Genomic DNA, 60,948 nt, shown 5'->3' on the forward strand with positions numbered 1-60,948 from the left:
CTATGCTTTGTGAAAAAGAATAATCTTTAGAGTTAAAGAGAAGCATTAGTATATTGGTTTTTACTCTGTCCATGGAATAACATGTCATATTAGTTCATTGATGCTAACTGCAAAGCAGCAAATCGCAGCAGCACAAGGCTTGCTTATTATATTCCAAACCCTACAGATTGCAGTAGTAATGTTTCTGGTCAGACCAGTGTGAACTTTTTGAAGCAGTTCTAACACACTGGCAGAAGAATGGACAGAGATTACCTTTAAGAACTCTCCTAAATTCATAAAAACCACGGGGAAAATCCCAGCTCTGAAACAATGTGAAGGAATACTGGATATTTATAGAGCTTTGATGGAGACTGGAAATATAAAAAGATCACTTGCCACTGCGATATTGTGCTGAATACAATAACTGTGAAGCTATTATCACTGCTACCATGTCCTGGATTACTGCTGTAGTGAGCTGATCAATGTAAGCACAGATCAGCAAATCTGTGAGTCGACAGTGGGTTTTAATTTTAGCAATGTTCAAGACATAGTCAATACACATTACTGTACCATAATCTGCTCAGTTTATGATGATGATGATTGACTTTTTAAACGTTGTTTCAAGGTGTATATTTCCTCCACATCATGCTTTAACATTCTTTTACTTGAAGTGAACCTTGCCTGACTTATGATTTACGTATTAGATCGATGAATCAAAAAAAAAAGTATTTCCACATGTTGTGTTATTTCCCTTTAACTTGCCTGGATCACACTGTCCAATTAGGAAGCAACACTGATTGACAATCAATTTCACATGCTGTTGTTCAAATGGAATAGACAACAGGTGGAAATTATAGTCGATTAGCAAGATGTCCCCAATAAAGGCGTGGTTCTGCAGGTGGTGACCACAGAACACTTCTCAGTTCCTATACTTTCTGGATGATGTTTTGGTCACTTTTAAATGTATCACAGAGGAAAGCAGGTTCACACTGAGCACATGTGACAGACAAGTCTGGAGATGCCATAGAGAATGTTCTGCTGCCTACAATATCCTCCAGCATGACCGATTTGGCAGTGGGTCAGTAATGGTGTGGGGTGGCATTTATTTGGGGAGCTGCACAGCCCTCCATGTGCTCGCCAGATGTAGCCTGACTGCCATTAGGTACCAAGATGAGATCCTCTGAGCCCATATGCTGGTGCAGTTGACTCTGGGTTCCTCCTAAAGCAAGACAATTCTAGACCTCATGTGGCTGGAGGACAAAGGCATTGATGCTATGGACTGGCCCGCCCGTTCCCCAGACTTGAATCCAGTTGAGCACGTCTGGGACATCATGTCTCGCTCCATCCACCAATGCCACGAAGCACCACAAACTGTCCAGGAGTTGGTGGATGGTTTAGTCCAGGTCTGGGAGGAGACCATCTTCTGCCTCATCAGGAGCATGTCGATAGGGTGGTAGTAGCCTAGTGGGTAACACACTTGCCTATGAACCAGAAGACCCGGGTTCGAATCCCACTTACTACCATTGTGTCCCTGAGCAAGTCACTTAACCCTAAAATTGCTCCAGGGAGACTGTCCCTGTAACTACTGATTGTAAGTCGCTCTGGATAAGGGCGTCTGATAAATGCTGTACATGTAATGTCCAGGCGTTGTAGGGTGGTCATACAGCCATGTGGAGGCCCCACACAATACTGAGGCTAATTTTGACTTGTTTTAAGGACATTACATTAATTACAAGTGTGTTTTGTAGTCCACACATTGAACTATGTATAGAACAAAGTATTTAATAAGAATATTTCATTCATCCAGATCTAGTATGTTCCCTTTATTTTTTGGAGCAGTGTATATCAAATGACCCTTATTACAATGCAATATCTACTCTACTCCAGACACATCACAGAGAAATGTAAATCAAAAAGTGGGTCTGGCTCAAAAGAACACAACCCACCCACACAAGGTCAAAAAACCCTTGCATCTTTATTGTGTACCAATGGTCATATAATTATGAGAGAGCGACCCACCACAAAAACATCTAGTCACATTCTAAACTGGCGTTGAGGGGATGATTGTCCTACTTGTAAACACAAACACATTGTAAACACAATTTTCATGCTAAATATGTCCTCAAAGCAGAAAAACTAACCTCAGTTATACAAATGAGACAATAAATATGAATCATGGTGTAATGCCACAGTATAGTGAAGAAGATGCTTACACACTTGACATCGTAGTGAAAAAGGAGGGTTTAATAAATGAAACCTGAAAACAAACAGTATTTAAACACAATAAAGATAGCTTTCAACAAACACAATCACCTAATGCAGGACAACTTGAAAGCACGTTGTAAGTCGCTCTGGATAAGGGCGTCTGCCAAATGCCATAAATGTAATGTAAATGTAGGACAACCAAGGTGTCCTGCTGGTACACTTATGAAGGGCCTAATGTTGGCATTTATGTTCAAAGATCACCAGGTACACTGTAAAAAGTGAAGACTTGCTTAATTTGCCAAACCTAATATTTTAGCATTGACGTAATTTCTACAAAACAGGTAACATAATATTGATTTTTTTATTTACAATATGCCAAAGATAAAATATTAGGTATTTTTTAAGTTTAGCCAGGTGTTCACTTTTTCAGAGTAGTGCTATGGATGCTGCACGGACACAGTATAGCAGGATGTGTATATTGTGGTGGCATGTCCTGGTTCAGCATCCTTATGGCCTGAGGATAAAAACTCCTCCCGAGTCTCTCAGTCCTGGCCATGAAGCTTTGGAAACTTTTGCCTCATTTTAGAGGTTGAAGAGGGTTGGCTGTGCTTTGTCCTTCATACCCTTGAGTAGGAGTAAATGTCCTGCAGAGAAAGAAGATGTGACCTACACGGATCGTCCTCTGTAGGGCTTTGCACAATCCTGCACAAAGCTGTTACCAAACTATTGTGTATAGCAGCGTCGTGAGGAAAAAAGCTACTGCTCTCCCACTCCTGGTCAAAAGTTCCCTAAAGGACCAGACCAAAAAAATTTATACAATTGAGGCAACTGTGTTTGGAGAAAGAATGCATCCTAGCATAGAAACCTCAGCCCACCCGAGGAACATGGTGCTGGTAGTATCATGGCTTGGGACGATTTTTTTGCATTTGGTCCAATACGGTTATGAACTCTGCATTGTAGCTGGGAATTCTTACTGGTACTGTGTTTCTGTTTATGCATTAGTGGACAGATTTAAAGACTATTTAAGCATGATAACAATCTAGCAGCCAATATACAAGACAAGTGAAGTCCATCTGGGACAAACTAATATAGTCTAAAGGATGTCCTGGATAAGATGGTAGAAGTGGTAATCATAGTCATGCAGTAAATGCAAATACACACATCTCTCTCTACCAAAGGATTGTTAACTAACAATAAAGGTAACTTTGTGGCATGCCCAAGTCAAAGTCCTAACCTTATTTCAGCAGAGGTTTTGCAGAATGACCCCAAAGCAAGCATTTCATGTGAAGAAACCCATCAGTTGTCAGGATTGGCTCCAGGTGATCGCGACAGCTGACTGTAACTCCGCCCCTTCAATTCTAGCTTCTACCCTCTATTTCCCTGTTTACAGCCATCGTGCTGGTGTTTATTTGTGTTCTTTTATTATTAGTAATAAAATCTTGCTTCCTTCCCCCATCAGCTCGCCGTCGTGACATCAGTATTCCAGAATTGTTGTATCCCATATGGAGGGATGAGGAATGTCTGTCTTCAAGATTCACAAGATTTTAAACACCACAGAAAATGAATATGAAATCATGTTTAGTTATGCTGAGCACTTTTCTTGGCGATTGCACTTTTTTGCATTGAATTGCATCGCAGATGAGGCAACAGCACTAGGTTCCACTGCTTTACAAAAATGAATGATATATAGGACTGTAATTAAATAACTAAATTATAAAATTCTTGTCTTTTGTGTCAGTAGAAGAACACTGTCTATAAAGTAAAACTACAACAGAGTGAATAAAATGATTTTATTCATGGTTTGAGCCCTAGTAAACCAGAACTGATTACTTACACTGATGGTGAGATGAAAGCACATTGTAAGTCGCTCTGAATAAGGGGGTCTGCCAAATGCTATAAATGTAAATGTTTTAACCACTTGCCAGTAAGAAATAGCTTGGTTTAGGCTTAAAGGTTCTTAATAAATATTGTTAGTTACACATGTAAAATACCTTTTTTATAAAGTTATTATTACAGTTCAGAAGGCAGTTCAGACTGAGCACTGAAAGCAGCACACCTATCCAAACCAAACGACAGGATGAACCATTTCTCAATGTCCAGTATGTCCAGATGTATGTCCAAATTCAGACACTAATGCTTAAAAGATGGCAAATGTGAAGGATACTCATCAAAATTTCTCATTTGCTCCTAGAACTGCTGCACCTGAGGGGGTATGCCCATGTAAACCAGCTTTTTGTAACCATGGCCCATGGATTGTAGACAACTATCAGGAGCCTTGACCTTTGACCATCAAATTCATCAATCAGTTAACCCATGAGTCCAAGTGATTTCCTTATATATCATGCTTTGAAGAACAAGAGGTTACAGTGACCTTAGCCGTAGAGCAACAAATTGCAGTCAGTAAATCTTTGAGTTCAAGTAAACATTGACTGAGGCTTCGGTGACCCTGACCTTTGACTGCCACAGGGATATTTATGTCAATTTTGAAACTCCCTCAAGGACAGACAACTGGAAGACCCAATGCCTCAGTCTGTGGCTGTTGCTAGTACAACGGTATAAAAACCAGCACAGTTCTACATGTTAGCACAGCTGGACTATTGAGAATTTTTTTTTCACTTTTTTTGTCACCAAGGAAACTGCAACATAGGCCTTTCTGCTTGTATGGGGTAACCACAACCACAGCTGCTTGGAGCCTGTTGCATGAAATGGGCTGCTGTGCAATGACAGGGACCTTGCAAGAATGATTATCACCCACGACTTCACAGTTGAGAGTCACCTCATCGTGTGTCAAATGCATTAATTGATTGTTTAAATGCATTAAAAACAGTTGCATTGCTATATGTGAAGCAGAGGACATTGCTATATGTGCATGGAACACTCGGGCAGCACAGACGGTGAATCTGGAATAAATAATTTGATAATACACATTATTATGCACATTTGCCTATAATCACCATGTACCCTTGTACTCGGGGTATCTTTGCTATAGATGTCTCAGGACCATGCCCACTAACAAGACAATCATGCAGATTTTATGGATTAAAGAATTCTGGCTGATTAACCACCCAACATCTTAGTGTCAGGTAAATGCAGCTCAATGTGTATGATAAAGTTGCTGACATCAAGCAATTATGAATAACAATTTTGTGTTGGAACAAGAATTAAATAATATCAAGAATATTGTTGACAATAAAGCTTCCAGTCCTTCAGTTGCAATTCTCCTTGAAAGCAAGTGTTTTTTCCACCTGTGTCATTGCACGTCACCTTCAACACACAGAAGCTTGGACCAGTTTTGGAAAACTGTCCCATCACCGGGCTGACAAATTGCCCATTATTTCCCAGTGTCCCCACTGGGTTCCTGTCACCTTCTCACTGACTCAATGGCTGGCATGGGCACTTAAATTTTTGTCTATATAGCTACTTGCCATGTCTCAGGTCATGGGCTGAATATGAATTATAATTTCCCTACTTTAGCTGTTTAGATGCTATATGTCATCTATCTATCTATGAATATACATAAATACACCCAACAACTTAATAAATTAACTAATATGTTATGGACTTAGAGTCCGGGTAAATGAGGCTGTCTCCAGAGAGCCGGAGATTTACACTGGTGTGTAGCAGAGAAAACGCTTTGTGACAAAAGAACATAGATTGCAGTTCCATCGGACCCGTACTTCTGCTGCAGGCAGTATATAATGAAATGGAAATATCACACTCCGCGTTGCTGTACTGAGAGAAGTAGCAATAAACTGGATAGATTTTATCACGACAAACGCTCACACACAAGGCTCCGGTTTTAAAAACTAAAAATACATTCAATACCATATAGTTTGTAGGCTGTAATAAAATGAGGGATTTAAAGGTTTTTGTATAACAACTGTTGGAAAGCAAAAAGAAATTTCGCTTCTGTTTCACTTCCATGTGGTGTGAAAAAAAGTTGGATCTATCATGCATTTAAAAAAAACATGCCAATAACAGTAATAGCTAAATATTTATATCTCATCTACAATGTGTTTATTGCACCAGTGTGTCTGTTTATCTGTATGTCAAGTGGCCAACGTGAAGTTCTATATTTTAATGAATGAAATATTGCCATTAAACTGCCAATTTTTGCAGTGATGGTTGATGCATTGATGGACTTTGCGAGATGGCCAGCCAGCGGTGCCTTATGTTAAGATTATTTCGGATTATTATTACTGTGCCCGTGATATTCACTCCTGCAACCCACCTGACCTCACCACACCTCGGCCACGCAGCCTCGAGTAATATTTTGTTCGGCATCGCCGTGCAGTCGTGGTGATATTAGAGACTTCGGTCCACTGGCGGAACGTCACTTTCTCCCCCCCTTCCTCCCCCCCCTCAATAATGCGCAACAATTCGAGGTCTAGTCGCGCCACGGAGGACGGCCGCAGAAGTGGGTAAATAAATAAGTAAGCGGGCGGACCGACTGTCGTCCTTGGCCGGCGGTGTCCCGTGATGGGTCGGCCCCGCGCACCGAACGGGGACTAGATGGCGTCCTCTGGGGACACGAGGAGCTTGACGGGTTTTTTTTTTTTTTTTTGGCCGAACTACTTCTCGGCGTATCGACAGCACCGCCCCGTCCTTGTTTGTCTTTAAGTGAGAACGCGAGCCATCGAGCGGCCGGGCTCGATTGACGCTGTCTGCTGATCCGCCGCCGCCGCCGCCGCCTCGGAATAACACGGCGCGTCGGTAACACCGTTCTGCCGGGGATCCTGCACGCCGAGCGAGGGAGCGGAGCGGAGCGGAGCGGAGAGGGGAGGAAGACCGAGCACGACGCTCCGACAAGTTCCGCGCCCAGCGATGGCTTCGGGGGATCTTTACGAGGTACGACGGACCCCTGTCGGGGGCTCGGACTCGGCGAGAATTGGCGGAATAATGGAATTAGGAAGTGAGGGGGGGGGGGGTCCTGGCGACGTCCCGAGCCCTTTAAACCGGCCGAGCCCGTGGCCAGTGCGGGGATGAAGATCCTCCTCCTCCTCCTCCTTCTTCTTCTTCTTCTTCTTTCCTCTCCTCAGTTGCTCTTCACCGCCTGTACTTTTGGGAACTCCGGCGCGTCCCCAGCCGGGAAAGTCGCGACAAAAGTGGGATGGGGGGGGGCACGTGTCGATATATATATATATATATATATATATGTTGTTGTAATTGGACGTCGGCCGGTTCCACTTTTGAGGAAGACGCGGGTAACCTGTGGAACGCGGCCGGAGTTCGGCGTCGTAACGAACTCCCCGCTCCGCTCGCCGGTGCGCGGCGTGGGGGGGGGGGGGGGGGGCGAGACCGTGGGTCTCGGGCGCGGGTCGGGGTTTTGGGCTCCGCCGATAAGGAAGGCCCTTATCTGCCGTCGCCGCGTTTCAGTTTCTTTTTCTGCCACGCTGTCGTGGGGGCGTCACGCGTCGCGCAGGTGGCTCGTGGTCACGGGGCGTCGACCGCTGTCATTGTGCGACAATAATAAACTCCTGTCCCCGGTGGTGTCCTCCCACCGCATGTTCTCGGTTATCTTGTTCCTGTCGTATGTGCCACAGTGGCCACAGTGTCACTGTAGTAGCCTTCTGTGACAGCAGCAACGTCACTTTGTTAAAAGTAGGAGAATTAACATGCGACGATCAACAAGTTAAGAGTTTTTTTCGGAAGATATAATATTTGGTGTGTGATGGATGGAAACCCCGCCAGGTTTAATCCTTTGGCGCGGAGTATCCTTCAGTAGAGAGAGTAGGATTGACTGACATCGGTGGAATGGAACCCACGGGCGACAGATTACCAGGATCTGGTCGAACGGGCGGTTTTGATTGGCTGGAAGGCGCGCGTTAAAACCACACAATCGACAGGTAGTTCTGCCCGTGTCAAATTATCATCAAGGAATTAATGCACGGGCCATAAGGAAGAGAATCACCTTTGTAACCATAGTAACCCGTAGGGGGAAAAAGCAGCAGGTCTGGAGTGGCTGACAAGGGGAAAAAAAAAAAATCGACGTTAAACATACGTGCGTCTTTTTCACAGTTTTGGCAGGCGACCATGAGATAAGTGGGAGGATCTGCTCCACTGCGTTCTTCGGGTCGCACATGGCTCTTTAAAATCCCGCAACGTTCTTCTCATTGCGGATTATCTCTTTCTCATTGGGCTTTGATGGCCGATTGACCTTCGTTTCAGTCTGTCATGCTGTCATTCGCTCACTGTGGCCTGGTGGAAAGCTCCAGGCGCTGAAAAGCCACAAAGTTGCCCTGGCAACTCAGACTCCCTGAGGGAAGTACAAGAGGCGTTTCTCTTTTAACTTGATGGATGTCTGTGATGTCACAGCTTTCACGCCACGCTTGGGTAGAATGGAACGCTGCCACCAAGGTGTGCTGAAGGTCTGATCGCTTTCAGAGTCCATGAGCATTGCTGTTGAGATCTTTTTACCACTCAAGAAACGCGAACGTATGCAAATGACAGCTGGATGTTCGTCACTTGCGTCTTGTGATTTGGCGTGTAAAGCGTGTCTGTAATTAAGAGGGAGTGAGGGGGGGATCGGCCACAACATTAAAACATCGGGAGTGAATAACGGTTGATTGTATGGTCACAGCGGTGGTGCCCGTCAAGGTCTAGAATATATTACACCTCAAGTGAATTGCAGTTGATTCGGTGGAACCAGAAGAGCCTGGAACGGGTCTGACTGCTCAGATTGTGACGCCAAGTCTTCCGGCCAGAACATCTCCGAAACAGCCTGTCTAGTGGGCTTTTGCTGCTATGCAGTTTTAGTGCCTAACAAAGGATTCAAGTTAGGACAGTCATCGATAATGTCATGGGTGGCACGATGAGAACGGTGAGAAAGGGAGGACGGTCATCGATAAAGTCATGGATGGCACGATGAGAATGGTGAGGAAAGGGAGGACAGTCATCGATAATGTCATGGATGGCACGATGAGGCGCGCGTTAAAACCACACAATCGACAGGTAGTTCTGCCCGTGTCAAATTATCATCAAGGAATTAATGCACGGGCCATAAGGAAGAGAATCACCTTTGTAACCATAGTAACCCGTAGGGGGAAAAAGCAGCAGGTCTGGAGTGGCTGACAAGGGGAAAAAAAAAAAATCGACGTTAAACATACGTGCGTCTTTTTCACAGTTTTGGCAGGCGACCATGAGATAAGTGGGAGGATCTGCTCCACTGCGTTCTTCGGGTCGCACATGGCTCTTTAAAATCCCGCAACGTTCTTCTCATTGCGGATTATCTCTTTCTCATTGGGCTTTGATGGCCGATTGACCTTCGTTTCAGTCTGTCATGCTGTCATTCGCTCACTGTGGCCTGGTGGAAAGCTCCAGGCGCTGAAAAGCCACAAAGTTGCCCTGGCAACTCAGACTCCCTGAGGGAAGTACAAGAGGCGTTTCTCTTTTAACTTGATGGATGTCTGTGATGTCACAGCTTTCACGCCACGCTTGGGTAGAATGGAACGCTGCCACCAAGGTGTGCTGAAGGTCTGATCGCTTTCAGAGTCCATGAGCATTGCTGTTGAGATCTTTTTACCACTCAAGAAACGCGAACGTATGCAAATGACAGCTGGATGTTCGTCACTTGCGTCTTGTGATTTGGCGTGTAAAGCGTGTCTGTAATTAAGAGGGAGTGAGGGGGGGATCGGCCACAACATTAAAACATCGGGAGTGAATAACGGTTGATTGTATGGTCACAGCGGTGGTGCCCGTCAAGGTCTAGAATATATTACACCTCAAGTGAATTGCAGTTGATTCGGTGGAACCAGAAGAGCCTGGAACGGGTCTGACTGCTCAGATTGTGACGCCAAGTCTTCCGGCCAGAACATCTCCGAAACAGCCTGTCTAGTGGGCTTTTGCTGCTATGCAGTTTTAGTGCCTAACAAAGGATTCAAGTTAGGACAGTCATCGATAATGTCATGGGTGGCACGATGAGAACGGTGAGAAAGGGAGGACGGTCATCGATAAAGTCATGGATGGCACGATGAGAATGGTGAGGAAAGGGAGGACAGTCATCGATAATGTCATGGATGGCACGATGAGAACGGTGAGAAAGGGAGGACGGTCATCGATAATGTCATGGATGGCACGATGAGTGGTGAGGAAAGGGAGGACGGTCATCGATAAAGTCATGGGTGGCACGATGAGAATGGTGAGGAATGGGAGGACGGTCATCGATAAAGTCATGGATGGCACAATGAGAATGGTGAGGAAAGGGAGGACGGTCATCGATAAAGTCATGGATGGCACAATGAGAATGGTGAGGAAAGGGAGGACGGTCATCGATAATGTCATGGATGGCACGATGAGAATGGTGAGGAATGGGAGGACAGTCATCAATAAAGTCATGGATGGCACGATGAGAATGGTGAGGAATGGGAGGACAGTCATCAATAAAGTCATGGATGGCACGATGAGAATGGTGAGGAATGGGAGGACGGTCATCGATAAAGTCATGGATGGCACAATGAGAATGGTGAGGAAAGGGAGGACGGTCATCGATAAAGTCATGGATGGCACGATGAGAATGGTGAGGAAAGGGAGGACAGTCATCGATAAAGTCATGGATGGCACGATGAGAATGGTGAGGAAAGGGAGGACAGTCATCGATAATGTCATGGATGGCACGATGAGAACAGTGAGAAAGGGAGGACGGTCATCGATAATGTCATGGATGGCACGATGAGTGGTGAGGAAAGGGAGGACGGTCATCGATAATGTCATGGATGGCACGATGAGAATGGTGAGGAATGGGAGGACAGTCATCAATAAAGTCATGGATGGCACGATGAGAATGGTGAGGAATGGGAGGACAGTCATCAATAAAGTCATGGATGGCACGATGAGAATGGTGAGGAATGGGAGGACGGTCATCGATAAAGTCATGGATGGCACAATGAGAATGGTGAGGAAAGGGAGGACGGTCATCGATAAAGTCATGGATGGCACGATGAGAATGGTGAGGAAAGGGAGGACAGTCATCGATAAAGTCATGGATGGCACGATGAGAATGGTGAGGAAAGGGAGGACAGTCATCGATAATGTCATGGGTGGCACGATGAGAACGGTGAGAAAGGGAGGACGGTCATCGATAAAGTCATGGATGGCACGATGAGAATGGTGAGGAAAGGGAGGACAGTCATCGATAATGTCATGGATGGCACGATGAGAACGGTGAGAAAGGGAGGACGGTCATCGATAATGTCATGTCATGGATGGCACGATAGAGTGGTGAGGAAAGGGAGGACGGTCATCGATAAAGTCATGGGTGGCACGATGAGAATGGTGAGGAATGGGAGGACGGTCATCGATAAAGTCATGGATGGCACAATGAGAATGGTGAGGAAAGGGAGGACGGTCATCGATAAAGTCATGGATGGCACAATGAGAATGGTGAGGAAAGGGAGGACGGTCATCGATAAAGTCATGGATGGCACAATGAGAATGGTGAGGAAAGGGAGGACGGTCATCGATAATGTCATGGATGGCACGATGAGAATGGTGAGGAATGGGAGGACAGTCATCAATAAAGTCATGGATGGCACGATGAGAATGGTGAGGAATGGGAGGACAGTCATCAATAAAGTCATGGATGGCACGATGAGAATGGTGAGGAATGGGAGGACGGTCATCGATAAAGTCATGGATGGCACAATGAGAATGGTGAGGAAAGGGAGGACGGTCATCGATAAAGTCATGGATGGCACGATGAGAATGGTGAGGAAAGGGAGGACAGTCATCGATAAAGTCATGGATGGCACGATGAGAATGGTGAGGAAAGGGAGGACAGTCATCGATAATGTCATGGATGGCACGATGAGAACAGTGAGAAAGGGAGGACGGTCATCGATAATGTCATGGATGGCACGATGAGTGGTGAGGAAAGGGAGGACGGTCATCGATAATGTCATGGATGGCACGATGAGAATGGTGAGGAATGGGAGGACAGTCATCAATAAAGTCATGGATGGCACGATGAGAATGGTGAGGAATGGGAGGACAGTCATCAATAAAGTCATGGATGGCACGATGAGAATGGTGAGGAATGGGAGGACGGTCATCGATAAAGTCATGGATGGCACAATGAGAATGGTGAGGAAAGGGAGGACGGTCATCGATAAAGTCATGGATGGCACGATGAGAATGGTGAGGAAAGGGAGGACAGTCATCGATAAAGTCATGGATGGCACGATGAGAATGGTGAGGAAAGGGAGGACAGTCATCGATAATGTCATGGATGGCACGATGAGAACAGTGAGAAAGGGAGGACGGTCATCGATAATGTCATGGGTGGCACAATGAGAAATGGTGAGGAAAGCCTAGACTCCACCAGCATGGAAAGTTTGGGCACCTTTTGGGCACCTTTTCTTGGAACATGAGTGGATGGACTGATCACAGAGTGTAAAAATAATTGTCATTTACAAATATTGAGAAAAATGGGTCTGAATGGCTTCTGATTCTACATGGTTTTGGCCCATTTTGAGATTAATCAACAGCTCTTCAATTCTGTTTTAGGATTTTTTTTTTTTACAGATGGTACAATGTTTGCCTTCATAATCTGGTGTTTATTTGAATCTATTTTTTCCCACTAGTCCCACTAGTTGCTACACAAGCCCAAAGCCAGATCGATCCAATCCATGCTTAATAGGTGAAGTGTTCTTTTCCTGTAATGTTGCAACCTTTTTCTCCAAAACACACATCTGACCAAAGTGTTCTATTTAAACTTCAGCATTTCCAAAAACCACCAGGCTTGTTTGAATATTCATTTATAAATTTTGTGGCCAGGATGCAGGAATGATTTTCTTCTGCATCACCACCATGAAGGTCATATTTGTTCAGGTGTTGCTGCACAGTAGAACAGTCCACCAGCATTCCAGTTTGCTAAGCCCTCCTGAAGGTCTTTGGAGTCAAGCTGGGTTCTTCGTGATTGCATTTAAACAAGCTGTTCCTTCAGAAAGATCCAGACCTCAACATGACCTTTTCCATTCATGTAAACTGGAATGGTCATAATTACATTACTAGTAGGGACTTCAAAAGGCCTTCCTATCTTCTTGCCTTCTCCTGCCTTGAGAACATCAATTATAGAATTTTTCAAATAGTCTGAAGCTGTTTGGAGGAGCTGTTTTAGAGAAGCTGTTCTAATTTTAAGGAGAATTTGTACAGTGCGGACTGCTACATTTCATAATTCATTCAAAGTCAGCTCCATGAAGGTCCCACTGTGCATGTTACAGGGTTCACAGTATCTGCTATTAACATCTTCGTTGAAATCACATGATATCTTCAGAGGTTCTGTGGAGTTATGTAGAGTTTTACAGACTAAAGAAAACTGACAATTTTTGTTACCAGTTTCTGACCATGCTTAGGACAGCACAGAAAAAACTTGAAATAAATATTATATTTATATATAATACTATAAATAAATAGTCATGAAAAGTCAGTACAAGTGTCTAGGTCTGCAAAGTAATATCTACAGAATTACAGTGTGTGATGCATGGATGCTGATTAAAATTTGTGAATGATATTTTTATTTAGCAATGCTATATATTTTTTTAATTGTAATTTGCCTTTTTTTTATCTGAGATTAAAATCAGTTTTATTCATTACTGGGATTAGTTTTTCAATTTCAGCAAGCAATGCAAAATTAAATAAAATGTGTGTAAACAGTTGTAGGGAAAAAAATCACTTGTTTAAACAGTTTTTAATCAAATCTGTTTTGAAGTTCTGCATAATGTAACAGGAAGAGGGCATTTTTCCCTGAATATTAAAACAATTTTTTCCGAAACTTGAGGCAGCGCATGCTGATCTGGGACATAAGATAAAGAATCTTTAGTCCTTCATGTCCTTTCGCTCTCAGTGAGGTGCTCCAGATTGCCCATCTATGGCTATACTGTCAATGCCATGGTTTGTGCACATGTTAAATGTGTTTGTCGCAGGTTCACCATTAGCAAACACATTAAAGGATGTTTCCCCTCCCCACCCATAGATGCTAAATACACCTTTGCTTTCTGGCTAACAGAATACAAGTTAATGGAAATTTTCCGTAGGGTTTTTGGCCCATGCTGACTCAAAAGCCATTGTGCCATTTCTGCATATTCAAAGCCGTACCTACATGCTGAGAAACTGCTGTTCAGCCTCATCCCGAAGGTGCTCTAATGCTTTGAGGTTTTAGGCACCGTGGGGGTCATTGAAGTAACTGAGCTCACTGTCATACTCCTGGAACCAGATTTAATATTATACATGCTTTTGAGCATTAAAAAGGGAAATGGTCCGGACCTTTGTCTCTTCTTCCTGTCGTGATGAGCAAACGGCCCGTTTGCTGCGGATGTGGGCTTTAAATCGTACATATTAATGAAAGCCATCTCATTAATCTTATGCATACCATCTGTGTATACATTAGAGAACATTTTTTAAATACAGGATAAATATGTTGGTTTTAACTATGGTTTTACCAGACAATGCGATGAGCCCCCCACAGTATGGAGGTGTGTCTGATGAAGTCTCTTTTGGACCGAAAGCAGTAATTGAGATGCATCAGGTATCATTCCATAATGGAAAGAAAATGAATATTCCATCTGTCTGAGCAAGCCGTCCGATTTTAGATCGTACCATTCAGGTTGTGGCCACTGTGCCATCACCACACTACCCAACAGCCTGAGAGAAGCCCGTTGTCCCAAAACAGGATGGATTCATGCTGTGCACTGCAAAGTGTGACCCTGCCATCTGCATGTTGCAGCAGAAGTGGAGCAGAGAGTCCGAGTTCCCTCGATCTTCTCACCTCCACCGTAAAAACGTGGCCGTTCTCCTCCGTTCCTCCCGCCGTTAATAAGAAAGTCTGTGTTTAAGTATATTTATTGATGCCTTTGACATCAGGCTCGGCACGCGTGACGGTCAGCGGTTAGTCTGGGGCTGCGGCGCTCGCATCTGCCACCGGCATTTATTCGGTTTATTCTCTTCTGACCTCTGCTGTTAATAAGCGGTTGTTTCGGTTGACGATGACCGTTGGAGGTCGGTAGTGTCACACAGAGCACGGAAATTCCAGCAGGTCAGCAGTTTGGGAGATGTTGCAACCACCACAGTCGTTTAAATCCTACTTCCCCGTTGTGATTTGGGGTTTGGACTACAAGCGAACCAGTTCATTATCTCGGCAGACTCTGTTTTAACCGAGTAAGCCACAGCCAGGTCATTTTGCTAACTTTGCATCGGCTCGAATCTCATACTGTTTCTACTGTAAGTAAAGACATTTAACAATGTGCCAAAATCACCTCGGATCGAGTGCAGCTCACCACAAAACGAATCGACACCCACAAGCATCAAGGTCTCTGTTGTGTTCTTTCACAGCTTATCAGTTTCAAATACATTGGATTTTATCATTTTTCTCGTACTAATTTGCAAGCGTGAGTAGTTTATTTTATTTATTAATTTAATAAATTTTTGCTGCCCAGCAGGCTGACATTAATAATGCATTAGTAAATTAGCCTGTATATGAATAAAATCCAATTACATTGCTATTATCAGAGCTGCTGCAAAGCAGGTAAGTAGAGTGGTGTATGGGTGAAAGGACCGCTGAACTTATACCAGAGCCTTGATAATTGTGAAAATTCTAAATTTTATTCAATTTTAGACTGTGATATTTGGAATATGCATTCTGTTTTAATATGTTTAACCTGCTTTGATATCGTTCCAACATTTGGCAGCCTGAAGCCTGCAGTGTTATGGCAAAATTCCGCCACTTGATAGACGTTGACTTTGATAGCAGCAACGCTTAAACAAGCGGGTTGTAAAGCGCATCACTAATTTAAGGGTCGAGGGTGGTGCTGAAAAGGAAAGTGAGAGCAGAGCTGTTGAATAATTCTGGAGCTATGGGGAGGACAGGGCAGATATCTGTTTCGATGTCTTGTTGTTGTGAGCTTTTTTGATTTTGAATAGGCGCCCTACTGCTGCGTGACGGGGATGCTTGTCTGGTGGAAATGAATTAACATCAAACTGTCTTTATTAGTCATGTTATACTGGATTTATTGGAGGGGCCTTGCAGCGCTGGCCACAGATGCCACTGTTCTTCTCTAATCTGCATAATGAACCATGGTATATGTAAAATTATCCTGGGGAGAAGTGGCCATTGATGTGTTCATTTACAGGAAATTTGGATTATGTTGGTACAGCAGTTTCTATTGATGCTGCTTATTTGGTCCAGTTCCTTAATGATTTGCAAATAAGAATTATTTAATTGCTGTAGAGGTAAAAACAGCCTTATTATTGGAATAAAGAATTGCAATAAAGCCTAAAAATTCTAACTTTTTACTCCCCTGTTACTCTTCAATGACAGCTCATTTATAATCTGCCCGGAGGAAATAACAAGTATTTGCAGCTTCTGCCAAGATGTAATTGATCTGTGTGTGACAAGCTTATTTTTCTGTACAGCATTTTGCCTAAACATTTTAAATTAAAGCTGCTTCATATATTATTTCAGTAATGGGATGCATTTTAAAAGAGTCAGGTCTGGAATCAGTGAATATCCCATAAATTGCAGAACCATCTAGCAAATGGCTAAACATCAGTACAGATCAATCAACTGATCCATATATAGAATTGTCAGTATTTAATATGATACATTTAGCTCATTTAGCATTTTATTTTTCCCTAAAGCCATTTCAGACAAGATGACCCTTTCGCTGATGCTCTTAACCAACGTTCAGTGACCGTGGAGGCCAGGTCTCCACTTTATGAACTCCACATATGTTCATTCACAGTGAGAATCTACCAATGTAAATGGTCATGAAAATAAAGAAAACACATTGAATGAGAAGGTGTGTCCAAACTTTTGGCCTGTACTGTATATATTGTTATTAGAATTATGGGTCTTCTCGTGATTAACTAGATTTAATGAACGGGAGCTGTTTTAGTCCTTACCTTTATCGGCTTGAGCTTTATAAGTATTATTCTAGTTTGAATAATATAATATATAATGGTATAACTGAATCTATAATATTTATTAAAATAATTGCCATTATAAATGAACAGTTTTGTTTAATGTCTTAGACGTTTAATTAATGTGTATCGTGTATTGATACTGAATCATTGTATGAGATGAGACTGTCAGAATGGTTCTTTTGTAGTTCAGCATTATTCAGAATTATTTTGTCTTAGTAGACCAGTCCCCTGTCCTGTCCCTGTGACACACATCTTTATCCTCATTAGGAAGGAAAGCTCTCTGGGGTCCTTCTGCTATGATGAATCTATGATGAATCTGATAATATCTGCCATGACATATGGCGTATGTCTAGGTTCAATTCTTGCTCCTCTCTTATTTAAAGTGTTCATGCAGTGTAACTTCTCATAACTTTGAAGAGGATGCAGAGACATATTAAACTTTTTCCTCCGATTTTCCATACATTTGAATCCACATTCCCTAAATCTCTTTCGCATATTATGGCCACGTTGCATATATTGGAACTGTAATTGGAAATATTCCTACATTAATTGGATTCCTAATTAATTAATTCCTAACAATTGCTAGTGTGTTAAATGTATGGAGAGAGAAATCAAAAGCTCAGCACTCTTCTGAAACTGGCGGCTTCAGACATTAGAAAATGTGTTCCCTTCCTAAGCGATTGACTTTCTAGACCTTGGCGGCACAGAAATCAGTGTGCGGTTGAGGAGATCAGCAGGGTGTTTGTCTGATCCCTCGCAGTAACAATGGCCATGAGGAAGGAGAATTCTTTCACTTCCCCGCTCTTTTTTTTTTTTTTTTTTCCCTCATCCGCGCTTCATGCCATTAGACCATTTACCCTGGGAGACCTTCTTCTGAAGCCTTCCTTTGTCCGTAACAAGAGTCCAGCGCGGCAGTAGCTGGGGAGAGGAGGTGTTGCCGCTGCCTTCACATGTGTGTTCGCCAAATTGGCACGCGTGGCGGAAAAGAAAGACTCACACGTTTATACCCGGATCTAGAGAAATACTTACAATAAATGTTCTGCTGCAAAAAGCCCCTCTCTACTGCAAAAACTACTACGGCGGCTTTCTAAGAAAAGGAGAGCTTTTTCACTTGAATAGGGAGAAGGAGAAGGGATGACCTCTCTCCTTCTCATATTGTCCGTCTTAGAATTGCGGAGAAGATTGTTGAGCGTGGGGAGAAGCATTCTCCTGATGGGGGCCTTGAATGCGTCCGCCGGCTAGAAAAGAGCTGCGAGCATTTTAAGCCCTGCACCACGCCTTTAGTTCAAAAGGGATTTAAAAGGGATACGTTTTAGCATTTGAGTCACTTACTTTATCTGTTCTTTGCAACACATCATAAAACAGAACACACATATATATATAAAATTAATTTAATTGTATTAATCTATGTATGGGGAAAAATCAGAAAAATGTCTTTAGAAAGAGACTTTCTCTAGTAAGGTAATATGTGATGCGAAGAAGTTCGATACCCCTTTTTACGAATGATTTTTGCCTTGCGCTCGGACCAGTTTGTCCAGTTTTAGTGTGTGTTTAGTTTCCAAGGTGCAGGCTGCATGCAGGCGCTGTATTTGGTTTATTTTGTAAATAATCTTACCATAAACCACATTAACACATTTTACTCTAAGTATCTTTGGTTTGGTTTATTTACCATGATCAAACATTACAGTTCAACTTAAGATTCAGATTCAGACATTCAAATGAACAACATCTGTTTCTGTAATGCTGCATAAGATATAATTAGTAATTATTTTGTTGTTTTTATAATAAGTGTAACATATTAACCAAATGCTTATTCGAAGAAATGGGAAAACAGCATGAATACACAAACAAACACGTGAGTTGTCTTACGTCCCAGCTTGTTTTATGATATGGGCATATGGAGTCTTATCTCTGCATAACAGCGGTGGTGGAGCACGTCTCGTGTCTGTACGTTGGCAGAAAATTAATTACAATCTTTCAAAGGGAAATTTCGTCTTTGTTTGAGTGTGATTGCCTATGCAGTTTTGTATACAGCACGTTTTACACGAGACTTTTCAGCCTGTTCTCTCCCCTGCTTTTTTATTTGTAGTATATCTACACGGCTGACCCTCAGCCATGCTCCATAACTGCTTCAGAGCCTTTATACTGGTTTATACCTTTATTCTGTTTGTCTACCTGAACAACAAAAGAATTGCCTCTATTTTTGGCAGTAGAGGACAAACTAATGCAAACTGCAGGTCTTCGGTCAGCACTATGTGTGCTTTAGGGTTTTTAAAGCAATATTTCTGCCCTGTAGATAAATGTGGTTACTGAATGTTGTGGAAACTACTGTACGTTTAATTCCCGTAAAAGAATTAAGTGAGAGAAGATAAATTATTGTCATTGTCACTTCTCAAGGAACAAAGAAATTTAAGGTGCTCAGTCTGAGGCATATAGTTTAATGCAGAAAATAAGACATACAACTTGCCATAACTTTGTTGTAATTGTGTTCATCTGCTTTACTTTTAAAACATTTCACAAATTTCTGGAACAGATTTTTAAATTTGCTTAAACTGTCTACACAATGTGTTTGTGGTATTCTTTCAAAATGGTGTGTCAAAGCCCATTGAAACATAATATAAAAAATAAAGGTTGTATTTGCTGTATTTCCTCTGTGAGAGCAATCTGGTACAGATCTTATGAGGGGAAAAAAGTCGATTGCAAAAAAAGGCTGTTAAAATTGTAATCGTTATCTTCCTGCAGCCACAGCAGATCAACCGGTCTTGTTGTCCGGATAATTGATTTGGCAAAAGCTTTACGTCAGATGCCCTTCCTGATGTGAACCCCTCATACGGTCATCAATGGCTGGGTAGTCTTCTAAAGTTATTTTATATTATTAACTTTTTGGCAAAATTACTATATTATTTAATAAAAACACATCAAAAAACAAATATATATCTATATATATTGACACAGTGTTACAGTGAAACTAGAATAATATTTAAATAAAAGTGATTCATTTGATGGTCCTGAATCTCTGCAGGTAAATATGCATATGAATTTGAATCTCTTTCTTTTGTCCTCTAACTGCAAACTTCATCCTTCCTTTTTCAGGTGGAGAGAATAGTAGACAAGCGGAAGAACAAAAAGGGCAAATGGGAGTATCTGATCCGATGGAAGGGCTACGGGAGCAAGGAGGACACCTGGGAGCCTGAGCACCACCTCCTGCACTGTGAGGAGTTTATTGACCAGTTTAACGGCCTTCATTTGCACCAGGACCGCCATGCCAAACCAGCCAAGAGCAGCGGGGGAAGCCCTCGTCATCTGGGCCGGTTAGGGGGCCCGGAGCACCAGAAGGGCCGAGGGGACACGCGTAAGAAAAAAAGAACTAGTGGAACAGTTGTGGGAGGAGGAGGTGGAGGAGTGGGTGTGAACACCCAGCAGAAACTGAGGAATGTGACCGGGGGGAGTAAACACATCGAGGACAGAGCGACCAAAGCCATGACTTACAAGACCATGCCGGGAGGGCTGCAGTTTGTGCCACCTGTTAGGGAGGCACCTAATGGACTCCAGAACGGGGACTTGGATCCACTTCATCACCGGGCCACTGCCAGGGCACATGGTGTTGCCAGCGAGAGGATGGAGAGGATGATCGGTGACATGGAGCTCAGTGCTGGCCAGCAGCATGTAAATGAATTAGGTAAATATGGAGATTTTTTTGCATGTTAGGTAGTGGAATGGAAACAGTCACAAAGTACACATTTTTTACATTGGTTTCAAAGTTCTGCTTCACTGTGGATTTGGTAAAATAAAGTAAATACATTATTTTTTAAAATACACAGGGCATTTAGATTTCTTTCTTAGTTTTTGGCAGCCTGATTTAATTTTAGTTTTTGTCTAGTCTTTGCGTACAGTTGTCATTTTAGTCTTTATTAGTCTTAGTCATGTCCAGTTTCAGTCGACTAAAAATCTGAGCATTTTAGTCAGAATTATCATGACTATTTTAGCATAGTTTTAGTCAATGAAAATTAGCATTTTATTCTCTTTATTTTAGAAATGCAATTCCATTTAACCCAGTTAAAGCTGTGACGTTAAAATAAATAAACAACGCAGAACTCAAACTAAATTAAGAATTAATTAATTAATTATGCATGTTTTTTATAAATTAATAAATTGTCCTTGTTGTTTTTTTTTGTTTTTTTGTTTTTTTGTGGTAGGTCACAATCACTATAAGTGAACATAGTGGGTGCCAATTGCCATTCCAAGATGCAGCCAATGAGAGAGCAGGATGCAAGATAATTTAAAGAGGCTGTGTTCTCTTAATACTCTAAATACCATGATGTAATATGATGAGTTTCCAAAAAATTCCTTAAGGTCATTTCAACTTAAAACAGGGGGGTTTGAAATGGTGATGAAGGCTGTGAGTTTAAGACCTGGGTCATGGTACACACAAATTGTTTTGCTAATGATTCCAGATTCCATTTTTGCATCTTACGGTCTTGCACCAACTGATATGCCTAATTAAGTAAAAACAGGTAATTATAGAGGAGAGCAAGTTTATTGTAGAAAGGGTCAAACTGGAGCACAGTAATGCTGCAGGGATTATGCTGTTATTATAGGGGTGGGCGATGTGTTATAGAGCAATAAATTGATAATAAATCACATTTCTTTTTCCCCCCAAGCTTTTGGAAGTCCTCCCACATACTGTATGTGCACGTCCCAAGGGCTGATTTAGTTGATGGGGACATGCTTTGGACTGAGTCACACAGTACTGTGTGCAATTAAATATTTTCACATTTTTCGTGCATGCCTGAAAAAAAAAAAAAACATTATGGATGCATCACATGTGAGTTGCTCCTGTATTTGAGCATCTTGGCAATCATGTGACTCCATTAAATATTTAATTGGTCCTAACACCTATTGTCCGTCTTCATTAAACATATTCATTTTGGCAGCCCTAATATTTTAAGCAGTTTAATAAAAGCACACCACATCCTGTTAAATTCATGTGATGTTTGCATGTCATGGCGCACAACCAAATCGGTAATGACTATTGGCCTTGGTGTACCACCCACACCTAATATCAGGGTGAGGAACCTGATCTTTTTTTGGGGATGACCTCTCAAAATAGTCATCCCACAAAACCTGCAGCCACACTGGATCAGGATCCCAGATCAGGTTCCTTAATGTCCATGTATCAAATGCCACAGTAATCATTTTGATTATGAGCCTTTCAAAACGGCAACAAATGTAACTGCTGAAGCAGAAACAGTGGTGTGTAACTTTTAAACACTGCTCAAATAAAGGGAGCACAAAAATAAGACATCCTAGATCTGAATGAATGAAATGTTCTTATTAAATACTTTGTTAGTCGAATGTGCTGAAAAAATTATCAATGAAAATCAACCCAAGGAGGTCTGGATTTGGAGACACACTCAAAAAAAAGTGGAAAAACACATTGATCCAACTTTAATGTAATTTCCAAGTCAAAATGAGCCTCAGTAGTGTGTGTGGCCTCCACATGGCTGTATGACCTCCCTACAATGCCTGGACATGCTCCTGATGAGGTGGCGAATGGTCTCCTGAGGGATCTCTTCCCCGACCTGGACTAAAGCGTCCGCTAGCTCCTGGACAGTCTGTGGCATTGAATAGAGGTCTGGGGAATGGGTGGGCCAGTCCATAGCATCAATGCCTTCATCTTGAAGGAGCTACTGACACACTCCAGCCACATGAGGTCTAGCATTGTCTTGCATTAGGAGGAAGCCTGGGTCAACTGCACCAGCATATGGTCTCAAGGGGTCTGAGGATCTCATCTCGGTACCTAATGGCAGTCAGGCTGCCTCTGGTGGGCACATGCCCCCCTAAAGAAATGAAGAAAATAAATCCACACTTTACTGACCTACTACCAAACTGGTCATGCTGGAGGAGAACTTGCAGGTAGCCAAACTCACGGTGTCTCCAGACTCTGTCACATGTGCTCAGTATGAACCTGCTTTCATCTGTGAAGAGAACAGGGCACCAGTGGCAAATTTGCCAATCTTTGTGTTCTCTGAAAAATGCTAAACGTGCTGCATGGTGTTGGGCTGTAAGTACAACCCCAATCTGTGGACGTTGGGCCCTCATACCACCCTCATGGAGTCTGATTCTGACTGTTAGAGCAGACACACGCACATTTGGTCAATTTGCAGGGCTCTGGCAGGGCTCCTTCTGTTCCTCCTTGCACAACGCTGGAGGTAGCTGCTGAGGTTCTAATGCTGGGTTGTTGCCCTCCACGGCCTCCTCCACATTTCCTGACATTTTCCACATGGCCTGTCTCCTGCTAGCACCTCCACGCTCTGAACACTGCGCTGACGGACACAGCAAACTTTCTTGCCACAGCTCACATTGATGTGCCATCCTGGATGAGCCACTTGTGTGGGTTGTAGACTCCGTCTCATTCTACCACTAGAGTGAAAGCACCGCCAGCATTTATAAGTGACCAAAACCAAAAGCCAGAAAGCATAGGAACATGAGACATGGTCTGCGGTCACCACCTGCAGAACCGCGCCTTTATTGGGGACGTCTTGCTAATCGACTATAATTTCCACCTGTTGTCTGTGCCATTTGCACCACAGCATGTGAAATTGATTGTCAATCAGTGTTTCCTTTATTTTATTTTTGGAGCAGTGTATTAGCTTAGAAATTTGCACAGTTCTCAAGGTTGTGTAGTTTTTGTAGTGTTGCAGTACTGTAGCTTTGTTTTGTTTTTTTGTTAATGTCTTGTGATTTATGTAATCTTGAATTACACCAAACATCTGTAAATAAGGTTGCTACCAGAATATATCAGCATTCAGGTAAACTTTAAGATGATTACAAAATGAATGTGCCATTTTCCCAGTGACTCGCTCTTTTGGAGATGCTGGTGCTGCATTTCTGTTTTTTTTTTTTTTTTTTTTTTTTCAGCAGTGATAGGGTAATTTTCTAGATCCTTTGTTGTGGCGGCCATTGAAGTTCAGGTCCAGCTTAGATGAAGTCGTCTATTTGGAGAGCATCTGAGATTTTACTTTGATGTTTCAAAGGGAGTTTTCCATTTGTCTGACCAGGTGGATATATTGTCTGCCCTATAGATTTGTTTGTTTGTTTGTTTGTTTGTTTGTTTATTCATTAGATCTATTTCTTCCACTAACTGAAGCATGTCGGTTGCGTCAGCAAAACCAAGGAAAAATGTATTCTTTTTGCCCTCAGACCATCAGTGTACATCATGAATTTATATTCTCATATTTTTTTCATATTCCCAACTAATATACTAATAAGATGGTTTCATCTAATCAAAGCAGTCCATTCTGTTATAATATTGTCAGAGTGGTGCGTGTGGATTGTGGTAGTAGCCTAGGGTGGTAGTAGCCTAGTGGGTAACACACTCGCCTATGAACCAGAAGACCCGGGTTCAAATCCCGCTTACTACCATTGTGTCCCTGAGCAAGACACTTAACCCTAAGTTGCTCCAGGGGGGGACTGTCCCTGTAACTACTGATTGTAAGTCGCTCTGGATAAGGGCGTCTGATAAATGCAGTAAATGTAAATGTAAATGATTGTAAATCATCCCATGTCGTTTGACTAATTAACCAGCTCTGAATCACATGAATTCATTTACAGGATGGCAAACTGTTGCTCACAGTGCACATGATCTTTTCAATTAATAAATTATGCTTAGAGATGATTATTAATAGATGATTCAATTCAAATTGGCTCGCTACTGTTAACACCTACGGCGTCAGGAAAAAGCCTAGGAGACAAACTGAGTCTGAACCATCATGTTACTGCGATCTCCAGATCCTTCTCACCTCTCTGCACTTGCTCCCCGGAGGCTGCTCGCATTGAGATTAAATCCTTGATGCTCGCTTATAGGGCTGTAAATGGAAGTGCACCCTCTTATATCAATACACTACTAGCTAGCTACACTCCTGCACGTCCTCTCAGATCTGCAAACGAAATGAGATTAAAATTCCCTCTTCATGGGGTCTCAGATCCCAATAGAATCCACCTGGCTGGTGGAACGACTTGCCCTGCTCCATTCGACTAGCCGAGACTTATTGAATAATTATATGCATCAGATAACTATAATCTACAGCTGTCCTTTACAATTATTATATATCATAAAATTATAAAATATAATCAGACGTGTGAATAACATCACACTAACAATTTTATGATACTTAACGTGAGAACATTGACAACGTGAGTAAATTGACCTAATTAGAAGCTGATTAATTTTTAAAGATATAAATACAGCAGTATTTCATTATTTTATGTGATGATATCGTGTCAATACAGGTACATTAAATATCGATATTTTTGTATGCAAATTGGTTGGCATTTCAGTCTGAGTGAAATTGCAATGACAGAACAATCACAGCATCTTGTATTTCAACATTTTCAGTGAACTGGAGAATATCGTAATATGTACAGTATCAAAATATATTGTGATACACTGGGCATGGAATGTATATATTTTGTGCTTTATGGCAAATGTAAGCTTTCTTGTGATTAGCGTAACGAACAAGTGACTTTTGTACAGACTCACAGTTTTCCTAAGTTCTTCGTAATGTACAGTGTGTGTGAAAATGATTATGCTTTCACTATAAACAGACCTGCAAGTTCAACTTTAAGATCTTTCTAGAACCTTAACCCAGTTTTAATCATTTCTGTTTTCTCCTTTGTTTTATTTGCTTTCAAGCCAATAGTCTGAAACATATAAATTATTACTGTAATTAATAAAGAATCTCGCCTGTTTGCTCATTTAAATCCAGGGGAAACTTTTGGGCGTGGCAGTGTATGATTGAATTGGCTTTGTTAATTCAAAGGAATATAGGAAGATGATCTTGATCACCATCCTGCCATTGGTGCATATAAACACTGAGAGACCACTGACGTTATATGAACTTGTCACACCTGATAAAAATCCTTAATGCTTCATCGCTTTTCTCAACAGGACCCACGCTGACCAACGGAGGGTTAAATTTGCACAGCTCAGTGAAACGAAAGTTGGTTGAGGACAAAGGCTACGTGTTTGATAAACGTCTGAGGTACAACGTGCGACAGAACGAGACCAACTGCCGATTTCGAGATATTGTGGTCCGGAAGGAGGAGGGTTTCACGCATGTTCTTCTCTCAAGCCAAACTTCAGACAACAACGCACTGACTCCAGAGGTAAGAAGCACTGTTCAAAAAAGATCATTTGTTCACTTAAGCAATAGTGTAGGAAAAGGATTGTTATTATACATTTCCATTTAAGGCATTTATCAGACGCCTTTATCCAGAGGGACTTACAAAAGTTACTCAGGCTTAAGTGTCTTGCTCAGGGACATAATGGTAGTAGGTGTGGTTTGAACCTGGATCTTCTGGTTCATTGGCTAGTATGTTTCCCATTAGGTTACTACCACCCTATATGAATTTGGTGAATTGTGCAAATTTTGAGCAAAACGTTCGGAAATATTTGGGCCCTATTTTTAAAGTGGCATAACAGATTGTTTTGGGCTAATGTGAGGTGAAAAAGACGTTAAAACAAGAAAGAACTGCAAGGAAAAAAACAAGGTAACGTCTGTCTTAATCTTGAGGAGGGGAAACGGGAAACTTAGCAATGGTTCCTCAGTACCTATTCTTCACTATCAGCTTTTCCTAACATAACCTGGCAACACATAAGTATCCCGTCTCCTCCTCTCCGGGTCAGAACTAACTGTGGAATAAAATGGACTTATAAATATTCAACCCCAATGACAGAGAGTGTACAAAATACAGAAGAAGAAGGTGTTGTTAACCTTGTCAGCATTCCACATTGTATAACAGATTTAGACTGGATAATGGTGGAATGATGTACTGAAGAGCACGTGGAGAAGCAGAGACATTATCTCCAGTCACCATGTCTCATGTATGTATGATGCAATGCTATGCTAGCAGCATTTAGTAGTCATTTGATGAATTGAAATGTCAGGACCGTTTAAGGAATTAGCGCTTAATTGCACAAAATTGTTCAGATTGTGTGCACCTCGATTGTCAGAGTGAGTCAGAGCAGCAGTGTGAAGAAAAGAAAATTGGTTCCTCTTTATATCTCACTATAGATGTCACATGGGTGGTAGTAGCCTAGTGGGTAAAACACTCGTCTGTGAACCAGAAGACCCAGGTTCAAATCCCACTTACTACCATTGTGTCCCTGAGCAAGACACTTAACCCTAAGTTGCTCCAGGGGGGGACTGTCCCTGTAACTACTGATTGTAAGTCGCTCTGGATAAGGGCGTCTGGTAAATGCTGTAAATACATCGGCCTTATTGAGGTTCAGAAATCCTCCGTCATCACACTCTCGTGCTCTGTCCATGGTGCTGGAGGCTTTCTTCGTCCTCAGAAGGCTGACTGCACAGCAGTAAAGTCCGTTCATGTGGAATATCTGTACCTTTGGAATATCAGCAAATTGATAACACACACAGTGAACAAGGGCGGGCTTTGATTCCTCTGCGCGGTGCTCAGGCAGATCTGCCCTAAGCTCCGTCTTTAGCAAGCCGCTGGTTTTTGTCGCAAAGACACTTGGCGCTGGCCCGTGTTTGACAGCCCTGCCCACGTTCCATTGCGTTAAGCCTGTTAGCCAAGTGCTTATCGAACAGCGCATTTCTCCCTCGTTCTCTCTCTCTCTCTCTCTCTCTCTGTCCTACTTTTTCCTTCGCAGTATCTCAAGCCCGCCTGTCGCTTGCTCATGTCTGCGCATCCTGAGCGAACAGACATATTCAACAGATACGCCAAGCCCTAAAATCCCCTTCAGTCGTCCTCTCCTCACTAAAAAGTTGGTGAATAAATTAGTTGTGGACGAATAAAAGGAGGAATAAATGGCTGTTTTGATAAATCTGCCTTCATTTACCCTGTAGGTACTATGTAGACTATTTATACTTCCGACAACCTCGCCTACTCTGCCAGTTTTTTAAAATGAGGCATATCCCTGAGAGCCTTGAGGTGAAGAAAATGTTCAGAAATGTTTCAAGATATGAGCCTGAAGTGTGAACAGTGGCTTAGAAGAAGGAATGTGTATTTTTCACAGAACGGTGTTAAACTGTACCTAACTTTTCTTTACTGTAAAAGTCTCCAGGCGTGTTGTCGTGTAGTTGTGCAGTTGTCTTGCGCGTCATCATCACATGTCCTGAAGGTAAGGTCAGCCCTGGGCGCTACTCATTGGATTCATTGCAAAAGTAGCATTCATAGCAAGTGAAAGTGATTAGTTGTCGCATGTGACGCAGCGCAGCACCCGGTACACGCAGTGAAATTGTGGTCTCTACATTGAACCCATCCCCTGAGGGAGCAGTGTGTGGGGACTGTAATTCACTCAGTTGCACCTTGGCGGTTCAGGCACACTGGTACTGATAGACCAAGGCCTAACTCTAAACCAATGCAACGCATGCGCATTACCCCAGGGTACGCAATTCTGATCGATATACTCTCTGTTAAAACACCGGCAACCTTCCGATTATGGATCCACTTCCTTACCAGCTAGGCCACCGCTGGTGGAATTTCTGCTGCAACCAACCCGCGCTTTCTAACTTTAATGATCCTGTTCATGCACCTGACATACAATAATAATGCATATCTGCCAGTGTATTGCTGGATCCCCCGCCTGTAACAAGCCTTCTGCTTATTTCATTGGCATCAGAGCATCTCCGAGTCAGGGATCAGAGAGAAAGACCTTTCTCTGATCTAGTATATGTCTCTTCATTTGATCATGGAGAGCAAAAAAAAATTATGGTGTTTGGTTTTTTTAGGGTTTCCAACAGTACATGTATAAACCCATTTACTGTGCAGGGTTGCAGTGCCATTCAGTGTGAATGCGAGCGTTTGTATTGCATGGCCGGACCTCAGCCCTGTCAATATGTGGACTGTGCTTGAAGGTCAGGTTCGTTCCAGGAGACCACAAATCTCATTGACCTTTGATTGAACCATTACCAGGAAAAGTGGTCAAAATGCAACCAAAATGTTGTGAAATATTTGCTGCTTAAGTACATGAGTTTTAAATTTACTTAAAAATACTGACCATTATTAATCGAATAATTTCTATTTGCATAAACATCTACAAGTACAATATAACCTATTGTACTTGTAGATATACTAACAATGTTTAGTAAATTGTGTTTCCCGGTCCCTGTCACTGTCCATCTCTCTCTGTGTGTTGATAGAAGCTTATTCTACTGACCTCAATCCCTACTCTGAGTAAACTGGATGAAGACTGATGTGTGCCGAGGCCTAGAGCTATGTGGCCCCACGCCCCTTCCATGACCCTTCCATGCCCCCAAATCCCCGTACCCCACCCCCATCCATATTCACACGCACACAGACCTATGGACAGATTATACAGCGCACACCATGACTGCACTTTCTCCTACACGCAGGAACAAGCAAACACAGTTGCACTGCGTTCCAGGTCATGATAGCAGAACTGCGATCTCGTAATAATGACAGTTGTTTTGGTTGGAACATGTGATGTTCAGACTGTGGTTGTGATTTCAGGGAACTGTGAATCATACAGGATATGTGAGATTTCCTGCCGCTTATGGGGCATGCAGGGCTTTAGAGTGCAGCACCTCTGTCACTTTATGTGTGCCTGTCTTTATTTATAGCCCATTTTTTTCCACCCTATATTTGCCCTGTGTAGGTTGAAGGTTACGCTGGCTTCGGAGCAGGGGGTGCTGAATTGGGTGTGTTATGAGTGGAGAATTGGGTCGCGGTACACTATAATCCGATTAGATTAGCAGATGCCAAAACGTCTGAATCGGAAAAGTACATTATTTAAAAATAAATACTATACTTTTCTATCGATGGGATGATGATCATCTGTGAGTGGGTGTCCAGGTTTATTAAAAGAACAGAGATCTCTCCATTGGAGACCGTGGCTTTGGGCAAAGTGGATTTTTGACATTTCATGCCCCTTAGTGAAGATAACTTTCTTCAGCAAATGATTTATTAATGTTCATCTGTTTTTGTCTGCACTGTTCAGGAGCATTATGCAGGAACATCACAGACAGGGCAGAGGAAAGGGAGTTTGCTGAGATACGCAGGTGCTGGTAAAACCTGGTTACAGCACCCGCTCCCTCGCGAATAACCACATAAACATGAATTGGGCCAATGCCAGCACGCATTTGCCTTGGAAAGCAGGCCATTAGTCTCTCGACTCAAATGAAAGGCGGCGTGCCAGACGTCGACGCTTGGCAAGATAAATGAACTCTCAGCCCTGTTCCTTCTGTGCGCAGATAATGAAGGAGATGTGCCGGGCCCTGGGCAACGCCGCGGCGGACGACAGCAAACTGCTCCTGCTCAGCGCAGTGGGCAGCATCTTCTGCAGCGGACTGGACCCGTCCTACCTGATTGGCCGGCTGTCTACCGACCGCAGGAAAGAGAGTAGCAGGATTGCAGATGCCGTCAGGTACGAAGTGGCGCATGGGCTGTGTGGAGACCCTTTTTGTGGTCTTCACGCAGTGGTCTTCACGTGCTCTTGTGAATAATGGATGAACAGGAGCAGTGTGTTCTGTGACGCTCACATAAAAACATGCAGGCTCCTATTTTTAACTTTGCCAAAGGCGAAAGAAATCGGACCAAATAAAGGATACTGATAAAAAATAAAACCTGAGTACCAAACGATTCAATGATTGAATTAATCACCTAATTAAAAAAGAACAAGCACCTGTCTGAGCCTGTGTATTTATCGATGTGTTTATTTTAATTATTTTAAAATATTGTTATTAATATTAGCTTATACTTTTGTTGCTAAGCTGCACGACGTTTGCTCTGTTCAAGCCTTAATGACAGTACATTGTTTTTATTTACTAAGAAATGAAACAATGGTGCACATTGCACCATGTATGCTGGCTTTCCTTTTTTTGCTTTTATCGTAAGCACTTTGTCCTCGTCCTGCTTGGTGACCTCACGTGTGAGAAAATGCGAGGGAGGTGGCATTGTAGCGCATGCAAAGTGAAATAGTAAGGTGTAGATGTGATTATGAGGGGGTGAGCTGTACATGGTACATACTTCTGTCATTGTGCTCTGGAGCAACTTTTATAATAAAAGTAAACAGCTTTCTATTTTTCGTCACATGATCACACAAACACGCCCACCAACTCATCACTCTTCACACATCCTTTATTTGGCATGTTTGAGTCCACCTGAGCGTTCAAATCTTCACCTTCAGTGTGTGCACTTCCTCTCCCTCTGCAGGGACTTTGTGAAGGCCTTCATCCATTTTAAAAAGCCCATTGTAGTTGCCATTAACGGCCCCGCACTGGGCTTGGGGGCGTCCATCCTTCCCCTGTGTGACATTGTGTGGGCCAGTGAGAGGGCCTGGTTCCAGACACCTTGTGCCACCCTCCGCCTCACCCCTTCTGGCTGCTCTTCCTACACCTTCCCCCAGATTCTAGGGGTGGCACTGGTGAGTCACCCCTGCCTCTGTACAGAGACTAATCGTACCATGCACCTACTGAACCGGGAATATGCTCTCTTCATTCTGACTCCGGTTTCCCTGTCACATTCTAGAAACTTCTTTTTACTACATTCACGGTGCAGATTCTTGTTACATGAATACACGGTGTCAACCCCTTTCTCACTTTCCTCTCACCATCTCCTCCTAGGCAAATGAAATGTTGTTCTGCGGGAGGAAACTCACAGCGCAGGAAGCCTGCAGTCGTGGGCTGGTCTCCCAGGTCTTCTGGCCCACAACATTTAACCAGGAAGTGATGCTGCGGGTGAAAGAAATGGCCGCGTGCAGTGCTGTGGTAGGACCTTGAGAGCATTGTCTGTTAATATTAATGTTATTTTCTGTGACTACGTATTTTCTACTCGAATCATTTATTCAGTGAAATCGTAACTTGATTTTATAAGAGGGAGCTCTGTGGGCTGCAAACTATTTTTCTTGAGAGATGGGATTTTTGATTTTGTGTGTGTGTGTGTGTGTGTGTGTGTGTGGCAAGTGGGAGGGGGAGGCTGTTGTGGACATTAATGTGTCCCCTTTGTTTTTAAACCACAGTGGTAAAAGTCTTACAAGACTTTTCAGATGTGCAGAAGATTTTATTTGTTTTAGAAGCACTTTGTGAATGTCAATAAAATATGGGTTCAAATCATTTCAGCGGAGAGGAGAAGATGAAATCTTGCCTCTAACTGGATCATTATTTTAAAATTCAGACAGTGTAGGGGGTAGTGGTGGCCTAGCGGTTAAGGAAGCGGCCTGGTAATCAGAAGTCTGCCGGTTCGAATCCTGAGCCGCCAAGGTGCCACTGAGTAAAGCACCACCACCACACACTGGTCCCCGGGTGCCTGTCATGGCTGCCCACTGCTCACCAAGGGTGATGGTTAAAAGCTGAGGACACATTTCGTTGTCACCGTGTGCTGTTCTGCAGCATCTCACAATGACAGTCACTTCACTTTCGCTTCACTTCTTAATATAACCTTTTTACACATATAGTGTTCAGTGAAGAATGACATATATAGCATAGAGATAAGCTACACAGTCATGAATTCATAGTCATGACCATTGCTTTTATTTTCATAGTACATGTAATCTTGTAAACATTTGCACATTTTTAAAGAATACTGCACAACATGGGAAACCAGCACATGGCGTCTGTCCCACTGTCATGAACTTCCCGCAGCCATGTGGAGCCAGGAGGGCTGAGCAATTCATTGTTTTCAAGCTGAAATCCAAACTGAGCTTTTCTTCAGAAAAGTTGTCATTTTATCTTGTTATTAATACTGAATAATGCAAGGATTTAAAAGGCAACTAGGCGGTCATAATAAACTTGATAAAGAGCAGACAGGTCATTGTGTTTGTGTAGGAGAGAACATTCCGCCTCTCCAGTCCATCTGGTCCTGGCCCCGTACAAATAAATTAGCTTCGTACTACTCTAGTAGAATAATAATACACTGCATTAAAATAAAAAAAAAAATAAAGCCCCCAAAGTAAAATTTTCAAGCAGTAATATAATATGACACAATAGTTACACTGCTCTTCCCTCTGTAGGTTCTAGAGGAGTCCAAATGCCTGGTGCGGAGCATCCTTTTATCTGTTCTGGAGGATGTGAATGAGAAGGAGTGCCAGATGTTGAAGCAGCTGTGGTGCTCCACGAAAGGCCTGGAAGCTCTTTTCAACTACCTGCAGAACAAGAGCTACGAGGCCTGACATGACCCCCCCCCCCCCCCCCCCCCCCGCACGCGCTTTTGTCTGTCGAGATTTCAATGGCCAGAACCTACAGCCTTTATTCATGTGAACGTTGTGATCAGCAACCCTACTGCCTGAAGAATAACAAAAGCTAGGTGGTCTGACCTTTTGATTCTTTGCTCCTCTGAATTGTTCAGTGAGAATGTGCATCAGCAAATTTCCTTTCTCTGTGATCTACAATGGGAAGGGACGCATTTGAAAACTCCACCCTTTTCATCACCAAAGCTGTGTAGTTTGTGTGAAATAATGTACGATGTTAAAAAAAAAAGATGGCATCAGTCTGCCTTAGGTTTTCCTTCAACTGCTGCAACAGCACAGAATGTTCCTTGTTCGTCTGAACCAGGGCGTTAATCAGACCCTGGGTATGAAGTGGATTCCGAGTGAAATGCATCATTCTGGCCACTCTGTCCTTTAGACCAGGAGAAAAAATTCTAAGTAATTATTTTTGATACATTATAAAAATAATCTCCCTAGACATTTACTGCTACTGGATACAACAATACTTTGTAAAGTGATCTTCTTTATTTTTTGTATAAGTCACTGTATATCTGTCAATTTAAAATATTACTAACATATTTCACTGTCACAAATTTTGTTGCTGTCAATGTTCAGCTGTCTTACTGGATGAGTCAACTCGCCAAGCCTTCTTAGTACTGCAGTATAGTGTTGTAGACCTTCAGCCCTACGTGATGGTAGAGCTGCTGGATATAAAAAGACCTGCTTTCAACACAGGCTTTACCTGGCAGCAGAGCAGACATTCAGAAAAGCCCCATTATCAAGTATAGGCAGGCTTCTAGAAGAGCTGTTCTTTAAACCAAATTAAAGTGGCTTAGACTGCCAAACAGAAACCTGAAGTCTATACAAAATTACTGTACCTCAATGAGCTCATTTCTCATCTACTTCTGTAATCAGTGGTCCACTGGCTTCCCGGTCCTGCTTATGGAGGACCCCTGTCTGAAAGTCTTCATTCCAGCTCTTCCTTAACACAGAGACAAACAGTGAATGTGGCCGTTGGAATAATAGCCTATAGACCCATTGTACATTTTTCAAAATCCAAAATGACTAAGATTAAATTCTACCTGTATTTCAGTATAATTCATATTTTGATTTGCATTTGATAGAAACATTTTTGTGCAGCTGAATAATATTGTTTTATTCCTACAGCTCAATTTGTTTTATCAATATTTTTTGCTCCTGATCCACTTATTCATCATCAGAAGTGTTGTTGCAGATCAGGGACTGGTCATTGGAGATTTAGGGCACTGTTTTCATACTTGTGCTAAGCGCAGCGTTACATGCTAAGCAGTCTTGTTTCCTGGTCAGAGGTCAAAGGCATTCTCAGGATTTTAATTACTGAATTAACTAATAAGAAGAAAGCAGCACCTTCCCCTTTTTGATTGAGTTTATTTATTTCTGTCTCCCAGAACACTCTCTTTAATGATGTGAACAGAGTTGATGATTGACAGCTGTCACGCTTTCTACTTCCTCATTGTCAGTAATTTAAACCCGTTCCTGTGACTACATCTCATGTGTGAACATGTGCAAAATAATAATATTTACTTTACTTTTACAATTGAACTTGATTTTCTAAGCAGATATTCTTGACAATTAATTGACAAATAAGCAGAGTATATGTATAGACTATATTTCCCTTTGTCCTGTATTTATATGTAGATATGATTAAATCAGTGTGTGATGTTTATAAGATTATTTAAAATCCAATACCAGATTATTATTATAATTGTGTGTGTGCGTGCGTGTGTTTTCATATATATTCATTTGATTCAATATATGTGTATTTTTGTAATTAAGCTAACAAAATGTCTATTGCTGTCCCAAAGTTACCTGATCCTGGCACTGCACCTTTTATTGTGTACAGCGCCTGTGTTGTGAAGATGGTCATACTGCAGACGTAGACTATCTGCGTGTATTGTCTCCAGGATATGTATATATGGGTTTATATACAGAAAAAAAACGGAAGTTTGTGGCAGTCTTATTCTTTTTTTAATGCTGTTGTACACATTTACAGAAAGAACAGTAGCAACTGTTATATTGCGTAATTATGCATGTATAATTGTAGATAATTGTGTTGCTTGTCAGATCTTTATATTTCAGGGTATGTCTTTGAATTGCTGTATTGAGCAATGTTAGAAATATTGCACAGTTTATTATTATTTTTTTTATTTAAATACATTTGTGATCCCGGTGGGTCATCAGTGCCATAATATTATTTTTCCCAAATATATGAAATGTCTTATTATATTATGCATTTGGTTTTCCTAATGCCATAAAAATGAAGTTTTTTTAATAAAAAAAAAACTACTCAGTAAAAAAAATTATACAAATTGCAGCTATAGTATTTATTTATGTGAATGTAAGTCTACTCGATGATTACTTATCCATGTACTTGGGTTTTCATTTGTGTTGTGATGCTCTTTTGTTTCTTGAAACTTTTGGCATGACAAAAATTTAATTTTGTAATTTAGTGACAAGGTTTCTCAGTTGGTTACTCTTCCTTAGTCAAATGTAATGTAAATAATTATTGAAATATGCAGTGTACAGTTTCTGTTTGTTTAAATGACTATTGTGTATTTGTCTACTTAATGATTTAAGTTCGCAATACCAGCCTCACCTTAGTCACATTTTTTCAGGAAATTCTATGGAATAGGTTGAGTTCAGTTGGGCTGGTTAACAAAAAATAATAATAATCTAAAAACCAGTTTAAATAATGCGAAAATAGATCTGACATGGACAAACCTTTTTAAATGCAAAGCTATGACAAATCAATCAAATAAAACAAGTAAAAATACAAAATGAGAACATGAGTCGTTTTCTACTTTCACTTTTAGGAAAATCAGTTTGTCAACGTATGTGCAATGCATTATTTAAAAATTAAATAAAGTGACCGAAACAATTCTCCAAAATTTATCTGGGTGCCTTAGAACTTGTGTATCAGTAGAATCCCGTATTCACATGTTGTTGGTGGAAGAATCAGCCGAACTGAATAAAAGACAGAAGATGATATTGGGTATACTGGGTGTGTGTTTTCATGTGGAAGGATCTGCTTTACAACGCATATCCCTTTGCATATAAAAACACTGGATAATTTCACACCAAAATAAAAACCGTGTCACTTATACACCTGTAGAACAGTCACATTTTTCATCTTTAAAGAGAAAAATAAAAAGAATGGCTCAAACTAATGTTCAGTCAGTCAGTTCATTGTTAAATATTTCATTCTTAGAAGAAGAAAAAAAGGCATTCTTAAATATTCAAAAAAGAAAAAATCACAGACAAGCATTTTTCTTTATTTTAGTCCAACATAAGCCATCTTGGAACTTTATCTCTTCATTTTTAATAGAGCTAAAACAATGCAGCAGTGATAAGACAAGCAAACTTGCATATGCAATGACTGGTCTACATCAATATCCATGATTTCAAGACCAAAGCAGGATTCACTGACCCTGCATTTTAGCAGCATAGTCACGTCAATTCCAAAAAAGTTTCCGTCCTTAAGTCCCAGTCACAGGTCAGGATCAGTTTGTGGACTTCTGATGGTGTATAGCAGTCCAGGACTCATGGATGCTCCTTCGGCCCATCCTTCAGCCTCTGCCTCATCTCCTCTGCATGGGCTCGGCTCTGCTCCCTCTTGGCCTGATACTGAGAGGAAAACAGGACGATTAGGGCAGCAAATTGTGGCCTGAAAATCGATATTTTTAAGATAAAATCACAATACACATCTCGATATCTTGAAATGTACTTTTAGTCACTGCAGAATGAGATTTTTGAATCGGAGCTTTTCCACTATACTAATCGGGACCATATCTTTAGCAATATATTTTGTTATGCGATTAAACACATTTGTGGCAATGGACTTGTGGTATCCTTTGCGGATAACTTTGCTTTGCTCAACGTCATCCTTACGCTATCAAAACCACTGCCAAATAACAGAACCAGTGTGACCAGATTTGAGCTTGAGAAAAAGAGGACACCATACCATGCGAGAAGAAGCGATTAGGCGTGTAGGACGCCCATGACATGACAAATGTTCAGGCAGCTCAAAAACTAGTCCGGACGCCATTCCAGACAAAAAATATATATGTGTCTGGGGAAAAAGTGGATATGGTCACCATAAATTAATCCAGAATTTTTGTGGGCTTTCACTTATCTCGGCAGATTCGCTTCTCTTCTGCTACAAAATGTGCATGCGCCAGAACAGTTTTCTACAGCTGTCTGCTTTGACAAGGCAGAGAAGTGAACCTCAAAAGCAAAGTATGTGTTGTCTGCTTCACAATTATGTTCAAATTAATACTCGATGTTCTCGATATAGACATTTACTATATTGCACGTGGAGCAAATCGCAATACATATATTCAATATATCGCCCACCCCTAATTCCAATAATAGAAGCGCAACAAAATGTCCAAAAAAATAATTTACTTTGTACACAAACTAAAGCAAACAAACTAAATATAAATTGATTACACAAACAAAACATTTGATGAAGAATAAATTATTGTTCAGTGCAAAAAGGATCAGCAATTCTCACCTAAAAGCATTAAGTATGCTTTCACTATGCACCATCATCATGATTTCACCACACAAAAATGATACTGTTAAGAAACTGTAAAGTAGGTCTAGATTCAAGAGAGATTTATTGTCAGTACAATAGTATAATGTACTGAAACACTTTCACACAGAAGACCAAAAAAAATAAATTTATAAATCATCTACGGCATTTACCAGACGCCCTTATCCAGAGCGACTTACAATCAGTAGTTACAGGGACAGTGTCTCCCCTGGAGACACTCAGGGTTACGAGTCTTGCTCAGGGACACAATGGTAGTAAGTGGGGTTTGAACCTGGGTCTTCTGATTCATATGAGAGTGTGTTACCCAGTAGGCTACTACCACCCTACGTTGTGTTTGGTCTGCTTTCGGCTTTAACTGAGAGGGTGCACTCGAAGGATGTATGAAGACAATCATTTTATTTCACTCTGTTGTAGTTTTTTTGTTGGAGCCAGGCTATAAGAACGTCTCTTCTCTTAAGAGGAAGGTCTCAAGCCGCCACTTGAAAATACTCAGTGACTGAGCTGTTCTGGCTTCTGAGGGGAAGTTCATTCCACCACCGAGGGGCCAAGACAGAGAAGAGTCGAGATGAGTTCCTCCCTTGTACCTTCAGCGGTGGAGGGTCAGAGAGTGCGAGGTGCAGTGTGAGGTATAATAAAGGCTCTGAGGTAGGATGGCGAGTCTTTGTAGGTGGGACAGCGGTGGGACAGCTACTGGGAGCCGTTGGGGGGGCGTGGGAGCATTTGGAAACGATAAACAGTCGTGCAGTTTACAAAATCATTCAAAATTGATCCTCACCTCTTTCTTAAGGCAATGCCGCATGGCACGATCTACGTCATTGCAAGTTCCAAAGAACCGAAGGACGTTATGCTGTGGAACATCGGGGGAAAAAATTAAGGTTAAACACACACTCGAACTCACAACCTCTAAGTGCGAGGCCACGTTGCTAACCGCCTCTGTAATATCAAATGAAATAGGTACTTACGTCTTTGTGACATTGCTTTAGCAGCGATATAAGCTCATTGCACTCGTCGGTGTGGAGATGGGGTGACAGGTCTGGGTGCATTCTGAGTTAAGGCCTTAATTCTCCTAAAATTCTGCAATTAAAAAGAAAAAAAAAAAGCACATTTTGTAGGCGACTAGTGGGCATCGACAGTTTAAGAGCAACAGCTCAGGGTCAAAAGGCTGCTTGTTGGAAAATAAAGCACCAGCGGGCAAATAATCTAAAGGATACCGCAGCCTCCCCATCCCATTCCATCTTCAGAACTCATCTGGACGTTGTGGATTTTTTTTTGTCGTGGAAAATTAACTGCAATAACAGAGTCGCATAAAATCGCGTCCCAGACATGGCATTCAATCAAATTTAGTGACTTGGCGGACGAACACGTTGCTTTACGGATGACGGGCGGTTCTACGGTTGGCCGATGCGGTCGGATATTTTACGTCCGAGCGCATCGACACGGCTGGATAGCGGTTCGGCGTGTAAACTCACTGTAAACCAGAAGACCCGGGTTCAAACCCCACTTACTACCATTGTGTCCCTGAGCAAGACACTTAACCCTGAGTGTCTCCAGGGGGGGACTGTCCCTGTAACTACTGACTGTAAGTCGCTCTGGATAAGGGCACGTTCGAAATAATAAAAAGGCAAACACAACGCGTGCGTTCTTGTGTCCATTCAATACATCACGTTTTCGTTCTGTTTGGTCCGTGCGTGCACGACGACAAAGTCACTTTGCGGGGACCTACTTCCACGGCGACGTCCGCGCCGCGCACACCGAGAGCCGGAAAAGACGTGTGGTTGATTGACAGCTCACTGCGGCCAATGAAAATGGGCGTCGTCGGGCGAACGCCACCAGCCTAAAGCCGAAACAGACGAGCGCCATAATTTCTGACTATTGTCTCTTCCCCTTTATTTATTTCACGCTGGGCTACGTGTTGCATTTCGGACGTTTTTCCATTTTTCTTTTGGAAATTAGCAGTTCATCTTCCGAGCCAGTAGGCGGCAGCACACACGACAGGCGGGGCAGGAGAGAGACCGGAAGTTGGACGGAGCGTTCGAACGCTGATTGGGCGGCTGCTTTTCGTCTCAGTTGGCGGTTTATTTTGGTGCCCGTCCCGGTTCTCTCCGCCGGGAGACGTGAGACGTTCTCCCCGCGTGTGGATTTTTAGCCGCCGGAGCATGGACGAAACGACGCGGACGGTCTTGCAGCGCGTCGTGCGGAAGGTCCCCGCCACCAGGCTGCGGGAGGTCCTGCGAACATGGGGCCGCGTTCCAGCGCGACAGCTGGACTTGCTGGATTTCTCCACGTCCAAGTTTGTGTTGTTCGAGGATGTGCGCTCTCTGTGTGAGGTAAACTCGGCCCTTACGGAGCTGTTGATGTCGCTGTTCCGTCCAGAATAGTATCCTGACGGTGATCGTGTTGTTGTACCGGCCTGATGTGGGAATGAAATCTACGTTTGTTCGGTTGTGCCACTTTTATGTAGTGCTGTTAATGGTCTACAGATTATGAAAAGCACAAAGGGCCACTTCATGTCGCATAATTTTAATATATAGTGTGAAGGTATTTTTGCATTGTTTCTAGTAAAGTAATGTGTCGTCGTGATACACTGCAGCACAGCACATGGTGACAACGAAATGTGTCCTCTGCTTTTAACCATCACCCTTGGTGAGCAGTGGGCAGCCGTGATAGGTGCCCGGGGAGCAGGGTGTGGGGACGGTGCTTTGCTCAGTGGCACCTTGTGATTACGGATCTGTTTCCTTATTTGCTAGGCCAACCACTGTTTCTTTTTATTTTGTCCTCCAGGAGAACAGATTGACATTGAAGCATGTGTGCGAACTGGAGATGATTTGTGAGTACGTTTTTACCAACAAAAGAACGAAACTTGTAACATGAAATTTCCATCTCATTGTGATCTGCTCAAGCAGATTTCATTGGAAACCCTGCCCAGGGAGTGTGGCGTGCCTGTCATCTGACGGAGCCAGATGGTAAAGGGGCATTTCCTACTTTGATTGCTGTATCCCATCCCTTACGCCAGGTTCAGATGTCACATGAAATCTGAATCTGCTTTCACAGATGATGTGATGACAGTAGAGCTGAGGCAGTTTAAGGAGCAGTTCAAAGCACGTTTGACTGAGCTCATCAGCAACGTAAATACGCACTTAAATACCATATGGACTCATTGTAGACTCAATACAAGGGGCACTGTTTGAATGTCAAAGTGTGCTTTTCTCTCAAGGTGTCTGTCAAAATCAAGAAGCATGATGATGAAGCTGTGTGGATCCGGATTGCTTGGGGAGACCATTTCCACAGGCCCAACCAGCTTAAACCGACATATGTTGTGCATCATCTCCAGACGCCTTATGTGTTCGTTTACAACTTGAGCACAAAGCATAAGCCTTTGCTATATCAGGTGCTTTACCGTGCATTAACAAACTTTCAAAAAATTGATTGAAATCACACTGTGCTTCTGCACTTAAATACAATGTTTCTGTCATCTCAATAGGCTTTGGTACTGGCCACCAGACATGGTTCCATGAAGGACTCTCACCTTAGTGGCAAAAGTCTCACGTCCATTAGGGATTTTTTGATGAGGTCGTACCAGCAGGTATGGTCTTTTACACTGTGGTCAGGTGTAAATGATCATGGGTCTAATTTACTTTTATTTTTTTAATTATAGGCTTTTCCCACAAAGTACGCAAGACCTCTTCAGGAAAAAAATACAGCTCCTACTAGTAAGTAATGAGTATTTTTTTTACCTGTCATCTTCATTTATTACAAGTTTTCACATTTCATTTCTCAGTTGTTTTTAATGTTTTTTTTGTGTTATGTTAACATTCTAATTTCCAATCTTCTTAGACCCCAATATTGAAAAAGAGCATGCAGAGCAGGAGGAGAAAAGACTACAGTTGGCATGTGAGGCCTTTGGGGAAGGAAACGTTCCTAGGTTGGAAACTGCAACTTACAAGGTTTTGTGGTTCCAGCTTTCATTACCTGTGCCTAACTCTTGTGAAATATAAACTTGGTGTTTATGAAAGTTCTGTTCATGCACTAGTTGGAGACAAGATACAGGGGCAGTGGAAATGAAACGCTGAACAACAGAGAGGAACCTTTCAGAGCTCTCATTAAGTTCTCTAGTGCTAACCTCCTGGTGTCGTTGAACCACTGTGTGTCTGCAGGTAATTATCACTTATGCAAATACTTTTCATATTTTTCTGAAAGCTTTAATATATAATGAAAAAATACATACATTTCAGGCAAAAAATACAGAGCAATGAATACCATGACAAACCGCTTTTAAAATAGCTTTTATCCAAAAGCAACCCAGACTCTAAACTCAAAATAACTCAAAATGATCACTTCATTGATTGTAACATGGAAGCACTTTGTAAGTCGCTCTGGATAAATCTAAATGTAAAATAAACTCTTATCCATATATGTGCAATACCACATCACTATGTGAAGTAATCTGCAATATACAAAATATCCAGTGCAATTTGTATTCTTGTATTTTTTTCTTAGCATATTTTCTTTACTACTATAGTATGTCTTTATTATTTAAGTCTTTCTTATTTCCTGTATTAACTATATGCCTGACTCTGCACCTTAAAATAATCAGGACTAAAACTGTGGAATAGTGTTAATTCATAAATTAACTGCTATTATATATCATTGTAAATAATGACAATCCAAAAGACAAGTTTTATAAATAGAATAATCTTAATTTATATGGGGCAGTGGTTTGCCTAGCTGTTACGGAATCAGACCCGTCATTGGAAGGTTGCAGTTAAATCCCGAGCTGCTGAGGTCCCAGTGAGCATTGTGAAGTGATTGTCTTTGTGAAACACTGACACAACAAAATGTGTCCTGCTTGTAACCAATCGGCCTTAGTGAGCAGTGGGCAGCCATTACTGGTGCCCGGGGAGCAGTGTGTGGGGACGGTAGCTTGCTCAGTGGCACCTTGGTGGTTTGGGGATTCGAACAGTCAACCTTCTGGTCTAAACTGTGTGTAGAGGACACATTTCGTTGTGTGCACCGTTTGCTGTGCTCCAGTGTTTCACAATGACAATCTCTTCCTTATGAACCAGAAGACCCAGGTTCAAACCTACTTACTACCATTGTGTCCCTCAGTAAGACCCTGAGTGTTGTCTGATAAATTCTGTAAACACAAAACCCAGATCTTTGTTCCTCAGGTAATGCAGAGGTTCTACCACCAGAGGGCCACATTCTGACTCTGAAGTGTAGTTTGTTTGCCCATTGCTTATTGGCAGTATAGATGTTATTGTTTGTGAAATGTGAAAATTAACAGTTTGTAAATTAATCTTATTATTTTCAAAACACTTGTCTCATTTGTTTAGTGAATTGAAGTGTTCGTACTTTATCAAAAATATAATTTGATTGAATTGAACCCACTAGTATGGTAGAGGTTAGTGTGAGCCAGGACTGTTGTTTTGGACTGAAAGTGCTGTGATTTGTTGAATTGCTTTGTGATTGCACAGGTATGGCAGAGACCCCGGTTACTCCCTTGCTGTCATCAATCACTCAGAAAGGAAAAAATTATTTTGTGATCACTGACAAAGGATCTGGAAACTCCAGTCAAAGCATGGTGCAAAAGAAATGAAACTAGACAACACAGACCAGCCACATTCTGCTTTGCTCTCCTCTCCATTACAGATGTGCTATTCAACTTTTTAAAAACATTTTTTAAATGCAATTTCTGTATATAGATTTTTTTTTCTGTCCATGTTATATTTGTCACGTTTTAGATGTTATTAAAGGTTTTAATATGCAGATTGACTTTGGTTTCTCTTTAATATCATTCCAATTTTCAGCTAAATTCAAACCATCATAGCCAAAGCCATGACTACCAGCAGGGTCGTTTTTAGCGGTTCTTCAACTCATGACTCTTGAGGCCCAAGTACCGCTCATTCTTTTTACATGTGTGTAAGCCGCGTTAAATAATTCACTGCTTGACAAACAAGGCATGGATTGGGACTTGAGGGCTACCACTGTATCTCAGCACACAGTATTTCAGCATTGGCATGAGATTAGCTCAAACTTTATTGTAAATGTACTTAAACACAGATGCCTACGGCCATACTACCCTGAGAACGCCCGATCGCATCTGATCTCGGAAGCTAAGCCGGGTCGGGCCTGGTTAGTACTTGGATGGGAGACCTCCTGGGAATACCAGGTGCTGTGAGGTTTTCTGGGCCAGTGGTGGCCTGGCGGTTAAGGAAGTGGCACCGTAATCAGAAGGTGGTGACACTGTGGTGCCTGTCATGGCTGCCCACTGCTCACTAAGGGTGGTGGGTTAAATGCAGTGCTGCTGTGTATCACAGTGACATTCACTTCACAACAAGATGCAGTTGTGCAATCAATCAGAATTGCAAGTTGTATTGATGAGTCGGATACATCGTACTGGAATATTATATTATCCGGGATATTTACACGTATAGATTCACGTTTACATGAAATATGAGGCAGCCGTGGTAAAATAGTGGAGAAAAAAAGATAAGATGTAGGAAATGACTATAATGACATAACATGGGTATAAAACGTGCACGGTGTGGGCGGGGCTCCCGGTTGCTAAGGGAGCTCTCCGTATCCCGGAAGTGTGCGCCTTCGCTTATATGGTGGCCCGGGTCTCCGGTGTCTCCCTCCTGCGCCAGGGCGGCGTGTTCTGGCTGGAAACATGGCCGCCTCGGCGTCGCAGACGCTGCGCGGCGACGCGTCGCACGCCAAGGAGATCGTCAGGCCCGCCATCAGCGAGCTGACCCAAGAAGTGCGGACGAACATCCTGTGCACGGTGACGGGGTGCGGGAAGATTCTCCCCAACACGCCGGCCCTCAACATGCATCTGGTGAAGTCCCACCGAGTCAAGGTAATTTCAACGACATGAAGTGAAGTTGTCGGGCTGCTAGCTTTCGCTAAGTCAGCTAGCTAGTTATTAACTTCTTTCTTTCTTTCTTTCTTTGGCCCTCGAAACGTGTATTGGTCCGAAACGCCTCGCGTGGTTTTCTGGTTCGGAGCGAGCGCGTCGTCGGTCACTTGTGGGTGTCGGCCGGTCCTGGTGCTCCGCGTCCCGCACGGACGCGCTGCGTGGACCCGGCGGCGTTACATCTCGCATCTCCGTGGGCGCCTGGTGCCTTGCTGTACATAATCCGCGTGGGGTTCATTTCGTGTCTGGCGTGTCTACTAATACAGCAGTTTTCTGTTGACGCGCCGGGTTGTGATTTTCCGCGTTCCGCGTGTTACATTTACAGCATTTACCAGACGCCCTTATCCAGAGCCACTTACAACCAGTAGTTACAGGGACAGTGTCTCCCCCCACGGAGACACTCAGGGTTAAGAGTCTTGCTCCGGGACAAAATGGTAGTAGGTGGGGTTCGAACCCGGGTCTTCTGGTTCACAGGCGAGTGTGTTACCCACTAGGCTACTGCCACCCCAAAAGTGCCAAAGGTGGACGTCCAGATTGAGCTGTGATTGTGTCAATTGCACGATTGTTGTGTGGCGAGACCGATGCTCGGCTTTCAGATTGATGTAACACAGCACCGACACGCAGGCGTGGGAAAGCGCTGCCGGTGCATTATTTAAACCCAGGAAAAGGACAGGGCACGATTTCACCCTTCTGCCATGTGCCACGGCCCTGTGGGTGAAGCTGGGTGGCCAAAGTGCTGTTGCGCAGCGTTTTTTTTTTTTTTAAAGCCTGCGCTGACAGTTCTAGTTCAGTTTGTCTTGGACCCTGGTGTTCCCAGCGACACATTCCCTTTATCCTCAGCTGCACGGTCCGCCCGGTCCAAGCTGCCAGCTGGTACCCTGATGCGGACGGACGGGAGCTGACCCGAGCCGGCTGCTCGACGCTCTGCGGGGCGCAGGAAAAACGAATGAATACCACGCTTTGTGGGTCCGCGCTAGAGATGTAGGCCGGATCGTATTCAAGTTGACCTTCTGTAACAGAATCCACCCACTGCAGCATTTGGACCCTGGAGCCGGTAGTCTGTGGTGATGAGGGTGCAGCGTTTTCCTGGAGAACGTCTGTCCAGTGCTGTTTAACGAGTGGCACGACAGCATACTGATGATCTGCATCGATACCTGATCGTTTCCTGCTTTTTTTTAATGCTTTAGTTGCGTTTAAGTTTGCCCAACTGCTTTGCATTCTTTTTTTATTTTACGCATCATACACAACTGCTCCACTTATGTAAGACTGGGATCCTTCAGTTGTCTGTTATGCAATCAGTGTTCCACACATGTGCACACAAATGCAAACACATTTGCTAAACATTCTAAAAGTGTTTTTTCCCCTTCGCTCATTTAATATCTGCCATTTAATCTGGTTACTGTTCTTTTTTCTTTTTTTTTTTCAAAATATGATCAATAAATAGGATTATTAAACCAATAAATATGATTTTCTTTACTGGTAATGAGGACCGTTCCATGCCTACTTGAGTTTTGGGAAGTAATCATTAACAATTTGTGGTCAACTGGTTCATTTCCAAAACCTGGCAAAACTGGATGAGTTCAAATAGCAAATGTCTTCCACATGCTAACAATGTACAAGCTTTAAGCTATAGTACAGAATTGTAAAATGTTTTCTCCTGAAATGTAGGATGGGCTTGTCAATCCCACCATCAGAAAGGATTTGAAGGGGCCGCAGAAGCTCTACTGCTGTCCGATAGAGGGGTGTCCCAGAGGACCAAACAGACCCTTTTCACAATTTTCCTTGGTCAAGCAGGTATTTGCATGTGTTGATGATTCTTGATCACATACACGCATCAAGTATGTTTTAACCCAAGTGAAAAGGGTCAGTGGTGGCCTAGCGGGCAAGGAAACAGACCCTTTATTGAAAGGTCGCCAGTTCAAATCCCGAACCGCCAAGGTGCCACTGAGCAAGGTACCATCAGGTGATTGGTTAAATGCAGAGACCACATTTCACTGAGTCCACTGGGTGCTGTGGTCTGTCACAACTAATCACTTTCACTTCCACAAACTTTACGTTTACATTAACGAATGTAAGCATTTGTAAAATCATTTGTAAAATAGAATGATTTTTTTTTTATTAAATCATGCTTTATAACAACAAAAAGAAATGGTCTGTTAGATCCTCTCTAATGAATCTGTGGAATCATTGTCTGCTAGCATTTTATGAAGATGCATGCTGAGAAGAAACACAAATGTGTGAAGTGCAACAACAGCTACAGCACCGAGTGGCACTTAAGAAGACACGCAGAGGATTGTGGGAGGACGTACAGCTGTACGTGTGGCTGCCCCTATGCCAGCAGATCAGCACTTCTTTCCCATGTCTACCGAACAGGTCACGAGGTCCCTGATGAACACAGGTACTGTGCTTTAATCAGTAGTTTTGTTTGGACAGTATAATGTAAAATGCAAAGCATTCTGATTATTTTTGTTCATTTTCTATCGGACAGATATCCACCTGTGAAAAAAAGAAAACTGGAAAAGATGATCAACAGCACCACCAAGGTCTCAACCAGTGATCCTGTGTCTGAAAAGGAGCTGTCTGAGGGAGCGATACCCACTGAAGGAGCCTGGCAGACCGATGACCCTGCAAAGCAGAATGCCAGTCCCTCAAAAAATGCCCAGAAACCTCTACTGCCAAAACCCAGAGTGGCTCTAGTGAATGTCCCTGTGATGCAGTTGGCTCACCTGCCCGTCCTGCTGCCCCCGGCGGAGAACAGTGCCTTGAGGTCCGTGGTCCTGGCTGTAGATACCCAAGGGTCGTTGAGCACAGTTCACCTTTTGCCTCAGTCTGTGGGGGTTCCCGCTCTGAATACCAGAGCTTGGAGCTTCAGGGACACCATGCCAATGTCCAGATCAGGCCTGGAGGTTGTCAGCACTGGAATCCAGGTCAACCAGGCCAATTTTGCGTCTCTGGGTGACCAAGTGACGGAGCTAGCATCCAGAGGCAAAAGTACCTCCACTGACATTCAGACCGAGATTTCGTACCTCAAAAAAGGACCCACTGTGATTGGGACAGTATGCCCCATGGTTGAATCCTTCGTCTCCTCGTGCGCTCAGACTGACATTAGCGTGAGTGCTCAGGTCTTGTTGCCAGTCAGTGTGCAGACCCAGACGTTCTCTTCACAAGCTAAAGCAACCTCGTCCATCGGGGCACAGACGGACATTGTTACCCAGCTGTCTCTGCAATCCATTAATGTGACTAGGGAGACCCAGACCAGCTGCCTTGTACAAGAAAAATGTCAGATGAACCAAGCTATGATGTCCACCAGTCTTTTTGATTCCGACTCACTAAATGTCTCCACACAAACAATTTTGACTGATTCTCCATTCCAAAGCAGCAGAGTTTGTGATCCACTGAGCGGCTCGGATTCTGTTCTCTACAACGAGAAAGCCGCCAGTCCCATGTGCTTTGACGCTCAACCAGATGAATTTCACCAGAACACTGTGGCAGACAACCAAACACAGACCATGGCTCTTTTCAATGACCTGGAGAATATTCTGTCCGATAGCATGAGTGACGAACAGAGTCTGTCCGAGACACCAGCCAGCTGTGGGTCAAGCCTGGAGCCTGTACAGGAGCAGAACTCCGGTATAGACTTTGACTTTGAGGACTTCCTCAACGCAACACACAACCAAACACAAACAGAGGAAAGTGATATTGGAGCTCTGACCTCGGAAACCGGTCTGGAGCTGCTTGACATTGAGACACAGACTGACTTCTTGCTCCTGGACAACTTGAGCGCTGATGTTGGTTCAAGAGCCCATTCAAGTGAGCTGGAGCTGGAGATGTTTGATACGCAGACCCAGACAGATTTGAACTTCCTGTTGAATCCTAGCAGTCACATAACACTTGGCAGCATCCTGAGACAGTCAAGCTTCAACATGAGCACTGAATCTTCTGACACAGAGACCCAAACAGACCTCCATCTCACCCCATTAACCTTGCCGCTGCCTGATGGCCAAGTGAGGCTCAGCAGCACTGAAACGCAAACAGTTACCAGCTCCTTTGACAGCCTAGGCCACCTTTTCTTGACCAGCAATGAGACTCAGACAGCTATAGATGACTTTATGTCAGTTGCCTGGAACGTGGAGTCCCATTTCAGTTCAGTGGAAACCCAAACCTGTGCAGAGCTTTTTTCTCTTTTTCAACGCCCGGAGAAACCTAACAGCTGAGCGTCCAGGTCCCAGATCGTGGTGATTTCGATTCAGTATGAATAAGTCTATGGTCTTGAATGCATGGCCAGCACTCCTTAGTCCCATATGAAGGTCTTGTCCTTGCTAGTGTTCCCTCGCATCTCAAAGGACGTTCCAAGTTGGGGAAGTTGCAGCACTTTATCTTTTGATTTTCTCATCTTAATTTCTTTTTTGCACAGTACCAGTGTATAAGCCTAATGATTTAATGTAAATACAAGCTGCCACATATTAATTTTGGTTTTGTTTTATGGTGTAAAATGTATACAAATGGTGCTACTGCTGTAGATCATTGTATGAGCTAGATGTAAAAGCACAGTGGCATTTACAGGAGTGTGACGTATGACTACGTATCATTACATATAACTATTTATTTCATTTTTCACTCGTGCTTTGGTGGATTTTCCTTTGTTGGAAAGTCATACTACTCTGGAAGGTCATGAAGAGCCATGTCACAAAAATGGTTCAAAAATGTATTTAACTCTTGTACCATAAAATACAATGGCCTGTAACTATTGAAATTTTGCAAATGCTTCTGTCACTGTGAGTAAATTGTGACTGCTCCTCCATGCACATGTTTATTCTGACTGTTAATTAGCACACATCCCATTATTGATATTTATTATGATTACTGTTATTCTTTTAATATGTCTAAGTGATCCAAATATTATATATGTTGCTCATGAATTACCATTGTTTACAAACAGAACCTTTAATCTCATTGAAACACTTTTTTTTTTTTTTGGAGAATTTTTGTTTGTGTTGTGCCTTAATTTTGAACTTTAATAACTACATATTTATGTTGTTTATGCTGAAATATGATACACCTCGCTGCTCTTAAATAGTTGGTTTTCCAGATTGTAAGGATAGCATTGATTCTTTGGATGGTCCAGATAGACGACAATGCTGGATTAAAAAAAAGGTGATGGCTCATGTTATAATTAGTAATATTTGGAATGTTGCAGCATGCTTCCTGGTCTGGTTTAAAACTCTAGAAGAATTGTAGAAGGCTCCTTAATAGCTGTGAAATATTTCTGTTGTTCATCCTGCAAGTTGCACGCTACCTTAACAAAGACGAGAAGAGTTCCATTAGCTTCTGAGGCAGTATGTGGTAAAATAATTCATCATAATGATTTCATATTTGGCTGTTTACAGGCATCGTGTCGAACCTGTCAAAGTGGCTTTGAAGATGTTAATTTGATTTTTATTTACTGATGCCATTAACAAGTGTGCTGTCTCTTGTACACAAACAGATCCTTATGAGAACATATTTTAGCATTAATGTTTCAAACCTTTAAAAAAAATTACGTCATAAGTAGAACCAAAGCTGATACTTTGTCCTTAACAGGGGACACCTTTGTTTGTGTGTGTCATTTAAAATATTAAAATGTTTTGGGAATCAATTCAGTCAACATTTTTTCTGCCAGATGCTGTTAGGCATGATTTGATGGCGTGATATTGTGATTGAATCGCATCCTGTATTTTCAGACCCTTTATAAATGTGACCTTTATTCACGTTTAAGTCTGTATGTATCGGAATGTATCATTTGAATAAGCTATTTGTTACTTTTGAAGCAAAACCGTGGGCTGCAATATATATAGCACATTCATAAAAATCCTACTGTTGACATATTAATGATATAAATATGCAGTTACTGTAGTACACATTTTATACCTGCACATCTGGTCTGAAATTTAAAGCTCACTGTGATCTACAAACTGTTTGGATTGGTTCATCATATTGTAAAGCACAAACAATTTTTTTAAATAAATGTGGCATTAACCAGTACATTCACTCACATATATTTGAAATAATTCAAATATAATACATAGTTGTATAGCCCTAATTAAACTATTTATTATATTACTGATGTATGCAAATGTACATAATTCATAAATACTCACAAATATGAAGTTTGTTATATGGTTAGATATTTGAATAACCATGGCTTATCGCCAGCAACCAAGTGAAAGTCCAAATTAAACATTTCTTGCTGATACTGAACCAGTATAAGGGCAGAATAATCTCCCCTTCAGCACTTACCCACTGAAAATTCAAGTCATCTTTACAAACTGAGGTTCCATTCATTATAGTACTGTTTAGAAATGCAGTATCTTGCTCTAAGAAATGTATAAACATATACTTGAAATGTCTAGTGCTTTCATTTCTATAAGAGAATGCATGAAGCCTTCTTTTTCCTGTGATGAGACGTTTTGTTGCATTCAGTTTCTGACTTTGTTGTCCAAGATATTTTGCTGATGTGCATTGTAGAGAGTATGAAACTGTCTGTTTTGCTGTTTAATATTGAATCAAATGGTCATAATAAATTGAAAACTGTGAGAATATAAAGTGCTTTGGGCTCCTGGATTCATAAATTATTTATATAAGACTTTTATTGAGTTTTTTTCCTGTTTTAGAATAGGATATGTCAGCAATAGTATATGAGACTTAAAAATAAAAATTACTGACAGGTAATATTTCACAACGATCTCCCTGGTCCTATGCAATTTCAGGCATGTGCCTGGCAAACCATAAAGAATGAAATAAGAAATAGTTGTAACTAAAGAAATGCATCAGTATATGCCAGGTCGTATTTGGCTGTGGTGTAATCAAAGGATTCAAAGTTGTAATAATGAGGCTTCAGTAGTAAGTCAGGCTTCTTTACCCTTTACCTGATACTTTAGTTAATTATTAAGTAGGCCCACACTAAAAGGTTATCACCAGCAGCATTATTCCGAACTACCCCGCTCCGTGGAAAAATTGCAGTGAGACAAAACGGTGGATTTTTTTTTTCCTTGGGTAATAACATCCCAGTGTATCCTCTTAATTAATATGGAAGATACAGGGAAATTCCGTAGAACTACTAATTACTTTAACGATTACTTTGCCATGAGTTTGCCATCATGTCTGCATCTGCATTTGTGAGAATGGCTGCTGTTGCAAGAACTCAAACAGAAATGCCGAATGACTCCAACCCGATCACTGGCGCTTCAATTAATGAGTAACATTCAACATCCACGCATGCTCGTTTTATTGGTATGATTCACATAGCTTCGATATCTTTGTTGTTTTCAATTTAACATGGCAACCTAAAGTAAGCAATACGTGGCTTTATTGCTCCTGTACAATGTGGAGATTGGTACTGTGAAATGGATAAACATTGCTACTCAGAGCAGACGGTGAGTGGAGACCGGGATGGGGACTCTTGTCCCAAACAACATGGGTAGCTGTGGTTCGGCCTGTCTCTGGCTCTTTGGCCTAGAGCTAGAATAGAGTCTGCGCCCACTGTTGGTCCTGGCTAACATTCTAGCAGGATCTTCTTGCCTGAGGTGGCCACCGACCCGGGCCAGAGTGTCCCCTGGAGTGCTGAAGGGCAACAAATGCCTCTTGGGTAAGTTTACAGCAGAGAGCAGGTTATGGTTGTGCTGAGATGTCCACATTTTGGAGATGCAGCCGTCACCTGTTAGCACTCTGTTCGGGTGAACTTCTGTTCTCCTCTTCTCTTCTTTCCCACTGCTCTCCCTAAAGGAGGCAAGAGCTGAGGAATCACCCAGCAACGTATCAACAGTCACCATTTCTGCTGTGCTGGGTTTCAAGAGGACCTCAGATCCAGGTGCAGACGACCCTAGCGGTGGAAGAACGGCAAAACTGCTAATGTTAAAAGTGGAATTCCGTCTTGTATCATCTTTCATGGTGGGACGCTGGTCGGCAGTGCAGGGGGAGACGCTGGGGCAAGCAATATACTCATTAATGTTCTGCGGTCTCCCTGTCAATGAAAAGTCCTTAGCTTCTGTTTGGGTTGTGGTGTTTGTTCGCCGGCCATCGGAAACTGGAGACTCTTTGCCCGAGGAGGATGAGGATGATGTGCTACTGGGGCGTCCGGAGGTTGGAGGGGCTGTATTTGCTGCTTCCTTCTGCGATCCGTGACAACCGACTTCAGGAAGTTTCATGTCAGCGCAAAGAAGGCAATGAAGGCCAGATCTGCAGGTGTCAACCTGTCTTCCTTTCATTTGCGCTCGAAACAAGCAAGCGAGGGGGGACCCTTCCCCCCAAGCACAAACCTGCCAAATCAAAGGAACAGTTAAACCTTCCACGCCGAGAAACAGTATTCCTGATATGGTGACAGTTCACTGCAAATCGGCATTGTGACAGAACACACACCCACGCATTACTCAGACCTGTTACTGCCGGAGCCCATTACGTAGCCCATTACGGGACATTTGGTGCAGGGTGAGGTGCTAGCCCACCACAGGGCATACACACTCACACACACACACCAATCCACCTAGTGTGCATGACTTTGGACAGCGGGAGGAAACCCCATGCCAACACTCCACACACACAAGGTCAAAGCCTCGGAGTTGTGAGGTCACAAGCATTTCACGTAAGCCACACTCACAGCTTCGTCCCAGCCTGTTGGTGGATACACATCCTCCTCCTCCCGGTCTCTGGCAGACACGTCATCACTTATGCGCAGAAGTGCATCAACGTGACAGGCATCGGGAGACTGGCGCACATCTTTGTCCCATTCAGCCTCCATCCATTTAAAACATTCACCGGGTGCTGAATCCCATATCCTGTGAAATCCACTCATGGCGGGCGTTCATTAAGGTGTCTGCTGGCAGTGGGGAAAAAAAAAGCAGTGGCACGTCTCCGAAGTAAGCATTTACATCCAGAGCAACTTACAATCCGTAGTTATGGGGACAGTCCCCTTGCTCAGGGACACAATGGTAGTTTAAGAGGGGTTTTAACCAGTGACTTTGTGGTCTGCCTTCAAAACTATCATTATTCCTCAGAACATGATTTCTCACCAACATGAGCATTCTTATTAAAACGCAATGTTCTTGTTTTGTGGAGCAGACCTCCGTTACATCACATGTAATAATCAGATATAAACCGGTAAGCCTACAAAGGTTTGATCAGAAAAGAACAAAAAGAGTAGTTTTGAAATTATTAATTAAATGAAAGTCCATGTAGAGAAAGATGGCGATTAAGCGACTAAGTTGCATGGTGTAAAACGTCGTTCTGAACCCTGTCTGTCCTGAAGCTGACTTGTTTTAATCGAGTGTTACAGAAATACCGAAAAAAAAAACTCACTGTGCGAGCCGCGGAGCTCCTGCGCATGTTCCCCCGCTCGTTTAATCGCCGGCGACAGCGGATGTCATCGATTATTCATGTCGCCGGCAACGTTTGCAAACAAGGACGCGGCCGCGGCGTGCGACCCGGCGTCGCCGTGGCAACCGCCCGCGAGGCCGGACGTGACGTAACGGGGAAAGGGGCGGGCCGCCCGCCTCGTTCATTAAAACACACGCGTTAATTCCCTCTCCTTTATTTATTAAGTGATTAATTTTATGCTTAAAAAAGGTATTGCACACGATCGCCCACAAATTTTAAGTCGAATAGATTTATAAGTTCAATTAGATGTATGAACTTGTATTTTATTCATGAACTCCGTATTTGATGTGTAATGTAAAATTATGTGCCTACTGCTGTTTAGTGAAGAAGACGGAAGACGGTGGTTAAACAGGAATGTCAGTTTGTTGTGGTTATAAGTGTGTGTGTGTGTGTGTGTGTGTGCGTGTGTGTGTGTGTGTGTGTGTTTGGGGGGGGGTTGTCCTCGGTTTTACCCCCGTGCACGGCCCGCTACGGTCATCTTGACAAAGATTGGCTGAGAGATCCGCAGTGTCGCGACGATCCGGGCCACCGGAGCGGCTCCTCTCTCTCCCCACCTCCAGCGCGCAGCCTGCACCCACCCGAGCCCGCTCCACTCTGCGGACTCTCCCCTTTTTTATGGAAACCGACCCCGCGGACTCGGTCGTGGTCATGCTGCCCCCCAAAAACTGCATCCCGAGGAACTACAGCTGCATCGCCGGCCTCTTCGGGGGCCTGGCGGCCATGAACCAGGCGAAAGACGACGGCGACGAGGACGCCGGCGACAGCTGCGAGACCCGGGACGACCCGGTGGTGGACGAGAGACCCCGGGGAAGGGACATCCTCCCCAAGCCCCTGCAGAGCCCGACGTCGCGGCGCAGGTGCAAGTCCCTGCCGACGCCGACGGAGAGAGCCCGGCTCGAGATCGCCCGCAGCCGCAGCCCCTCCAGCCAGAAGAAGGTGCGATTCGCCGACTCCCTGGGCCTGGAGCTCATCTCCGTCCGCCACTTCGACGACGGCGACGTGCCCGAGGTTCCGCGGCGCGTCCTGGACAAGTTCAAGCGGGAGAGCCCGCTCCGCCTCAGCAGGTTCGACAGGTTCCCCGGCGCGCCCGCCACCTCCATCTTCATGGAGATGCAATTCACCAACCCGGGAACCCTGCCCGGCTTCGTGGGGAGGGTGAAAGAAGCCAAGGTGATGCTGGAATGCGTGGAAACCGACGACTTCAGCCTCTCCGGCACCGTCCGGGTGCTAAACGTGGCGTTTGAAAAGAAGGTTTTGCTGCGGTACACTCTCAACAACTGGATCACCTTCATGGACACCAGCGCGTCCTACCTGCCGAACTCCAGCGACGGGGTGACGGACAGGTTCTCGTTTAAGATCATCACCCCGACCTTCCTGGAGACCGGCGGCACGCTGCAGTTCGCCGTCAGGTACTGCGTGGACGGGGAAGAGTTCTGGGACAACAACAACGGGAATAATTACAAAGTGCGGCGCCACAGGTTCAAAATCTCGCCGCCGAGGGAGTGGGAGGACGGCTGGATTCACTTCATATAAAACGCGTGGACGCCGGCGTTGCCAGGTCCCGCGGGAGAAACGAGCGAGCTTCGAAAAAACAAGCCGCTCAGTTCCCCGACAGAAGCGGCCTTTCGCGACTTGTATAGAGCGACACAAATCTGGTTAAAGGTGCTCGGGAGTTTGCTAATCTTAAAATGCCACCGCGTCGCCAAAGTGGGCAGCTTCACAAGGCACGGCGACCAATTTGCCACGTGACCCGAGGCAAAAAAAAATGTCTTAAAGCCACGTTCGTCCTGTGAAAAAGAAAATTGTGCGAAAGTTGATAGCGCGAACGACGTATATTTAACGTTCCACCCCAAAACCCAAACCGACGACTGCCAAGACTTTGGGGTACAACGAGCCCGTAGCCGCTTATAATCATCGAACCTGGCAACCCATCATAAACGTCGCGCCGTGCACCTCTCCTCTCCGTAGCCTACCAGCGAATCCTCCATGGCCACTGTAAATAACAAGAGCGTATACATCGACTTCTTGGCCGATCACTTCGTTTTTATCGTTTGGTTGATGACGTGTATAACGGGCTTGTCTTTTCATTATTGTTACCTGGCATTTCCAAAACGGTTCATCTACACCCCCCCCCCCCCATAGCTTTTTAAACATTTCTAAACTGTGTCCTTAAAATATAGCATTTTTACAGGGCTATATTTGTCTGAAACGTGCGAACGTGCGCGTGTGCGCGAAGGCGCCGAGTGACGTCACGTATTCATTGCGTCACCTGACGTATGGCTACAGACAATAAGAAGGACGCAGAGGTACTATACCGTATTAAGTGCAGGGGCCACTTTCTGTACACTGATGACACTGTGTTCGGGTTCCGTACCACTTCCATCTTATTATTATTATGCCTTAATACTAGAAGTTTCTGTCCTCAGTGTTACTGGAGCCTGGTGAAGTCTAAGTATGTATATGTTTGTGTGTATGTGTATATAGACATCACACATATACACACACACACACACACACACACACACACACACATATAGTCAAAATGATTTATATTAGATGTCAATATAGATGTTATATATATGGTATATTAAAACTTGAATCATAAGTACCAACATATAAATAATAATCACACTTCCACGTGTGGTCATTTAGGCTGCACATCACTGTAAATTGTAAGCCTATGACACTGTGCACTTTACCACCTAATCCGGCAATTCATCATGTTTTCTGCCCTTTCAGACACAGGATGCTTTCTTCTGGTGCACTGACAGTGCAGGCCTGGAGGAATGAAATGGGTGTATATTATATTTACTTAATTCAGCAATCTAAATGATCACGAAAAGGGCAGTACGGGGTTGGAGGGGGACTCTGTAGAATAGAATAGTCACAATTGGCTTCCAGTAGCTTTGATGGAGTCCAACACAATCGTAGCCATAACAGTTGCGAATTTTATGCATCGTTAAATCTTACCAACCTCAACATGTAGCTATTGACTCGATTTGCAGCTAACTCGATTTCTGTTCCTTTTCTCGACACGTTTACCTCAGATGAGACTCCTCTGTGTATCGTTCCTCCTCTGTGAGATTTCACAGTCTTTAACAAATCCAGGTTTGACTGTAGATATATATATATATTCAGGTTCCGAATAGCAAGAGAAATATTTATTTTTTAATTCACTGAAACCAAACAAGAGCATATAGTATATTTCAGACTCTTTCCAGCAGCGCATTTTGTGATCTTTGTGAAACAAGCGTTTTTTTGTTTTTTTCATGTTGTTAATTTAGAAAGGAATATATATATATAGCTTTTACATTGAAATGCCACGTTGTACTCTGTTCCCTCCACGATGTGTGTGAACGAAACATGGGCACAGAGAGTGTGAAGAGTTATTTCACACTCTTTCCAGCAGCGCATTTTGTGATATTTGTGTATAAGCTTTTACATTGAAATGCCACTGTTGTACTCCTCTCCCTTCACAATGTGTGAGATCTTGGCCTTGAGCTGCATGCTCCTCAGAAATGAGACCCGTTCACTTCACTGTGGCTGGTTTAAGTTAAATGTTTTAATGTGTGTTGCAGGTATTTTCGCGTGAGGATTATTATTTCTGAGGTTATTTGCACTGTAAGGAAGGTGACTGCTCCTAACCTCAGTTGTGTTTGGAGGAAGGATCATGTATCCACTTCACCGGAGACTGTAAGTCAGTTATGGATACAGCAGCATGATAAATGTTTTATGCCCTGTCTGGTCATAATGTCAACATGGATCCTTTTCCAGAATCTGTTTACATTTTTTTTGTAAGTCCACTGGGATGTGTATGTCATCATGGTGATGGTTTGCTTCGCTCACACATTTGTGACTTGTGAAAAAAAAGAAAGAAAGAGAAATAAATCTATACCGTTTTTGTCTTGTACTCTGTTTAGAAACATGGAATGAACAGTGACCTTCTGTTCCAATATGTATATATATAGTATATATATACTATATATAGTATACCGTATATGTGTGTATGTTGTCCAAAATGTGTATGTATGTTCTGTAGAGTTAATGAGTAACTATAACATTTATTGTGGATATTTAAGAATTTGGCATACATTGTACTTTATTGTAATGTTATTGTCTTATTTTGTGCAGTCCTGTATTAATTCCAATGAAGTGCTGATCAGAAACAAGGGAGAGACGAGTTGAGACATTCAGAAGCTTATATAGCATGTAGCAATATCATTTCAAAGCTCACATTTATGCTGGAACAGAAGCACATTTGCTCTTTTTTTTTCATTTTATCCTGTGTTCCATTTCTAAATGTACAAGCCAAGGTTGCATGCAATAATACTTTTTTTTTCTTGAGCGTTTGACTGAACAGGGATGAACAGATAAATGAAAGACATGAAAAGTGTTTGTACTTTAGAAAATATTTCAAAATGGGTTTGTTCATTTCTCTAATGGAGGCACGGGTCACTGAGGTCGGGAGGTGCAGGAATGTTGTGTGCCATTGATGAATGGCCTCAGCTTTAAGATTATTGTTTAAACGAATGTTGGACCATGAGTTCCGAAGCTGTGCTTACATTGACATTAAATGTAATGTGACATCTGGCATGAGCAGAAGGGATGCGTCACTCTTTCATTCTTAGTTTCCTTCCAAGCTGCAATTGAAAAACTAGAGACCAATGATTGTAATACCGAGGGGTTTAGACGTGAGTTTATCTACGTACGTTATGCACTTTGACACCTAGAAAAGCAGCGTTACAGAGGTTTTCACGCTGTAACCTAACACACCTTGCTTGTTTGTAATGCATTTGCATTGCTTTTGAGTCACTGTACAGTTGCTGTGGGCAAGGTTTTTATGCATTGGTTATGTTTTGTAACTATGCAAACCCCTGTGCTTTCTCTTTCCCGTGTGTCGTCGTGCCATCTGGCATTTCACTTGAACTGAATGTGTAACGCTGTATGTCTGCTGGTCGCATGCACTGCTTCTGAACCAATATTGTTCTTTTTTACAGTGTTTGTAATGTAGCCTCTATTTTATTAATTCATGGTATTAAAGGCTTTTGTGATGGGAAGCAAAATAGTTTGGGCTCTTTTTTTCTTTTTGTACATTTTGCTGCTGTGATCTTAACGTTAATTGAATCTGATGGTTTTATTCCAGCATTTTTAGATGAAAAGACGGCACCACCTCAAATCTCCTTTTGCCTAATGGCCTTTTCACCAGAACAGTCATCTGTGTAATGTATCTGCCTGCTATTTGATTTACTTCTGAATTGCCACCCTTTCAGAGTGACAAAGCTGCAGGGTGATGTAGGCCAGCCATGATGAAAGGCGCGTCCTTCAATTGATTGGTTCTGTCTCAGAAGCTCTCAGGAGGGACGCAGCAATGGCCGTCCGCATGCAAGTGTGCATTTGCATGCTGAAGGTGTCTCCCAGACCTGCAGCCATATTTTATTGTGCAGAAGGCACACATGCATCCTGTCCATTGTTTTTTGCCACCCAGAATATGATATTTACAACCAAAGGTTCCAATTACTACTATATCTGTGTGTGTGTGTGTGTGTGTGTGTGTGTGTGTGTGTGTGTGTGTGTGTCGGCCTAAGACTGGGTATTGTTCACTGGAGATCAGTGTGTCAGACTCTTGCTGAATCTTGCCGTTTGATGTGTTGAATTCAAACACAAATGTTGATGTTGTTAGTCTAGCAGTCAGGAGAGAATAAACCATGCGGAGAATGACGCACACGTCACATTCGTGAGAAATAGTCGTTTTGAGAGGACCCACGAATGCGCACGTTTCCCTCGTACTGTCAGGAGGTTGTTTTTTTACTGGATCCCTCCCTCGGAGAGTCTTCGGGGATGGTTATTTCTGTTCCTGCTTTCTGCAAGATAAGAGCAATTCCTCCAGAACTCTCCCACTGGGGTAAATCTGGAGCATGCAGGGATTTCTGCTAAACTAAAGCTGACAAACACGGTAACAAACTGACATTGCACAGAAAGGATTATAATCCATCGATTATCATTAAAAGCCAGGTACAACGTTGCTAACCATGATTACAGCAACCGACCTGGATCTGATCGAAGTTGCGTTTACACCAAATATAAGGCCATATAACACTGAGAAAGAAGCAACACTGCTATCCTGCCAAGTGGAGTTTGTAAGATGATTGTGGACCTAATAGCTATTGGATAAAGCAAGTGTGAATCACATTAACCATGCCGGCCATCATTACTCAGTATGGATCTGTGGCATGCCGCAGTGGAAAATTGAAAGTGATTATTGGTTATCTGATAATGTTAAGTTTTGGAACATTTTAGCATAGTAGACTGAGGACAGGGACAATAAAAGGTGTTTGATGCTAGTCACAAATTAAAATTTATGCCATTCTATAAACTGCTCATTAATCATTTCGTTTCACATGGATCTTTTCACTTATTATACTGCCTGTCTTGTATGATATTCTGAACAACAGTATTTCTAGAGTGAATACAGTGGGACTTAAACAGATCACTAGCTGTTCAGGATGCACAAGATCCTCTCACCATATTCAAGTGATATGATGACTGAGTGCAGGTTTCTGACGTTGTCGAGTTGTGTTTTAGTCTGAGTGGCACACGGTAAGAGAATGGGCACTCATTGCTGATTAGACCAGAAGTGCATGTATCGCTAGAAAATGCATTTGGTTTTCACATTTGTAAAACATTTGTACTTGCAGCTACATGAACCCTTTCATGTTGAATTTCAATGTGAGCGTTAATGCTGAT

At 42.8% G+C, this 60,948-nt stretch overlaps 6 protein-coding genes and 1 non-coding gene across 16 annotated transcripts; 5 read left to right on the forward strand and 2 right to left on the reverse strand.

Annotated features, from left to right (window-relative positions):
• The first annotated feature begins 6,761 nt into the window (after positions 1-6,761).
• On the forward strand, positions 6,762-36,434 carry LOC114766065 (chromodomain Y-like protein 2). Of its 2 annotated transcripts, none has more exons than XM_028956664.1 (7): positions 6,762-7,032; positions 20,191-20,776; positions 26,048-26,265; positions 30,336-30,508; positions 31,297-31,507; positions 31,707-31,850; positions 33,092-36,434. In XM_028956664.1, the coding sequence occupies exons 1-7, from the start codon at positions 7,009-7,011 to the stop codon at positions 33,248-33,250; spliced, it is 1,515 nt and encodes a 504-aa protein (XP_028812497.1). In that variant the 5' UTR covers positions 6,762-7,008; the 3' UTR covers positions 33,251-36,434. The 2 variants fall into 2 exon arrangements, with proteins under 2 accessions (XP_028812497.1, XP_028812498.1); XM_028956665.1 differs by having other exon boundaries at positions 31,707-31,847.
• Positions 34,073-39,664, reverse strand: cmc2 (C-x(9)-C motif containing 2). Of its 6 annotated transcripts, none has more exons than XR_003742742.1 (5): positions 39,092-39,652; positions 38,843-38,913; positions 38,656-38,727; positions 36,753-36,949; positions 34,073-34,264 (listed from the first exon to the last, which is right to left on the reverse strand). XR_003742742.1 is itself a non-coding variant. In XM_028956667.1 (5 exons), exons 2-5 carry the CDS (start codon positions 39,126-39,128, stop codon positions 36,866-36,868), a joined length of 264 nt encoding a protein of 87 aa, XP_028812500.1. In that variant the 5' UTR covers positions 39,129-39,166; positions 39,604-39,636; the 3' UTR covers positions 36,577-36,865. The 6 variants fall into 6 exon arrangements, 5 of the variants coding, with proteins under 5 accessions (XP_028812500.1, XP_028812501.1, XP_028812499.1 ...); XM_028956667.1 differs by lacking the exon at positions 34,073-34,264 and having other exon boundaries at positions 36,577-36,949; positions 39,092-39,166; positions 39,604-39,636; XM_028956668.1 differs by lacking the exon at positions 34,073-34,264 and having other exon boundaries at positions 36,577-36,949; positions 38,843-38,954; positions 39,604-39,664.
• A 269-nt stretch (positions 39,665-39,933) lies between these two features.
• cenpn (centromere protein N) lies at positions 39,934-43,554 on the forward strand. The gene is made up of 10 exons (XM_028956783.1): positions 39,934-40,207; positions 40,662-40,707; positions 40,784-40,843; positions 40,932-41,005; positions 41,095-41,268; positions 41,362-41,463; positions 41,536-41,590; positions 41,715-41,824; positions 41,911-42,034; positions 43,355-43,554. The coding sequence occupies exons 1-10, from the start codon at positions 40,037-40,039 to the stop codon at positions 43,474-43,476; spliced, it is 1,038 nt and encodes a 345-aa protein (XP_028812616.1). The 5' UTR covers positions 39,934-40,036; the 3' UTR covers positions 43,477-43,554.
• A 388-nt stretch (positions 43,555-43,942) lies between these two features.
• Positions 43,943-44,061, forward strand: LOC114766447 (5S ribosomal RNA). The gene has a single exon (XR_003742788.1). It is a non-coding gene; the product is annotated as a 5S ribosomal RNA (ribosomal RNA).
• A 417-nt stretch (positions 44,062-44,478) lies between these two features.
• Positions 44,479-51,378, forward strand: atmin (ATM interactor). The gene is made up of 4 exons (XM_028957239.1): positions 44,479-44,739; positions 46,465-46,590; positions 46,995-47,194; positions 47,285-51,378. The coding sequence occupies exons 1-4, from the start codon at positions 44,551-44,553 to the stop codon at positions 49,008-49,010; spliced, it is 2,241 nt and encodes a 746-aa protein (XP_028813072.1). The 5' UTR covers positions 44,479-44,550; the 3' UTR covers positions 49,011-51,378.
• A 739-nt stretch (positions 51,379-52,117) lies between these two features.
• c16h16orf46 (chromosome 16 C16orf46 homolog) lies at positions 52,118-55,904 on the reverse strand. Of its 4 annotated transcripts, none has more exons than XM_028957216.1 (3): positions 55,516-55,904; positions 53,429-55,431; positions 52,118-53,090 (listed from the first exon to the last, which is right to left on the reverse strand). In XM_028957216.1, the coding sequence occupies exons 2-3, from the start codon at positions 53,621-53,623 to the stop codon at positions 52,197-52,199; spliced, it is 1,089 nt and encodes a 362-aa protein (XP_028813049.1). In that variant the 5' UTR covers positions 53,624-55,431; positions 55,516-55,904; the 3' UTR covers positions 52,118-52,196. The 4 variants fall into 4 exon arrangements, with proteins under 4 accessions (XP_028813049.1, XP_028813050.1, XP_028813051.1 ...); XM_028957217.1 differs by having other exon boundaries at positions 53,429-53,644; positions 54,127-55,904; XM_028957218.1 differs by having other exon boundaries at positions 53,429-53,647; positions 54,127-55,904.
• LOC114766427 (protein phosphatase 1 regulatory subunit 3E) lies at positions 54,612-59,253 on the forward strand. The gene has a single exon (XM_028957219.1). The coding sequence runs from the start codon at positions 54,820-54,822 to the stop codon at positions 55,735-55,737; it is 918 nt and encodes a 305-aa protein (XP_028813052.1). The 5' UTR covers positions 54,612-54,819; the 3' UTR covers positions 55,738-59,253.
• Positions 59,254-60,948: the final 1,695 nt, after the last annotated feature.

This window comes from Denticeps clupeoides, chromosome 16, assembly GCF_900700375.1.
Source record: "Denticeps clupeoides chromosome 16, fDenClu1.1, whole genome shotgun sequence".
NCBI classification, from domain to species: Eukaryota; Metazoa; Chordata; class Actinopteri; order Clupeiformes; family Denticipitidae; genus Denticeps; species Denticeps clupeoides.

Coding starts and splice junctions, on each gene's coding strand:
- LOC114766065 (XM_028956664.1), top strand. CDS start 7,009: ATGGCTTCGGGGGATCTTTACGAG. Junction 7,033..20,190: donor CTTCGGGGGATCTTTACGAG/GTACGACGGACC, acceptor TTCCTTTTTCAG/GTGGAGAGAATAGTAGACAA. Junction 30,509..31,296: donor AGGATTGCAGATGCCGTCAG/GTACGAAGTGGC, acceptor CTCCCTCTGCAG/GGACTTTGTGAAGGCCTTCA.
- cmc2 (XM_028956666.1), bottom strand. CDS start 39,128: ATGAGTTCTGAAGATGGAATGGGATGGGGAGGCTGCG. Junction 38,728..38,842: donor TAAAGCAATGTCACAAAGAC/GTAAGTACCTAT, acceptor GATGTTCCACAG/CATAACGTCCTTCGGTTCTT. Junction 36,950..38,655: donor GGCATTGCCTTAAGAAAGAG/GTGAGGATCAAT, acceptor TTTTCCTCTCAG/TATCAGGCCAAGAGGGAGCA.
- cenpn (XM_028956783.1), top strand. CDS start 40,037: ATGGACGAAACGACGCGGACGGTCTTGCAGCGCGTCGTGCGGAAGGTC. Junction 40,208..40,661: donor ATGTGCGCTCTCTGTGTGAG/GTAAACTCGGCC, acceptor TTTGTCCTCCAG/GAGAACAGATTGACATTGAA. Junction 40,844..40,931: donor TCATCTGACGGAGCCAGATG/GTAAAGGGGCAT, acceptor CTGCTTTCACAG/ATGATGTGATGACAGTAGAG.
- atmin (XM_028957239.1), top strand. CDS start 44,551: ATGGCCGCCTCGGCGTCGCAGACGCTGCGCGGCGACGCGTCGCACGCC. Junction 46,591..46,994: donor AATTTTCCTTGGTCAAGCAG/GTATTTGCATGT, acceptor ATTGTCTGCTAG/CATTTTATGAAGATGCATGC. Junction 47,195..47,284: donor GAGGTCCCTGATGAACACAG/GTACTGTGCTTT, acceptor TCTATCGGACAG/ATATCCACCTGTGAAAAAAA.
- c16h16orf46 (XM_028957216.1), bottom strand. CDS start 53,623: ATGAGTGGATTTCACAGGATATGGGATTCAGCACCCGGTGAATGTTTT. Junction 53,091..53,428: donor CAACAGGCTGGGACGAAGCT/GTGAGTGTGGCT, acceptor TTGATTTGGCAG/GTTTGTGCTTGGGGGGAAGG.
- LOC114766427 (XM_028957219.1), top strand. CDS start 54,820: ATGGAAACCGACCCCGCGGACTCGGTCGTGGTCATGCTGCCCCCCAAA.